The following is a 66,140-nucleotide window of genomic DNA, read 5'->3' as shown; positions in this document are numbered from 1 at the left end:
ACATGCTGGAAATCCCAGCCCTTGAGAGGCTGAGACAGGAGGATCGCACAGGTTCAAAGCCAGCCTCAGCTACTTAGTGAGGCTCTCAGCAACTTAGTGAGACCCTGTTTCCAAATAAAGTATAAAATAGGTCTGGGAGTATAGCCCGGAGGTTAAAGAAAAAAAAGCCCCTGGGTTCCATCCCCAGTACCTCAAAATAAATAAATAAACAAACAAATAAGGCCGGTATAACTCAGAGATAGAAAGCCCAAGTTCAATTTCCCAGTGCCACATATACACACACATACACAAAAAGAGGTAGAATGTTCCTGGATTCAATTCCCAATACCACACACACACACACACACACACACACACACACAATAAATATATAAATAAATAAATAAATAATAGGACTGGGGGTGTAGTCCAGTAGCAGAATGTCCCTGGGTTCAATCCCTAATGCTATAATAACTTCTTATTAAAATTAACTGAACCCAAAGTCTACAATGCATTCAGAATTTCCAGCATATGGTTATAAGTCAACAGATATGAGGAGAGGCAGGAATGTATGACACATAACCATGAAAAAAAAGACCACAAAGATATTGAAATTATTGGGCAAGTTTTTTTTTTTTCTTTGTACTCGGGACTGAACGCAGGGACACTCTACTTCTGAGCTAGCTCTCCAGAACTTTTTATTTTTATTTTGAGACAGGGTTTTGCTAAGTTGTCCAGGCAGGTCTTGAATCTGTGATTCTCCTTCAGCCTTCCAAATGCTGAGATTAGAGGTATGCACTACTCCACCTGGCATGTTTAAAAATTAAGTCTGCCACAAAACTAGATGTTCTAAAAAATTTAAAAGTCCCCATCTGTGTGTGTGTGTGTGTGTGTGGTACTGGGGATGGAACCCAGGGGTATTCGACCTCCAAGCTACACCCCCTGCCCTATTTTTTATTCTTTATTTTGAAACCCGGTCTCACTGAGTTGCAGAGGGCCTCACTAAGTAGCTGAGGCTGTCTGCGAACCGTGATCCTCCGGTCTCAGCCTCCCGAGTGCTGGGATGACAAGCGTGCGTCACGCCTGGTTGATTTTTCTCTTCTTTATTTCGAAACAGGGTCTCACTGAGTTGCAAAGGGCCTAAGTAGCTGAGGCTGTCCGTGAACCGTGATCCTCCTCTCTCAGCCTCCTGAATGCTGGGATTACAAGTAGGCACCACCATGCCTGGCTTATTTGCATAAAAATTTTAAAATCAACTTGTCAATTTCCACAAAAAAGACTTGGTGGGATTTTTATTAGGATTGCATTAATCTCTGGGTGAGTTTGGAGAGCCGACCTGCCAGCACAGTTCATCTGTCTCTCCAGTCTGAAAGGTCTTCCGCTGGTCTCAGCAGCCTTGGAGTTTCAGTAGATGGGTCTTGCAGCACTTTAGTTATTTATGGGGACTACAGATGTAGAAGATCTGGGGCCAAAAGGCCAGCTGTAAAGACCCTCGGTTCCAGTCCATGAGGAAGATACTAGGTGGTTAAAAGAATGCATGAACAGCTGTGTGCAGTGGCACAAGCCAGCCTCAGCGGTTAGCTTAGCAAGATCCGATTTCAAAAGGAAATGAAAAATAGGGCTGGGAATGTAGCTCAGAGGTACATGCCCTGGGCTTAGTCCCCCGTGACACTGACACACACAGTTCCACCACCTCCCGATAGCACCTGGGACTGAGGACGGATGCTTTTAACACCAGGGCCTCTGGAGGGACAGTACAGCTTCAAACTAGAGTGACATTTCCATGGTGTTGCTTACTATTTATCAATTTATACAAGAAGTGTCTAGCAGGGCATGGTGGCACATGCTTGTAATCCCAGCATTTGGGAAGCTGAGATAGGAGGATCACTGTTCGAGGACAGCCTCAGCCTCTTACTGAGGCCCTTTGTAACTCAGTGAGACCCTGTTTCAAAATAAAGAATAAAAAATAGGGCTTGGAGTGGGGCTTGGAGGTAGAATGCTCCTGGATTCAATCCCCAGTACTGCAATAAATGAATGAATGAATAAATAAAATAAATAAATAAATAAATAAATAAATAAATAAATAAATAAAAAAGCTGGGTGTGGTGGCTCACGCTTGTAATCCCCGTGCTTGGGAGGCAGAGACAGGAGGATCACAGAGGTTCGAAGCCAGCTTCAGCTACTTAGTGAGGCTTTCAGCAACTTAGACCCTGTCTCAAAATAAATTATAAAATAAGGCTGAGGGTATAGCCCAGAGGTACAAAAAGCCTCTGGTTTCTACCCCCAGTACAAGAAATAAAATAAATAAATAAATAAAAAATAAAAGACTAAAAAATAGGACTGGGAATGGAGCTTGGAGGTACAATGACCCTGGGTTTTTTCCCCAGACCACACACAAAATAAAGTGTCTAGAGCCAGGCGTGGAGGCGCACGCTTGTAATCCCAGTATTCGGGAGGCTGAGACCAGAGGACCATGGTTCACGGACAGCCTCAGCTACTTAGGCCCATTGCAACTTTTTCCCTGTTTCCAAATAAAGAATAAAAAAATAGGGCAGGGAGTGTAGCTCGGAGGTAGAATGCTCCAGGGTAGACTCCCCAGTACTGCAAAAAATAAAAATACAAAATAGAGTGTCTAAAATGCACCTTTTGAGTTTAATTTCATAAGAAAACAACCTAGCAGCTCTTCCACCTCAGGGGTATCTCTGATCACAGCTGGGTTTCTAATGACACCTGTTTACCCACCCTCCCTTCTTTCCTTCCCTCCCTCCCTCCTTCCCTTCCTTCCTGGTACTGGGGATTGACTCTACAGGCATTCTATCTCCAAGCTACAACCCCAGCCCTTTTTATTTTTTGTTTCAAAACATGGTCTTGCTAAGGTTGCAGAGAGTCCTCTTAATGTTGCTGAGGCTGTCTTTGAACTTGTGATCCTCTTCTCTTGCCTTCCAAGTATTGGGATAACAGGCACGCACCACATCAGTCTCTTTAAAAAAGGGCTGAGTCAGGAGGATGCCAACTTTGTGGCCAGCCTCAGCTAGCGTAGGCCCCAGAGGGCCTCTGCAACTTAGTGAGACCCTGTTTCAAAATTAAGAATAAAAATCAGGCAGGGGGTACAGCTCAGAGGTAGAATGTCCCTGGGTTCCACACCCACAATTTTTTTTTTTTTAAATTTAAAACAGGGTCTTGCTAAATTGCTGGAGCTGGCCTGGAATCTGAGCTCTTCCTGTGGCAGTGTCCCAAGGACTAAGATTATAGGTGTGTACCACTGTGCCTTGTCTGGATTGCCCTCTAACATCTGTATTATTCCCTTCCTGGCTTAATTTTAAGAAGTGTGTTAGGTTGAACTCAATGAAGCTGACATAGGCAATTTCAGATAGTTAACCTACGCATTTTCAACGGATCATTTCTGTCCATAAGGAATAAAATCAGCTCATCCTGGGGTGGGAGAAGGGAGGGTAAAAAACAGATATTATAGTATGCTTGTGAGGCTCCAAAGAATTGTGATATATGAACAGTAGATGGTATATCATGTTGGTAAAATTCCATAGGAGGCTGGCAACTAAAAAACCAATTCCATAGGAGGCTGGGCACCGTTGCCCACGCCCACATTCCCAGGACTCCAGAGGTGAGTTAGGGAGATCGCAGGTTTTTGGACAGTCTCAACAACACAGTAAGACTCTCAGCAACTTACTGAGACCCTGTTTCAAAATAAAAAAATAATTAAAATTGGGCTGGAAGTGTAGCTTGGAAGTAGGATGCCCCAGTAACACACACACACCCCATTCAGGTGACAGAGACCTGGTGGGGGGGCGGGGAGCTAAGGGATGGGAGCTGCGGGGCGGCCCTCTGCTGGACGACGTTGGTACCGCTGGCTTCTCTGACAGTCCCGCGCTGGGGGCCCCGCAGCCCTTGCAGGACCTCCAGCATCTGCACTGGTGGGCTTAGGTCATCGTGGAAACCACTGTGGGACCCACCAGGCCCTCACACCCCTTAGGAACCACCTGTAACTATTTCAGAATGAAATAAAAAGGCAGTTTTCATTTGTGTGACATCTAGAACACAAGTTAATGAACATAAAGATGGGAGCATGGTGGCACATGCTTGTAATCTCAGCATTTTTGGGGGGGGGGGTGGTACTGGGGTTCCTGTAAACCTTTCTACCTCCGGGCTACACTCCCAGACCTATTTTATATTTTTATTTGGAAACAGGGTCTCTTAAGCCAGAGCGGCTGGCTTTTTTTTTTTTTTTTTTTTTTTTTTGTGGTACTGGGGTTCCTGGAAGCCCTTCTACCTCTGGGCTACACTCCCAGACCTATTTTATATTTTTGAAACAGGGTCTCTTACGCCAGCGCGGCTGGCTTCGAACCTGCGCGATCCTCCTGTCTCCGCCGCCCAAGCGCGGGGATTACAAGCGTGCACCACCAAGCCCGGCTCCCATCATTTTATTTCTGAAACAGGGTCTCACTGAGTTGCAGAGGGCCTCACTAAATAGCTGAGGCTGTCCATGAACCGCGATCCTCTGGTCTCAGCCTCCTGAATGCTGGGATTACAAGCGTGCGCCACCACGCCCGGCTTACATCATTGCTCTTACTGGGCACCTGCATGGGCAGGAAGACTGTCAGCACAGGCTGAAGCCCAGGATGCCTTTTTTTTTTTTTGCAGGTCTGGGGATGGAACCCAGCCAGGGGCATTTAACCTCCGAGCTACACCCCCCAGCCCTATTTTTTATTCTTCATTTTGAAACAGGGCCTCATTAAGTTGTGGAGAGCCTCAGTAAATAGCTGAGGCTGTCTGCGAACCACGATCCTCCGGTCTCAGCCTCCTGAATGCTGGGATTACAAGCGTGCGCCACCACGCCCGGCTCCAGGATGCCTTTCTGAGAACCCAAAACAGGCAGCCACCACCTGGGGCTGTTCTCCAACCAAAGCACAGAGCACACAGTGGTCCTTTTCAGGGTTTATTTCATCTGCTAACGTTCATTCTTGACCTAGACAAAAACAATTAGATGATTATGACTTGCTTTTCCATCATCAGCTCCATTTTTGTTTGAATAACCAAAAGATTTCTTTCTTCTCCAGACTTTTTTTTTTAATAAGAAGCTATAAATAAATAAAGCTTTAAATGCTCCTGGGTTCAAGTTAAACATTTCCAGTTCCCAAAAAGTTCAGACTCATTGCCCAGACAGTTCTGCAGTCCCCGGCCCCTGCAGGGGAGGAGTCTGTGGGCCTGTAGGGCGGGTGAATGGTTAGCTCACTGCCTGTTTACTCTTATCCTCTTGGCCCCAGCAGGGCCCCGGGGCAGAATCCCAAGAGTCCTGTGATGTCCTGGGAGTTGCTGTGGGCACAAGGGCGCTTTGCCCTAAAGCAGGTGGCCTGAATGGGGAGTGCCAGGCTGGACGGCCGAGGGATGAGGGCACCTCAGCCTGGTGCTTGCCTGAGATGGAACTGTTTTCCAAATGCAGCAGAGACCCGTGCTTCCATGTGGGTTGGGAGGGCAAGGCATAAGTTAAAACATATTCCAATATGTACAAAACACATCCTACGATCAGGCCCATGCACACGGGAAGCAAGGACAGGCCCTCTTGAGTGGGTTCCCACTTCTGACAGGAGACCATGGCACCCCTGTGGCCTGTGAAAGACCAGTGTCCCCCAGTGCACCCCACCCCCTCCCAGGGGCATACCTACCCAAAGGAGGAGCATGGAGCTGACCCTCCCCCCATACTGACCTTGACCTCCTGTTAAAAGAGCCACCCATGACTCAGCATGGCTCCAAGCCCCTCAGTGTGACCGTTCACTGGGAGGTGGCCACCCCAGCCTTTCCTGCCTTGGGACACTGGTGAAATGGCTAGTGGAGCTGAGTGTGGGGCCCTAACACAAGACAAGCGAGATTAAACCTCTTCAACCAGGCCCTCAATCCCGTCAGCCAGCACCTTAGCTTTTCCTGCTACAGAGGCCCATCGCCTGCCTGTGGTGACTGACCCTTCACTCCATGGCGGGAAAGCTGGGGTGGGGCAGGGAGAGGCTCTACCAGCTTCAGGCTCAGCGCTGGGTCCTGGTACATGCACAGCTCTCTGAAGAGCTCTGGGGTGATGGCTCCCTGTGGCCTCCCAGAGTGCCCGGGTCTGGGCACAGAAGTGCTCTCATCATGGCTCCTCACAGGGCCGCTGGCCAGCCTTTCTGAGGACGTGAGGAAGGCACAGGGAGAGCCGGGGCAAGGCTGAGCCTTGGCACCACAGCGGCCTCCCAGGGCTGCTCCTTCCAATCCTAGCTGAGACTCTGAGTCGGAGGTGGTTCTTCACGGCCATCTGGAACCCACACAGCGCCAGCGTACGGCTCACAGGGGCAGCTGTCCTGCAACACAGCCAAGGACTGGTGATTGTACCTTTACACTTGGGATCGCAGAAGTGGTGGTCCATGAGCCCTTGAGCAAATGTCCCAGTGACTGAGTTGAGGGGAAAAGGATCAGAAAAAATGATCAGGAGAACCAGGAGTTCTTGGTGCCCACTCCTTCTGCTCTAAGCCTGGTCTGCCTGGGTGGTCACCCCCAAAAAGTCAGGTTAAACTGGGGGTTACAAAATAGAGTGGGATCTCCAGCTGGGGTGGGCCCTGACTCTGCAGCAGCTTGGGATGGCTGAGCCAGGGGCTCTGGTCCTGAGGACACCTGGGACAGCCGCTGTTCCCAGGAGAGGACACTTCCCTGGCCTGGGGGTCAGGGTCCCGAGGCCAAGGTGCTTCTGGCCGGCTGTTAGAGCTGGCCTCGGGCGGGAGTGTGGGGTGTGCATAGTTGGTGTGGGACTCGCTGCTGGCCTGGCAGGTCCCCCTTGGATGTCTCTTCCAAACCTTCAGCTGTGACATGGGGCGAGGAGAGCAGGGCCACCACCTGCCCCAGAGGCTCTAAGGTGCCCATGCGTGGGGCAGCCTCCCCTGACCTACAGGTGTGCATGTGGACTTAGACCCCTGGTGGGCACAGCAGGAACCGCCCTGCCCCACTCCGATTTAGCCAGGACGCGTCTGCCTTGGGCCGCAGCCCTGACTACCACTTCTCGATGATATGGCTCAGGTAGTCCTCGGTGGGCGCGCGGCCCGGCTCGTCGTCGTCGCGCGTCGCGGCCTCCCGGGCGCGGCTCCGCAGGCGCTCCTCGCGGCTCCGCAGGCGCTGCTCCCGGCGCTCCAGCTGCCGCTTGTACTGGTAGCGCTGCTGGAAGAGGTCCTTGGCGTAGTCGTAGAGCTGCATGTCCAGGTCGTTGAGCTCCTCGATGCGCCGGATGGTGTCCTCGTCCACCTCCACGCCGCCGGCGCGCGTGCTGTTGTACTGCATGAAGGGCCGGATGAACTTGAGGTTGAACGTCCGCTCGAACAGGTACTGGGTCTTGCGCTGGAACTCGGTGAGGCCGAAGAAGGCCATGCCGCGCAGGTTCTTCTTGGCGCTCTCCAGCAGCAGCTGCGCCCGCTTGCTCTCCGGGATGAAGGACAGGTTGTAGCAGCCCACCAGGCTCAGGTCGGCCAGCATGCGCACCTGGCGGTTGTTGGCCAGGTTGTAGGGGCAGTCCATGAACTCCTGCAGCGTGCAGCCCGACCAGTCCGTGCCCTCGTAGCAGGGCGGCAGCTCCTCGGGCGTGGGCGTGCGCCCGTCGCACATGTGCAGCGACGTCTTCCACGTGGCCCCCCGCTGCACGTGCCGCCACTCGCTCAGGTAGCGGGACACGGGGTCTCGCAGCAGGGTGATGTAGTAGAACTTCCTGCAACGACACAGACGGAGGCGGTGGGGTGAGTGCGGGGGCTTGGGCCTCCCCGGGGATCCGGGACAGGTGGCGGCATCCCGGTAAGAGGGGCCCACGAGCTCCCAGAACAGCCATTTCTGAACGGTAGCCCCGCCCCAGAGTCGGGACGTGAAGACCCCAGAGTCGGGACGTGAAGACCGTGCCAAAGGCCGGGGCTCCCACGTGGGCACCAATCAGCAGAGCGCCCCTCCTGCCCACTGACTTCTCCACAGGGACCAGCGAGCTCCCCCAACCGTGAGGAGGGGCTGCCAGGTCAGCCATGCACAGGGCCCGTGAGGCCCTCACCACCCCATCCCACTCCAGGGTTCCCTGAGCCCTGGGGCCAAGGGAAAAGCCCTGATTCACTGTAGGGGGGGGGCGGAGCCTAGCTGGCTGTGCCCACAAAGCCAATCCTGCACAGCTGGCGAAGCAGAAGGGGCTCTGGGAGGCTCAGCGTTCTCCTCTTTCTCTGGATGGAACATGCCCGGGATGACCAGTCTCTGACAGGCTAGGTGTGCCTGGGACTGGATGAGTGGTGTTGGTGTGAACGGCAGTGGGGGCTGCAGATTTGTCCCTGGAGGCTTCTCATGCAGCTTGGCTCCTGTACAGGTGGGGCAGGCAGGCGCCAGGTTGGAGGCAGCAGCTGAGAGCACCCACCCTCAGGGGTGGCAGAAGCAGCCTACTGCCACTTTGCATCTCTTGTGGGGAGAGGGCCCAGCTAATTCCTTCCCTGGGGAGGCCCATGGGAGCACACGTGTCTCTTGGGGTAGGCAGTGCCTCAATCTGACCACACATCCCCAGGGGTCGACAAGACTGCAGGGACCAGACATGGTGCCTGGCAAGGGCGAGGTGGTAGGGTACCACTGCAGGCCACCCACCTGTGGTGGCACATGCCTGTAATCCAGTACTTGGGAGGTTGAGACAAAGATAGCCGGTTCTAGGCCAGCCTCAGCAACTTAGTGAGGAGTCTGTTATATAGGGTTGGGTGTCACTTATAATAAGGGCTGGTGGTGTAGCTCAGAGGTAGAGTGTCCCTGGGTTCAATCCAGTACAAAATAGACGGCCAAACAGTGGATGGCTCCAGGGGTGGCCTGCACGGCAGCCTGCTATGTGCAGAGACCACCCAGGAAGAGACATGGCCCTCTCGTCCACCCAGTGTTCCCCCCTCCTCCAGGCTCTCAGACAACAGCAGGGAGGGAGTGGACCTGGGCACACAGCACACCGGAGACAGCGCCCAGAGGAGCACCTACAGTGTGGGGCAGAGGAGGTCTGCTCTTCTCTGGAGTCTGGGGGCCCTCAAGAGCTAGGAGTGGACAAGGCTTATTAGGACAGATGTCCTCCTGGGTCTCAGCATCAGGTGCCCTCAGGACATGTCTACAGCGGCTCCAGGGGTTGTCATGGTAGTTTTGAGGGGACAGGGCTGCCTTCCTCTTAGATAAGTTGCAGGCACATACAGCTTGGAGTAGGCCACAGATTTGCTGCTCCAGGCCCCACCTCCTCATCCTCCTGAGCAGAGCCCGTGCACCTCCAGCCCTCCCTGCATGCCCCACAGGCCAGAAGGGCGGACCACCTTGCTGGTCCATCCCTGGTCGCTCGGAGCGGGTGCTTAATAGTCACAGAACTAACAGTGGCAAACGTACCTCCACCGCTTGTTTCACACCATTGACTTCAGAGCCCAGCTATCAGCCTGATGTGCAGTCTATGTGCTTCAACCTAGGCCCTTGGTAACCTTTAGGGGTAGGGCCACACAGCACCCCCAGAAAGCACACCCAGTACAGCTCCCCTCTCCAGCGGGTGCCCTCAGCCTTTGGTCCCAGGGGGCAGGGCTGCCTATCCCCCAGGCTCCCTTGTGCACAGCCCTGGGAGGGTGACCTGGTCCAAAGCCACAGTGCAGGCTGCTGGGCCTGAAGAGAGGCAGGGGCTGAGACTGTCGGAGGCCTGGCACCCTGAAGGTGGCATTGCTAAGTTTTCCAGGGTGCGGTGTGCACACGGTGTGCACCAGTGTGCACGGGGCAGGGGAGGGCTGGGAGACGAGTTTCCCGCTCCTTGCAGCTTCCTGGACCTGTCTGGAGTGCGCTGGACAGCCTCGTGCCTCTTGGATGACTGAGGGCCAGGTGAGGGCGATGTGGGGGCCACCGGCACGAGGGATGCTTCTGAAAGTCTCACGGGCTACCTGCCTGGCTCCCACCTGGGAATGCACCCAGGCTCCACTGCAGCCTGCCCAGAACTCAGGGCTGGGGAGGGGAGCACGAGGCAGGGCATGGGGGCAGGCACGCGGCGCTTCCACCGCACTCCTGCACCTGGCCCCACCGCCCACACCTCAGCTTGGCCTAGAACTGTCAGCCCTGAGCCTCGTGCCCACCTGGGCCAGTTTGTTTATTTTACTTCATGGGGATTGAACCCAGGGGCTCTCTGCCACTACATCCCAGCCCTTTTCTAACTTTCTGAGACAGGATCTTACAGACAGGATGCTGGCCTTGAACCTGTGACCCTCCTGCCTGTCTCCCAAGTACGTAGCTGTGTGCTACTGCACCCTGCTCATTTCCCCCACCCCCGTACTGGAGGTTGAATCCAGAGAGAGATATTCTACCTCCAGGCTACATCCTAGCCCTACTTTATTTCACAACAGGGTCTCATTATTGCTGAAGAGCCTCACTAAGTTGTTGAGGCTGGCCTCAAACCTGCAATACTCTTGTCCTGGCCTCCCAAGCACTGTTTTTTTTTTTTTTTTTTTCCTTCTGGTACTGGGGATTGAACCCAGAAGCATTCTTCCTTTTAGCTACACTATAAGTGGACCTCATTAAGTTTCTGAGGCTGGCCATGAACCTGTGATCCTCCTGTCTCAGCCTTCCAAATACCGGAATAACAAGTATGTGCTACTATACCCAGTTTCAATGTTTCTTGTGTGTGTGTGTTACCAGGGATTGAACCTAGGGACATTCTATGGGTGTGTGTGTGTGTGTGTGTGTGTGTGTGTGTGTGTGAGATATTTACCCCAGGCATGTTTTATTTTTTATTTATTTTGAAACATTGTCTCACTAAGTTACAGAGGGCCTTGCTAAATTGTTTCTAGAAACAAGTGTGTTAGTGCCAAGTGCAGTGGTGCATCCCTGCAATCTCGGTATTTGGGAGACTGAGACAGGAGGATAGCAAGCTATGTTCTAAAAGGACTGGGGTTGTAGCTGGAAGGTAGAATACCTCTGCCTTCAATCCCCAGTACAAAACAACAACAACAACAACAACACAACAAAACAATAACAATAATAATAATTAAAAGAAAAGAAAAGAAAAAGAGAAGCGTATCCGTCAGGTTTCTCACTGTGATGACCAAAACACCTGACAAGAACAACATAGAGGAATTTGGTTCATGGTTTCAGAGACTCATCCAGAGCAAGCCAGCTCCAAGGCAGAAACATCATAGTGACAATACATATTTGGAGACCAGAGACAGATACTCCTCAAGGCCATGCCCCCATCCAATGCATGAGGTTTTGAAGGAACATTCCAGACACAAACCCTATCAAGGCCTCCCTGACGCAGCCTCTCCTGGCTAGAAAGGGCAGGGCCTGGGCTGGATGCAGGCAACATCCTGGCACAAGCCAGCTCACACTGGCACCTGGAGACTCAAGCTAGGTAGACAGAAGTCCCAGCACACTGACCAGAGCCAGGCAGGCTGCTGCTGCCTCCACTGTTCGATGAGGAGCCTGAGGTGCCCAGGGAGCTGGCCAGCTGTGCCCAGGGCATTCTATCCCCGAGCGACACCCCCAGCCCTATTTTATTCTTTATTCTGAAACAGGGTCAAACTGAGTTACAAAGGGCCTCACTAAGTAGCCGAGGCTGTCCTTGAACCGGGATCCTCCTGCCTCAGCCTCCTGAGTGCTGGGATTACAAGCGTACGCCATCATGCCCAGCTTGAATATTCATTCTACTTTGTGGAATGTAGTGTCGCTCCATTTTGGAGTCATAAAAAGCAATTGAGATGTCTAAATTGTCTTTTTGTGGTTGCTTAAATTTTTAAAAATTGAGTCTTGCTAAGTTGCTGCGGTTGGTCTCCCTGCCTCAGCCTCTGGAGTTGCCAGGATTATAGGTGTGCACCACCACACCCAGGTTTGAGTCCATATTCTTACAGGGCAATTGTAGTGCTGGAAACAAACACAGGGAGTCTGGGAAAGCAGTGCTAGATGCAGGGGACGAGCTCGAGCCCTTTCCAAGGAGGGTGGGCTGAGCAGGTTGGGAGGTCAGGGCCGGGGCCAGCTCTGGGGCCGGGGCTGTGTTGGCCCTCTGGCTCAGCCCTCAGGAGCCAGCTGCTTCCTCCTGCCACCTTCCTGTGGGAACAGGGCAAGCCAGAGACCACGGTCCAGTCTGGTCAGGACTCTAGGGCCACTCAGCCTTACAGGTGAGGGGGAAACAGCTCCAAGAGGTGAAGAAGCAGACCTGAGGCCAGAACTGCAGCCGAGAGGAATAACCTCAGCTACCCTAAACAAGGCCTGGCTGCGAGTGGAGCAGAGGAGAGACAAGGGAAGCTAATCAGTTAACTGCAAAGGGCCAAACCAAAAATGACTAGTTTTGTGTCCCCGAAAATAAGTTGAAACCTCGACTTAAACCTCAGGATGTGGGCCACCAGGTGCTACCTGCCTCCTGGACTATTAACCTCTATCAGTTCAAAAGCAGCAAATACCTCTTTACGGACTGTCCTCCTACCCTAAAACTCTTCCTGGTTAGCATAATCCCACCCTCTTATCTAAAAGTACACAAATGGTATTTTTTTGTTGTTGTTGCAACAGTATTACGACATAAACATCCGTTTATTACAACAGTATTGCCCTTTCCTATTGGTGACTCCTCCTTTTCTTACTGCCATGTGTGATGGCTCAATAAAACTTTTTGTTTCACAGATCCCTTGGTTTTGCGCGTTTCCGTTTAGGGCTGGGCCGTGGCTGTGGTAGAATGCCGGCCTGGTGTGAACAGGCCCTGAGTGTCAACGTGAGTGCTATCTGATTGGCTTCTTGGAGACATGCGTGGGAGTCCACTGAATACACATAGTGGACTCTCCTGCAGCCCGCAGCAGAGAGGCCCATACTCCCGAGTGTGACAACTGTTCTGAAAAACGCTTGGAACAGGGACAGACTACTCAATGGCTATCTCAGGACCAAGAGATTAGGGACGCCCTCAATGCTGTATTACAGAAAAGTTCAAAGTTTAAAAAACAGTTGAAAGTCTAGTGGAAACCCACTGGCTCAAATGGGCGACGTGAGCATTTTCTTTATATATCTCTGCACCATCTGCAGTTATACATCGCAGGTTAAGCATTCCATGTCTGAAATGTTGCAAAGCCTGAAACTTACTGCCACAAGGCTGCTGTCAGTGGAAAATCCCACCCGTGGTCTCTGGTGGTAGATTAGTCAAATCCCGGCGCCACAAGGCTGCTGTCAGTGGAAAATCCACCCGTGGTCTCTGGTGGTAGATTAGTCAAATCCCGGCATCCCACAGACACTGTGTAAAATTAACTGCTTAACTACGTGTACATATGTATATATATATACATACATACATATGAAACAAAAGGATTTTGTATATACAAAATATCCTTGGGTCTCCTGCCAAGATAGCTGATATATATATATATATGCAATTATCCTATGTGCTGAAAGAAATCTGAAATCCAAAACACTTCTGGTCCCAAGCATTTCAGATAAGGGATATGCAACCTGTATGTAGAAACTGGAATCATGCCATTAATGCAAAGGTATTCCTGTTGTGTGGGCTGGGATGTTGGGGTGCAAAAGGGCCTTGAAAACGGCCCGTAAGTACTGCCTCATCTGTCCGCCCTTTGTGGGAAAATGTGTGGTCCTCCTAGACCACACTGCCTCCTCAGGCCTCTCCTGGGCTGCTCAGGCTCAGGAACACGCAGACACCTCGGCCAGCACCAGCAGAGCTGTGTGGCGGGATGGGCTGCTACTTATTTGAGTCGGGTCAACAAGTGTCCGACTTCCTAGAGAAACCCTGCTGCATCACCTCTGACACAAACCTGAATAAAGTGAATGGCCAGGATGGTCAGCGCTTCCGATGCAGCCACGAAGAGGTGCCGCTGCACTCTTCCCCAGGATGGGCCCAGCAGGCCACAGGGTGGCGGGGGCACCCTGCAAGGGACTCCACGAACCCTCCTTCACCCTGTGTACTCTGGTTTTGCAGGACCTAGGGGACCCTGACAATGACAAAGGCCACACCACGGAGTTTAGGTCAGGCATATGGTTTTTCTCCCCCCTCCCCCCAGGGGGGGGTACTAAGGATTGAGGCTAAGGGCATTTTATCTTTGCGCTAAACTCCCCAGCCCTATTTTATTATTTATTAATTTATTTTTGTGGTACTGGGGATTAAAGCAAGGAGCATTCTATCTCTGAGCTACACCCACCAATTCATCTATTTATTTATTTATTTATTTATTTATTTATTTATTTATTTATTTATTTTTGGTGGTGCTGGGGGTGGAACCCAGAGGCTTTTGACCTCCGGGCTATACTCCCAGACCTATTTTATACTTTATTTGGAAACAGGGTCTCACTAAGTTGCTGAGAGCCTCTCTAAGTAGCTGAGGCTGGCTTCGAACCTGTGTGATCCTCCTCTCTCAGCCTCCCAAGTGCAAGGATTACAAGTGTGCACCACCACGCCCGGCTCATCTTAGTTTTTATAAAGAGAGGGCTTAAGTTCCTGAGGCTGGCCGTGAACCTGTTCCTCTTATCTCAGCCTCCCAAGTACTGGGATAAACAGGCATGTGCCAGCGTGCCCAATGATACATGGTCTTAAAAACTATACCCTAGGGGTATCTGAAGTTCAGAGGGCACATGAGAAATGGGGTGCTTGGAAGCACTCAACGCTGGCCGCCTGCCACTCCCCCCGCGGGGCTCACACACCAGGGTGGCCGTTCTCTGAGATAAGCGACTTCCCTGTGGAGGCTTGGGTCCCCCACAGGAAGAGAGCGACTCAGGAAGCTCCTCAAGTTGGAGCCCACGGCATAAAGCACCAGGGCCAGATACTTGGCACTACTGCGTTGCGAACTCCAAGTAGCAGCATCCTTTACCCTGCGATGGGCCTTGGGACCCACACCCTGGCAGGACCGAGCGGCCCAGTGCCTGCTGATTCCTTAGGAAAATGCAAGTCTAGCTGGGTGCAGTGCTGCATGCCTGTAATTCCAGTACTTGGAAGGCTGAAACAGGAGGATCAAAGGTTCGAGGCCAGCCTCAGCAATTTAGCAAGATCCATCCTTCCTTCCTTCCTGTACTGGGGATAGAACCCAGTGACATTCTACCTCCAAACTACATCCCCATCTCAATTTTAAAAATATCTATCTATCTATCTATCTATCTATCTATCATCTATTTATTTATTTGGTGGTACTGGGGATGGAACCCTTCTACCTCTGGGCTATACTCCCAGACCTATTTTATATTTTATTTGGAAACAGGGTCTCTTAAGCCAGCAAGGATGGCTTTGAACCTGCACAATCCTTACAAGTGTGCGCCACCACGCCTGGCTCAATTTTATTTTATTTTTTAAACAGGTTCTTACTTGCTGGGCGTGGTGGTGCATGGTTATAATCCCCGCGCTTGGGAGGCTGAGACAGGAGGATCGCGCAGGTTCGAAGCCAGCTTCTGCTACTTAGGCTCTCAGCAACTTAGTGAGACCCTGTTTCTAAATAAAATATAAAATGGGTCTGGGAGTGCAGCCTGGGGGTAAAAAGCCCCTGGGTTCCATTCGTAGTACCACACACCACACACACACACACAAAAAAAAAAAAAAAAAAAAAGAAGAAGCAGAAAGAAGAAGAAGAAGAAGAAGAAGAAGAAGAAGAAGAAGAAGAAGAAGAAGAGGAGGAGGAGGAGGAGGAGGAGAAAGGGGTCTCACTAGTGCTGAGCCTATGCTCAAACCTGTGTTCCTCCTGTCTTAACCTCCTAAGTACTGGGGTTACAGGTGTGACCTACCACACCCAACTAAGAGCCTGTTTAAAAAATAAAAAAATATTTATTCTACCCAGGGGTAGAATGCCCCTGGGTTCAAACCCCAGAACTGCATAAAAAGAAAAATGCAAGTTTGATTTTGGTGCCAAGTCCCACTGTAAGGTGGAATCCTCATGGGTCCAGCTGCCTCCTCCTCCCAGCAGCGGGAAAGGCCTGGGGATATGCTCCCTGGGCAGCAAGGCCTTGTCACCTCGCTGCTAAGAGGGTACAGATACAGGCTGAGGAGGTGAAGGGATGGGCAGGAGGACAATCCAGAGAAGACCCATTCTTAAGAGGCACAAGGGTGACCGCTACACGCACCGTGAGCACACAGGTTCATGCCGGCTCTCATCCAATACCCTGCCACTCACCTCCTTGCACCTGCAGAAATGCCAGCCCACCAAGTTCTGAGTAGCCACGGCAGGCTAGGGAGGCCCTCCCTGGTGCTGCATTGAAAGGGGCTCAGAGCAGTCCTTTCCCTTCATATCCACATGACAGAAGCAGCTATTTTTGATGGTTACCTGAATCTGCCACTAAAAATATTCAGGTCAGGAGGAGGGCCCTGACATCAGAGGTGCTGTGTAGAACCAGCCTGGGTGGTGCCTGCCCATGGCTTCCTGCCCGCCGCCCCCTCCTGCATAGCCCCTCATGCTTTGGGAGCCTGGGCACCTAGCTGGGGGGACCTGTGGCAGCCTCACCAGTGACGGATACGCTCTGGGTGATGTGCCACCTGGAGGAACAGGGATGCTGACAAATCCCCAGGCCCTGAGCCTCAGCCTGCCTCCAGCAAGGCCTCCTGGCTCACCCAGAGCTGAGTTCCTGTAGTCTAGGTACAGAGCTGTGTCCTGTGCACTCGGCACCAGGGACAGGCTAATGTGAGCAAGCCAGCCATCAGCCAGTCCTTAGAGATCCCTTCTTGGTCCCAGGTTCTCCTTTAGTTAGAACGCGCCTGTGACTGCTGCCACCTTGGATCCTGAGGCAGAGACCTTACTTTCCAGGGCTGGCAGAGGTGAGAGAAAGAGCCCAGGCCCTAGTGTTTCGGTGGCTGTAGCCCCAGACTGGCCTTCCTATGCTGGGTGAATTTGCTTCAGACCAAAATGGAGGGAAATAAACTGCTGTCCTGTTTTGCTCTCTGAACCTGGAGCAACACACTCATGACGACCTGGGAGCCGTGAGTGGGGAGCCCCTGGGTGGCACCAGGGCCGGGTATCAGGTGTAATAACCCACCTCGTTACTCACTGCAGTGCTTCATCAAGTTACTCTGCCCTCAAGAACATCCTGTGGGTGAAAATTATTCTCACTGTGTAGAAGAGACCCAGAAAGGCTACACAGCTGACCAAGGCCAGAGCTGGCCAGGCGGTGTGGGTGGCGCCCAGGCCCATGGGACTGGAGCTGACACTGGTGAGACCGCTTGTCACTGAGCTGCCGCCAAGCTGGAGCAAACAGGGGACAGGCTGGTCCAGACGGCTTGTGTAAGGCCAGGTAAACAGGTCCCTCTGCAGGTCTGGCCTGGGCACATAGCTGATCAAGGTCCAAACCTCAGTGTGCACGGGGTGGGGAGCAGTGTTAAACTCAACCATGAGCAAAAGTCACAGGCCAGTTTCTTTGGAGCACAGTGAGAAAGGCAGAATTTGAGCTGGTGGCACATGCCAATAATACTAGTAATTTTGGGACTGAGATAGGAAGACCACAGGTTTGAGGCCACCCTCAGCAACTTAGTGAGACCCTTATCAATCTAGAAAGACGCTGTTTCAAAATGAAAAGTAAGGGCTAGGGATATAGGGTCAGAGGTAGAATGCTAGTACCAAAGAAAGAAAAGATAGAAAGGAAAAAAAAAGACAGAGAAGTTTGTGTAAAGTAAAAACTACATCCACACCTGCCAAAGAAGTGTCATCACCAGGCTGAAGGACTTTAAACAGAAACTGGTACTGTCCAGGGTGGCACAGGGACAGAGCCTGGACTCTGGACTCTGACCTGCCATGGGCATACCTCACTGTGGGATGCTGGACAGGCTGCTCCCTCCGGCCTGGACAGAGATGACAGCTCAGCTGGTGTCCCCACAGCACTCATGTCCCCTGCCGGGAAGCCAGATGGACAGAAGCTGGAGGCAGGAGGGTGGGGGCAGGGCCAGCCTTGCAGGCCCTGTGTCCCTGCAGAGGAAGGTGGCGGTGGGGTGAAGGCAGTGCTGCTGTGAACCCCTTCTTAACTTTACCACAGCCCAGCAGGGGATCTCCAAGATTCCTGGAGGATCAGAGAGCCTACATGACTGGAGGGTTCTGGGTGTGCCAGCTCCAAGCCACCCAGCCCCTGATACTCCAGGGGCCTAGAGCTGTGGGCAGAGGCTGAGGAGTTCACTGCCCTGCCAGGGCCTCTTTCTTCTATGACTCACTGCACCTCCAGGTCCCCTTTCCTGCAAACAATGACTGCAGCAATGTGATTCCGGGAGGGCCACACTGAACCCACTTTCCTGCAAATGTCAAGAAGGCAGGGCTCTAGGCCCCCCGACAGGGTGAAGGGTCAGTGGAAGGGTGCTGGTGTTCCCAGTGCCCCTGCTGGTGTGCTTGGGGTACCAGGGCCAGGAACTGGAATCCACCACGGTGCAGGGATACCGTGGGCCTTGGTCACTGCCACCTTGTCCAACAGCTTCAGGAAGTGGAGGACCTCTGAGCCTGGTGACTTGCATCACCCCTCCACTACCCACTGGTGTGGGGAGCTCCTGCTGTGGCAGGCATCCTTGAGCAGGGGACAATCAAAGCCCCCAGGCTAGGGTCCTGGTGGCCCAGGAGGTACTGTGCCAGCTATGCCCCAAGAAGCTCTGCCACACACGAGCCCCCAGGAGGCCAGGGGAGGGGCCCCCTGTGCCAGGTCTTTAGGGTGAGGTGGGCCCTGGCAGAGGCACTTGCCTCCTGAGGCTATGACAGTTTGCACGTGCAGGTGCCCTGTGCCATAACCCCCACCTACCACTTCCCTGGTGCGCAGGGTGCCCGTGGAGGGAAGAACTCTTCTCCCTCCTGATAAAGGCTCAGGACCGTGCAGCTGCTCCCTGGGCTCAGCAGCAACCTCTGCCCCTGAGGAATCATCTCTTGCTGAAAGCCTTAGAGGCCACAAGCAACTTCCAGGGACTGTGAGAGATTTGGATATGAAAATGGCAAATACATACCCCACAGCCATGAACCGTACATTATAGGGCAAGCAGAAGGGGAGCTCTCTTGTCTGGTAAAGGAACAGGCCTGCGCAGAGCTGGAGGTGGCCAAGATTTGGCACCTGGGCAGCCCCATGCCCTTTCCCGCTTCTGGCTCTTGCAGCCAGGCAGTCCCCAGCCCCGACCCCACTCCCAGGCTCTGCAGCTGGGTGCTGGAAGAAGGCAGGGCTTTGTGGCTTAGGCACCTTCTTGTAAGACTCCACAGGCACTCTGCCCACAGCCAACCACACAGCCACCTTTCATACCCCCACCCTAGGGCCTTACCTTGCTCTCCTCCCTCAGTCTGTTGCCTGGCTCTAGGTCCTGCCTTTGCCCTGCACACACCCACAGGCAGGTGCCCAGTCTCGCCCCACCACCTGCCTTTGTGCTGTGGGAGGATGACTATCCCTCCATCAGCTGAGCCTCTGAGAGGTGACCTTCCCTGGGTCTCACAGCCAACATGCTAATGGGATAGTGCAGCCAGAGCTTGATCCTCCTCCCAGGGCCTCATCTCACCTCAAAATGTGGCCCAGCTCTGTGAATCCTGGGTGGCCGGGCTCGTCGTGAGTGGTGTGGGCCCAGCACGCAGTGCGTATCCCTCAGGACTAGCATAATCCTCCTTCTCTCCTAACCCAAGGGTGGTCTACCTCTGAGCTACAACCTCAGCCCTGGTTCTTTTTTAGTTTTGGTACTGGAGATTGAATCCAGGGGCACCCAGCCCAATTTTTAAATTTTTATCATGAAACAGAGTCTCACTAGGTTGATGAGAGTCTTACTATACTTGGCAAAGCTGGCCTTGAACCTGTGATCCTCTAGTCTCAGTTCCAAGTACAGGGATTATAGGTTACCATATAGGTAGCTGGGCCACCATGCACAACTACCTCTGTTAGTTGCTGGGGCCGGCTTCAAACCTGCAATGCACCCGTTCCAGCCCCCCCAAGCACTGGGATTACGGGGTGCACCACCACATCTGGCGGCTTGCTTACACTCACTCTCAGAGGCCTAGCTGTTGGGAAAGGGCTGTCAGAACAAAAGGAATGTGCAGACAAAAGAGCCCCTGTGAGGCCCCCTGAGGAAGTTGTGGGCAGGGTAAGGAGCTGCTTGAGCAGAAGCTGGGGCCAGCGTGGCTCCTCCCATAGTTCTAAGCCTCCGCCTCCACCCCAGCCAGGCTAAATCCTGCCCTGAGGTCCATCCATTGTCTCCCTTTCCATGTGGCCGCCCCTGCCTGCCAATTATTGCTCAGGCAGATGCTCTGGAGGCCCTGGGCCTTTCTGCATGGGAAGGAGTGCAGCTGGGAACTGGGAGCCTCCATCCCCACTTGCCTGCTCCTATGCCTGCACTGAGGTGGTCCCCTTGTCCTGGGGAAGAGATCTCACTCTGCTGGCTTCTTCCACATGGCTGGGAACAGGAACCTGGCCCTCCAAGCCTGCTACTGCCTCCTTTAAACAGATTAACAAAAGATACCTACCTCCCAGGCCTGCAAGGATTTGGCGGATAATGAAGAGATTACACCCTATGAGGATCCAGAGGGGAACTCACTGGTCCCAAGGAGATGCAGTCTGCTCAGCCACCAGGAGACCCAGACAGGGACAGGCATGTGGTGTGAACTAAGGGTGACCTCACCTCAGCTTGTCCCCCTGGTCTGCAGCGCCCTGCTGAACACCCAAGTAGGTACCAGGGAGGAAACACCAGGGCCTCGGGTGCACGGGGTGGGAGAAGAGGAAATGAGTTCATGGCTTCAGGGACAGGACGCTGTTAGTCAATGGTGGGACAAATGTAAGTTCCTGCCCTTTTTTCAAAAGGCCAAAGTTAAAAAAGTATGAGAAAGCCTCATTAGTTTAGGTACAGGAACGATCTCAACAGTCTCCTCCCATGGAGGACACCTGCAGTTACAGTGGCCTCCTAAGTCTTTGCTGGCTTGATGAACAAACAAGGTGAGTGGTCCAGTTTGGACCTGAGATCCCCAAGGCTCCTGAGGTGGAGGCTTGGTTCCCAGCTGGCGGCTCTGCTGGGTGGGACCCTGTGAGGCGGGGCCTCGTTAGAGGAAGTGCTCAGGCCGTGATGTTCCCAACACCCCCAACAGTGGTGGCTCCAGGGGCTGTGGACTGGGACCTCCCACAGCCTGAGCCCAAACCCTCCTTTCCTCCTTTGAACTGACTTTCTCAGGCCTTCTGTTACAGTGATGGAAACCTGACCAGCATAGTTAGAAAGCCTGCACTCAGGCTGCAGAACCAGGACTGGCCTCATCCCCTGCAGAGCTGGGCAATGGCATGAGGGTTCTCGAGGGAGGCAGTCTCCTTACAAGCATCTCTGGGATGCAATGAAGCTGTGGCCACACACCTGGGGGAAGCCCTAAGTTATTTCCCCAAAGCCCTTAAGCTGCACCATCTCATCAGACCATGACAAGGCTATTGGGAGGGGTGACTGCCTGTCAGCTCACATTTTAGGGGCTGTGTGGGCCATGCCACCACACCCTGCATGAGCACAAACAAGAGGGAAGGTCCTGGCCTGAAGCTGGGGTGCCCTCCTGGCCCAGCTTGTGTGCTGGTCACCTCCTGTCCTGAATGGGTGGCTCCCAGTCCACAGTGGACATGCCCAGGACCTGGGATACCCCCCTCAACAAGGTAGAAGCACAGCCCCTCCCCTAAGATGCACTGACCACTGCTCCCATGCACACAAGCCCCTTACTAAGTAGGATGCAAGGGGGACTGGACAGGGGCCAGGCCCAGGCCCGCTGAGCAGAGATCAGGGATGGGAACCCTGCTCAGAGTGGCCTCTTGTCCTGGCCAAGAGCTCTGGACTCTTTCTTCCCCCAGGCATCTGATGAAGTGGTGGCCCCAATGAAAACTGCTCTTCCCTCAGGTCTCCACAGCCTGCAACTGCACACACCCACCACCGCAGCTGCCAGGCCCAAGGTGTGTGTGTGGACTGAGGGCAGCCAAGGCAGCGCTGGGCCCCGCCAGGGTGTGCAGCACACTCACCCTGGCACATTCTCCACCTGCTCTGGGCATCAGCCCACGGTGCCCACCTCCAGCACAGCCATACAGGAACAGGCGGCTGGCTGCCGCTCCATGGAGCTGTCCCTGCCAGGCTCAGAGTGCTCGGGCCTGCAGGCCAGGGCCGCACAAAGCTGGTGACACCACAGAACCCACAGGCGCAGCCCTCCTGGGGCCTCTGTGGCAACCCAGGAGCATGCTCTGTGTGCACAATGAGCAAAAGTGCCGCAGCAAATCTGTGGACACGACCTTAGGCCAGGGCTGGAGAGCACGGAGGCCAGGCCCGGAGGGAGGCGGGACAGGGCCTCAGTATGGCCCAGTGCCAAGAGGGTGTGTCCCCTGCCCAGTGCCCTGGGCCGTTTTCTCTTTTGCCTTTCCCGTATTTCCCCATTTTATATAAGCAGGTACATATTACAAAACAAAGAGAAACAACAAAAAGGTAGTGTTCACAATAAAATCTGATGTGTGTGTGTGTGTGTGTGTGTGTGTGTGTGTGTGTGTGTTACTCAGGACTTAATCTAGGGGCATTTTATCTCCGAGTGACACCCTCAGCCCTTTTTATTTTTTGTTCTGAAAAAGGATCTCACTAGGTGCCCAGAGTCTCACAAAGTTGCTGAGTCTTGCTTCAAACCTGTGTTCTTCCTGCCTCAGCTTCCTAAGTACTGAGCTTATAGCATGGTGCACCACCATGCTCAGCTGGATCTGATGTTCTTAAAAGAGTTATGAGAGTCGGGGAGGTCTGGGAGGCTCAGAACCACCCCAACAGCCTCTCAGAACGTGTCCAAAGCTACTAGGCCGTCAGCTATGTACCTTCCCGAGGGTCAGGAGGGCTAGAGCTGGTCTGGCCACCACGGGCGTAGCCTGGACCTCCAGGCCCAACTTGCTCACTCCACAACTGGTGGCTGCCTCATGTACTACAAAAACCTCTTCTCCCAGGATCCCAGGCAAAATCCCCTTGGTTCTCTCCCACGTGGCCCCAGGGAAGAGGGGCTGACTCCCAGCCTGGCTGGCCGCTGGAAGGAGGGAGGAAATGGAGGGAACACTCACCTGTTCTCACCAATTGAGAGTCAGAGGCACCAGAAGAACATGCAAGAGAAAGAGAAAGAGAAAAGCCATCAGCTAAATAATTTGTATAAAATGTCCAAAATCACAAATCACAAAATCTGAGATAGGAGGATGGCAGGTTCAAGGCCAGCCGTGGCAATCTAGCAAGATCCTGTTTCAAAATTTCTTTTTCTTTTCTTTTCTTTTTTTTTTGTATGTGTGGTACTGGGTATTGAACCCAGGGGCATTCCACCTCTGAGCTACACTCCCAGACACATTTTTTATTCTTTGTTTTGAAACTGGATCTCACTGTTACAAACAGAACCTCTGCAACTTGGTGTGATCCTTTCAAAAGGGAGTAAAAAGCTGGGTGTGATGGTGCATGTTTGTCTCCGTACTTGAAAGGCTGAGATAGGATGATCGTGAAACCCCTGCAACTCAGTGAGACCCTGTTTCAAAATAAAGAATAAAAATTAGGTCAGAGGGTGTAGCTCGGAGGTCGAATGCCCCTGGGTTCCTTCCCCGGTCCCGCAAAAAAAAAAAAAAAAAAAAAAAAAAAAAAGTTTATGCTAAAAGCAAGCACACAGTTCCACAACATCACAGTACATGTCTGTGCAGTAAGTGCGTATACCTCTATAGGTCATATGTGTATGTATACCTCTATAGGTCATATATGTATCCAGCAATGCCACGTGCTCCCACCCGCACAAATGGAGCAAAATGCTATCAGTCAGCAAACCTAGGGGAAAAAGGTGAAAGTCTCATTTTGCCACAATTTCAACTGCTTAGTAGGGTTGACTTTTTTTTTTTTTGTGGTACTAGGGATGGAACCCAGAGCTTTCTACCTCCAGGCTATACTCCCAGACCTATTTTACACTTTATTTGGAAACAGGGTCTCACTAAGTTGCTGAGAGCCTCACTAAGTGGCTGAGGCTGGCTTTGAACCTGTGCGATCCTCCTGTCTCAGCCTCCCAAGCGCCGGGATTACAAGCGTGCGCCACCACGCCCAGCTCATAGGTTTGACATTTTTTCAAAATAAAAAAATAAAGTTGGGTGGAGTGGCATATGATTGTAATCCCAGTACTTGGGAGGCTGAGATGGGAGAATCGCAGGTTTGAGGACAGCTTCAGCAACATAATGAGACCCTCAGCAACTTAGTGAGGCTCTATTTCAAAATAAAAAGGGGCTGGGGTGTAGCTCAGAGAAGGACGTACTGGGTTCAACCCCCAATTAACTCCCCACAAAAGCAAGGGGAATAGTCCTACAAAGAAAATGAAAGGCGGCTTCTACCAAATCTTAAAAGAACATTCAGTTTTATGGAAGCTCTTCTAGACAACAGTATCCTTTACTGTTGAGGGAACACTCCTCAATTCATTCACGAAAGCATAACCCCAATACCAAAATCAGACAGAGAAGAAAATTACAGTCCATTTGATTCACATTACAGAAGCAAAAAATCCCAAGCAAAATATACCAAATTCAATCCAATACAGCATATGAAAGGCACTATGCTATAACCAGGTTGGGTTATGCCAGTGAAATAGTTTAATATGAGAAACTGCCAGGTGCGGTGGCGCATACCTGTAACCTTAGTACTTGGGAGGCCGAGATAGGAGGATGGCAGGTTCGAGGCCAGCCGCGACAATTTAGCAAGATCCTGTTTCAAAATCCATCCATCCATCCTTCCTTCCTTCCTTCCTTTCTTTCTTTCTTTCTTTCTTTCTTTCTTTCTTTCTTTCTTTCTTTCTTTCTTTCTTTCTTTCTTTCATGTGTGGTTATCTCTGAGCTACACTCCCAGACATATTTTTTATTACTTGTTTTGAAACAGGATCTCACTGTTACAAACAGAACCTCTGCAACTTGGTGTGATGGTGCATGCTTGTCCCAGTACTTGAGAGGCTGAAACAGGATGATCACGCAGATTCGAAGCCAGCCTCAGCTACTTAGTGAGGCTCTCAGCAACTTAGTGAGATCCTTTTTCCAAACAAAATATAAAATAGGTCTGGGAGTACAGCCCAAAGGTAGAAGGCCCCTGGGTTCCATCCCAAACACACACACACACACACACACACACACACACACAAATAAAATAAAATAAAATAAAATAAAATAAAATAAAATAAAATAAAATAAAAAACAGCTGGGAGCTGGGCATGATTGCGCATGCTTGTAATCCCAGCATTTGGGATCCTGAGACAGGAGGATCACGGTTTGTGGACAACTTCAGCTACTTAGTGAGGCCCTTTGCAACTCAGTGAGACCTTGTTTCAAAATAAAGAATAAAAAATAGGGCTGAGGGTATAGCTTGGAGGTAGAAAGCCCTGGGTTTCATCCCCAGTACTGAAAAAAAAAAAAAAGGAGCTGGGGGTGTAGCTTGAAGGTAGAATGCCCCTGGGTTCAATATCCAGTACAAAAAAACAAAAACAAACAAACAAACAAAGCTGGGCATGGTGGCGCACACTTGTAATCCCAGCATTTGGGAGGCTGAGACAGGAGGATCGTGGTTTGTGGACAGCCTCAGCTACTTAGTGAGACCCTTTGCAACTCAGTGAGATCCTGTTTCGAAATAAAGAATAAAAATAGGGCTGGGAGTATAGCTCAGAGGTAGCATGCCCCTGGGTTCCATTCCTACTACCACAAACAAAACAAAACAAAACAAAAACAAAAACCTCAAAATAAGCAACAAATATATCACTTTGGTAACTCTAAAAATAATATTTGGATATTCTCGAATACTTAGATATTAGTATATATATATATATATACTATATTAATATTAATATTTGAATATTATGTTCCCAGACCCCCCCAGCAAGCACAGTCCTTGAAGATAAGTTAGGGGTATTTCCTCTAAGATCAGGAACGGGGCAGAGATGTATACCCTTCCTCTTTGTACGAAATGACAAGAAGAAACTAGGGACAGAATTGTCCACAGCACCCCCTTCTACATACAGGCATGCCTGGGCTGGGTGGTCAACAGGAGCCCCAGTATGGGGTAAGCAGCTTCCCAGGCCCCACGCCCTTGCCCCAGGGTCCCTAGTGGTTAGGGCTGTGTTGCGCTCTCAGAGGCCGGAGCACCAGGAAGCAGTGCCCTCTCTATCCTCCTCGCCCCGGGCCTCCTGGGCACTGGGTGAGTTCAGCAGGTGCGTCAGCGGGGACAGCCAGCTTCCGAGCACGCTCGTTAGGCACTGAGGGAGCCCCTGACTGCATGACCTGGGGTCTCCAGGGGCTGGTGCCCTGCCTAGAGCAGGCGACCTCAAAGGAGCCTTAGTCTGTTCTGTGAGCCACGCCGGGCATGGCAGACAGTTAATGGGCATGCGGAGCAGAGGTGGGTGTAGTTGGACAGGGCCTGTGTGGGCTACCTCACAGCAAGGTCCTGCCACCTCAGGCTCCCACCAAGCAAAGGCACATTGGAGCACCTGGGCGTAGGTTCTTGGCCCTCCTCCTCCATTGACTTGCACATACAAGGGCCACAGGGACCTCTTCCCCTCAAGCTCCCAGAGCCCAGCATGGTTATGGGGCAGGGCCTGGCCCAGGGCTGGTGGGAGGCAGCAGGAGGCTCTGCGAGCAGCTGTGAGGAGCCAGGAGTGGCCAGTAGGCCAGGCTGAGCGAGGGCACACGGCCCAGGCTGGGGCAGAACTCAGTGCAGCAGGAAGAGCAGATAGTAGTCAGCTGGTGGCATCCCTGTGACTCACAAGGAAGCTAGAGGGCGTGCGTCTGGCAGGGCTACTGGCCTGCCTCCCCCATGGGGAAGTGGCAGCAGACGACAGGAGCGGGCAAGGGGCCTTCCTTGCTGGCTCAGACACGGAATGTGCATACCAAGGTGTGAGCTGCATCCCTATCTGTGCTGGGAGGCGCAAGGCCTAAAGGGGCCAGGAGGGGATGGGGCACCAGGGGCGCAGATGCAGTGGGAACCCCTCCCCCCCTTTGTCTCCTTATGCTGCAGGGTGGTGGCCTATGTGTGGTGTTCCTGGTGGGCCGGCTTCCTGAGTCCTGTGTCCTGGCCTGGTGTGCTGCCCAGCCCCCCCCCCAACTGTTTCTGGAGGGGCAGAGGTCATCTGAGCACTCTTCCTCTTGTAGGATCAGGTCCCTGCTCGACTGTAGAGCCCTACTGAACCTCAGTAGAACCTCAAGCTTGCCCCTCTTGGGCATGGCCTCAGAAAGGGGCTATTGGGGCAGTCTCCTAGCTATCTGGCCCTTTTCAACTCTGCTCCTACTGGGGAGGGCCTTGAAGACTACCCTAGGTGCTCCCCCAGGGTCCTTGTAGCTCCTGCACACAACCGTGGGGTTTCTGTCCCTGGGTCCCGCAGAGTTCTGCATGGAGCTGGGCTCTGCTAACACTGGCTGCCGTGAGCCCTGACGCAGCAGAGAAGCAGCCAGCCTGGTCCCATGGGGTCTGGACACAGAGCGGTCTAAGAAGTGGGACAGGTTTGAGACTTGGACGAAGCAGACACACTAAGTATCACGAGAGCCACTCCAAAAACTAAGTGCCTCCCAATTTCCCTGAACCACAGTTCTCCCACCTCTGAGGGAAGGGCCCTTTCAAACAGATCCTCCCTGCTTCCGAGGCCATAGCCTCAGAATGTGTCAGCCTAGGCTGCAAAGAAGGGTGGCCCTGGGTGCAGAGAAAGGAAAAAGCTCCAAGAGATGGGGCGTGAGAGTAGGTACCCCGGGGGTAGAGCGGCGGCCCCAACTTCCCTCTCTGCACCCCACAACCAATCCTTGCCTCAGACTCTGGGGATCCACAGGAAGCAGGAAATTATACACACACACACACACACACACACACACACACACACACACACACACGACTTCTCATACAGGTGAGCCAAAAGTATAGCCCAAACCGGGTCCAGAGGCTCAGCTGAGGGACGTGCTCATCACCATCCTTCCAGGGGTCTGTGGGGCCCTTTCTGTGGGCAGAGGCTCCCTCCTGCAGGACCCAGACCTCAGACACTAGCAGTGCCAGCTGGTGAGTATGCAAAGTCTTGCGCTAACACTGGGAACCAGGGAGACGCAGGGCAGTGGAGCCTGCAGGCCTGTGAGCAGTGCTGTTAGCTGGGCCATAAAGACCCCGGGTGGCACCCAGGGAGGCGCCACAGGGCCAGTGGCCTCCAGAGTCTCCAACCAGAGGCCCCAACCACCGCACACAGGGACCCCTCAGGCCAGAGCAGGCTTTGTCTCTAGGTCTGGGGACAGATAAGCAAGGAGAAGACATCAAGGCGGCCTGAAGCCAAGGGAACTCAGTCACACCCCGGAGGGGGCTGAGGATGCTGACAGCCAGGCCAGGAGGCAGGAAGCTAAGAACAGGGGCCCCAGGGGCTAAGTGAGGGCAATCAGTGGCCAGGTGGGGTCTGTTAGCTTCATGGATGGCCTTAGACCATGGAATGGCCATGATGGGCCCGTCAGAAGTTGAGGGGTTCAGGCTGAGACCCCTGCAGGGACACTCAGGCCACAGAACTGGGAAGCCTGAGTTTGTCTCCTTGAAGGTAGGGGTCTTGGCCTCTCCTCTCTGCACCTGCCCCAAACTCCACAAAGCAGTTCCTTCTCCATGGCCCTTCCTGAGACCCCCGTCCCTGGCACTGCTGCACTGTGCACTGGCTCCATGTTTTCTCTCCTCTCTTCTTTCCAGAGGGGGTCTAGGCCAGGCTAGCCTCAAGTGACCTTCCTGCCGGGACTAGCGGGGAGTGCAACACAGCCCAGCCCCCTGGACAGGCTCCAAGGCTCAGGGGCCCATGAACTTCCCCTTCTTGGGTTTCCTCCTTAGCAAGGCAGGGAAGCAGATATACAAAGCGAGAGGGACCTGAGTGCAGTGAGGCACTGTTAGGGTCTGGACAAAGAACGCTCCCAGGAAAAGCTCATGGAGTGGCAACACAAAAGTGTTCAGAGGTGACATCACTGATCAGGGCTCTAATCTCATTGCTGATAAATCCACTGGCTATTGAATGGGCTTACTAGGCAGGTGGGGAGTGGCTGGAGGCAGTCACTGAGGATGCAGCCTTAGGACCATATCTGTCCCTGGTCCCTTCCCTGGCACTCTCTCTGCTTTCCTGACACCCTATGTCAGCCTTGGACTCAGCTGACCATGGATTGAATCCAGGGTGGTCTACTACTGAGCTATACTCCCAATCCCCCTCACTTTTCTTTTTTTTTCTTTTTCTTTTCTTTCTTTTTTTTTTTTTTTTTTGGTGGTACTGGGGTTCCTGGAAACCCTTCTACCTCTGGGCTACATTCCCAGACCTATTTTATATTTTTATTTGGAAACAGGGTCTCTTAAGCCAGCATGCCTGGCTTCGAACCTGTAGGATCCTTCTGTCTCCGCCTCCCAAGAGCAGGGATTGCAAGCGTTCACTACCACACCGCCCCCCCCCTTTGAGAAGGTCTTGTGAAGTTGCTACGGGTGCCTTGAACTCCATACTCTTGCCTCTTTCTCCTGAGTTGCTGGAATTACAGGTGTGTGCTATCACACCTAACAAAATGTTCATTTTAAAAACTAAATGGAGTGGGGATGGGAGGAGGGGAGAAGGAAACTCTTTAAAGCACACGATGTACTAATTCATGTCATAGTCAACCACTAAGCCACTTAAGACCCTAGTGTTTTCTCCCATGTATGATAGTTATACATATTCAGATGAAGACAGTAAAATTAACTGGACTGTAAGTTTAGAATGAGATCACAGGATAATTTTGTATAGTCTGATACTAAGAGTATACTGTTGATTTAAACTTCCAAAGAATGGAGGGAGTGGGGTGGGGGATTGGGAGGAGGGTGGCTGGGTGATGTGTGCATTTATGTCTACACAAATGTTTGCTTCATCATGATGTATAATACAACACACACACACACACACACACACACACACACACACACACACACCCCAAATTAAATGGAGCCGGGCATAGTGGCACATGCTTGTAATACCAGCATTCAGGAGGCTGAGAACAGAGGATCGTGGTCCGCGGACAGCCTCAGCTACTTAGTGAGGCCCTGTTTAAAATGAAAAATAATAAAAAAATAAGGCAGGGGGTATAGCTCAGAGGCTGAATGCCCCTGATTTCCATTCCCAGACCCGCCAAACAAACAAACAAACAAACAAACAAACAAACAAATACTAAATAGAAAGGTTCCAGCTTCTCGCTCTCCAGAAATGATGAATCAGTTTTCTTCAAGAAAGACAGGGTCAAAAGATGCATTCTAAAATGCTCTAACTATAGCCAGGCGTGGTGGCGCACGCTTGTAATCCCAGCATTTGGGAGGCTGAGGCCAGAGGATCACGGTTCACGGACAGCCTCAGCTACTTAGCAAGGCCCTCTGCAACTCAGTGAAACCCGGTTTCAAAATAAAGAATAAAAAATAGGGCAGGGGGTGTAGCTCGGAGGTCAAATGCCCCTGGGTTCCATACCCAGACCTGCAAAAATAAATAAATAAATAAAATGCTCTAACTATGTAGGTTAGCTTCTTGATTATAAGAAGAATCTTTATCAAAATAAAATAGCCATCTTGATTTAAGACCCTAGTGTTTTTTCCCATATGATAGTTATACGTATTCAGATGAAGACAGTAAAATTAACTGGACTGTAAGTTTAGAATGAGATCACAGGATAATTTTGTATAGTCTGTTACTAAGAGTATATTGTTGGTTTAAACTTCCAAAGAACCACTGCCTCATGACTTACCCATCTATACGTTTTATGTAAAAAACAAATGTCTGAGAAAATCAATAATTTAGCTTTGGCAGTCCTCAAATATAAGGAAGTTTTATTAATTTGTGATTTACAGTATCTTGACTAAGAAGACAGAATGGACTAAGAAGAATCCATCCTTTTGGGGTGTTTAGTAGTAACGGGTCAGGCAAGGGTGTACTAAGCAGTGAGTGCTGTTTACTCAACGGCGTTACAAGTGGGGCGCTAAGGTGCCTGCAGCACCCGCCATGGAGTCAGCCTTCAACTGCAACTGGCACCCAGTTTTACAATCCATAAATAACTAATGTAGTCAGTCTTGTCTAAATTTTTAGGATTAGTATACATGTTATTTGTTGATTTACAAATAAATGATTTATTAAGTTATAAAAAAACATTCAACAAACTAGGAAGAGAAGGAAACTACCACAATAAAGGCCATTTCTTTTTTTTTTTCTTTCTTCTTCTTTTTTTTTTTTTTGGTGGTACTGGGGTTCCTGGAAGCCCTTCTACCTCTGGGCTACACTCCCAGACCTATTTTCTATATTTTTGAAACAGGGTCTCTTAAGCCAGCGCGGCTGGCCTCGATCCTCCTGCCTCTGCCTCCCAAGCGTGGGGATTACAAGCGTGCGCCACCACGCCCGGCTGATAAAGGCCATTTTTGAGGACTGAATGTGCCCCCCTCACAATCCATATGTCAGTGTTGTTTGCTAATGTGATGCTATGTGAGGGTGGAACTTCTGGGGGGTCATCAGGGTGTGAGGATGGGGCCCTCATGAAGGACCCTAGTGCCCCAAAGAGACACGAGAGGGCTTTTCTCTCTCTGGGCTGTGAGGACCATGCAAGGAATAAGCCAGGAAGGCAGACATTAAATCTTGGTTCCTTCATCTTGAACTTTCTAGTCTAGAACTGTGAGAAATAAATGCTGTCTATGCCTGTGGTATTTGTTATAGCAGCTGGGTGAACACAGCCATACATGAAAAGGCACAGTAACACCATTCGGTGGCAAACCCTAAAAACTTTTCATTTTGTATCAGGAACAAAACAAAAATGTCCACATTTAGGACAGTCTTGGGCTCTCTTGAAGCTTGAGGACCAAAGGGAGAGAACTGAAGGTACTTGGCCTTGGATGGGCAGAAATGCACCTGCCTATGGCCGGGGACTCTGGTATGACTTGGCCAAGAACCTTGTTCCTCTGCTTTGGCGGGATGGAGCAGGAGCTCGGCAAGGGCTCTCCTCCTCAGTCAGGGCAGAGGGTGGGGGTGAACAAAGCCAAGCCCACTTTGGGAACTGTCATCACCAGGTGTGGCTTCCATGGGACACACCTAGCAGGGCTGTAAGCCAGGGTGTCCTTGCGGCTTTTCATCCATAGCCAAGAGGATACAAGGCCTCCAGCTCCCCTCCCCAGGTCCATCACTAGGGGCCATTCCCTAAGACTCTGTCCACAGAGTCTCCTCTTTGCAGGCCCTCTCTTTAGCCAGGGTTAAAAGACAACTGGGGGCACTCACTTGTAATCTCAGTTTGGGAGCCTGAGACAGGAGGATCACAAGTTCACAGCCAGCCTCAGCTATTTAGTGAGGCCCTCACAACTTGGTGAGACCCTGTTTCAAAATAAAGAATAAAAAATAGGGCTGGGAGTGTAGCTCAGTAGTAGAATGCCTCTGGGTTCAATCTCCAGTGTTGGGAAAATAAAAAGAAAACCGGAGAAAGAGGGATGACTGACACAGGCGGCAGGCAGGGGTGACCCATAGCTGAGTCTCAGCATCCTGCCCATAGTGTCCATCACATCCTCCGTCCATACCCACACCCCAGGACCTCTGCGGGTGGGCCGGCTCCCAGCCACTCGACAAGGCCACTGCGGGCCTGCCCTCCCAGCCACTCAGGACAGGCCAGCGCTCCTCAGAGCAGCTGTGCCTGCAATCCAGCCCACCTAGATTCTTGATCCCCGTGCAGGCCATGGCTAGGGCAGATGTCTGCCTATAAAGCCTACCACTGTCCTCATCAGCCAGGGTTCCCTTCTCCTGGGAGGGGAAGGGGCCCAAGGTCACACTGTCTAGAGCCTGGGCTTCCTGGGGCTTGGACACTCCCCTCCACATCACCACATTCCACACCAGACTCTTCTCAGCACCTCCTGAGCAGCACCTGGGAGGTCCCCCTCCCACTGTTCAGTTTTGGGTATTTCCCAAGCCAGGTCCTGGCTCAATGGCCTGGGAACCAAACGGCAGGCGATCACGTGGGGAGGCCAATGCTCTGTGCTCGGCTGCCCTCCGTGAAAGATGGTGTGGAGCAGAGCCAGCCTCCCCGGCCGTTCAGATCAGACAAGACCCCGTGTCAGCATTTGCCACATTGCTCTGCAAGCTGCGGGGCGTGCTAGGCGGCTGCAGCAGGAGGCTCTGGGGCACACCCACCCCTGAGCCCTTCTGACCCAGCACCTTGCGGGCCACCCTGGCCTGCTCCACAGTCTGGCTATAAGTCTCCCCTGCTGGGGCCTGTGAGCTCCTGTGCACAAGGCAGAGAGAGGACACCTCACAAGCTGTGGCGGTGGGCATTTGCCACCTGCCAACCACCCTGGCAGCATCCTACTGCTTTGTGATGCACAGCCTGCCTGCTAGAGGGGCATCAACTAAGCTGGGCATGGTGGTGCACACCTGTAATCCCAGTGCTTAGGAGGCTGAGACAGGAGGACTACAGGTTTGAGGCCAACCTCAGCAACTTAGAACTTGTTTCAAATAAAAGATATAAAAGGCTGGGGGTATAGCTCAGAGGTAAAACACCCTTGGGTTTAATTTCAATCACACACACACACACACACACACACACACACACACACACACACACACACGGTGGGCAACAAGTATGTGCATAAAACCTAACCAAGGCCCCTCTGGAGAATGAATGCGGCTGCCGTTCCGGGTGACCGCTTGTTCGCTCCACATTTCTCTGGCTCCAGTCTTAACTCAAAAGGCACAGTGGCGGTTAACTTTAGATGTCAACTTGACCAGGCAAGGGATACCCAGACTCCTGAAAAGGTGTGATGTCTGCAAGGGAGTTTTGGGACGAGACCAAGATTGGAGTCAGGGGCCTGACCCACCCTCATCCAATGTGGCAGGCACCATGCAATCAACCGAGGGCCTCAGCAGGACACAAAGGTGGGGTCAAAGGCATATTTGCTCTCTCTAAAGCTAGGACAGCCTTCTTCCACTGGACAGCAGCGCTCCTGGCTAGCAGAGTAGATGAAGGGATGGGAGGAGTCTGCTCAGCTAGCCACCATTTGGTACACCAAGCAGTGTCCATCTCCCCAGCAACACAGGTTCCCCCGGCCTGGGAGCCCTGGCAAGTGAGAGCCACTCTGCCATTAGATGGGGTCACGTGGGGCGCATGGGGGAGCCCACGGCGTTGGCCCCAGGGCCTCTGCTTCTTAAGTCTGCTGAGCATCCAACACAGTGCTGTAGTGAGCCAGAAGGATGATGCTCCGGCTGTCAGGCCCCCTAGGCTTCTATTCTGGGCTTCTCCATCCTCTGCTGGCCTGAGTGCATTCCGCACCTTGACTGAGCTTTGGACCCAGTGGCTTGAGAACTGCAGCTGGAGCTGATGTGTCACACCCTGCAGCAGCCCCCCATTAGTCCCAGCCTGCCTTTTACCCACTTGGCTGAAACCTGACCACCCTTTAGAAAAATGATGTTTTCCGCTGGGCATGTTGCCAGCCCAGCTTCCAGGAAAGCAAAGGAACAAATCTGCCCTTACAGGACTTGGCTTCTCCAAGGGCATATCGAGGGCCCTGAACTTTGCTGAGGTTCAGGAGGTGGGCCGACAAGGGGCCCTGTCAGGACTTGCATGAGCAGAACAACTGCCTGGACCTATTTACTGGCTGCCAAGAGGGAACGGGGGAAGGAAGTGAGTGCAGGGGCTCGGGGGCGTGGAGAAAGAGGCTGGGGCCTGGCAGGCTGCGTGAGGCCTTTGTTCTGCAGGCAGAGCAAGAGCCTGGAGGCTTCGTGCCAGGGCAGGGCCTCTCCTTCCGGGTGACCTCAGATGCCTCCAGGGTTCCTGAAGACTCTTCTCCCCCAACATCCACCGTCTCGGCCCTCTCTGAGGAACTGCCATATCAGGCCTAACGACTTGGATGTTTTGGGCCAGGCAGCCATTTATTCAGCTGGTGTCTGAGAAAGAGGGACTCAGGCCTCTCCCCAGGCCCCCCATGGTATCCCTGACCCCTGGCAAGCTTGCCCCCAGGGTGGCCATATCAGCCACCAGCAGAGGCAGGGGTGTGGTGTGGCAGGGTGTGAACTCCGGAAGACTCCTGCTTCATGGGTCCCTTGTCACCACGGAGGATTAAAGGGGGAACTCCAGAGCAACTGCCTGTGTGGCTTAGCCACGCGTGACCCTAGGAACAAGTTATTTTGGCTTTCTCCCTCTCTGCTTACTCATGTGCAAGATGGGGCCCTGAGAGTGGGGTGGAACGAGGAAGTTCAGCACCAGGCAAGGCGGCGTGTGGCCCGGCTGCTCCCCTCACAGCCCCTCCACTCCACCGGGGCCCTCCCTCTGGGAGCTCTGGTGTGAATCCTGGATTTGGCGGTACTATGGCAAAGCGTTCCCTGTTGAGGAGTGGGAGCCAGGTTCCAGAGGCAGCCTGGCTGCAGGGAGAGACCACCCCATCCTGCCTCAGGCCTCAGTACTCCTGGGTTCCTACTGCCCAAGGGCATGAAGCTCCAGAGAAGTAAACATTAGATGTTTTGGCACTCAAAACTCAGAAGGGAGATGCCCCTGCTGCCTGTGAGCCACAAATGCAAGGCCCTTCTTGTTTCAGATGGGGACATGGTGGGCTCTGTGACACAGAGCTGGGAGCGAGCCGGGTGGAAGCACACTCCGAGGCTGCAAGCGGACGAGCCTTCTCCAGGGCAGTGCTGGGCACCAGGCTGGAGAGGTGGCCCAGTAGGGCAGTCAGGGTCATAAGGGGACACTGGCACAGGGCCAGACTGAGGGGTCACAGGGGCAGGCCTTAACTGGGATCTCCCTTTGGGGGGGAAAAGGTCCCATGACTTTAGAGCATGGGTTCCAGGCTCTGCTTTGAGCTGTCAGAGCCATTCTTCTGACTCAGCCTCCCAGGGACCCTGTCTGGGCTCAGCTTGCAGCCTGAGCACCTGCAGGGAAGGCCCTGGGGGTGTCCATGCTGCAAAGCAGAGAGCAATCATTCAGCCATCTGTCCACCCACTCAGCCTTTTGAGCTTCTGGCTGATACCCCACTGCTAGCAACAACCCAGGGGGTTCAGAAGACGGCAGGCACACCCCCCCCCCCACAAGCTCCATGTGCCGGTCAGAGGACAGAGTCGCCCAGGGGTGGCAACTGCTGGGCACATCCCCCACAGAACTGGGCAGCTGGCCATACCTTATTTCCTGCAAAACCATAGAAAAAGGACAAGCAGTTCTATAGGAGAAAACTTGGGCCACACACAACCAGGTAACTGGCGGGGGAGGATGCCGTGGTGGCCACTGAACAAATATGTTCTCACCAGTTTTCAGGCAAATGTGCACTGAGAGGGCAGCGGTGTCGGTTCACAATGGGGAGCCTTAGGCAAGGCCGGGCCTAGGAGGAAGGACCACCCTCAGACCTACTGCCAGAGACACATAAGAACAGTGTGTAGGCACAGTGGTAGGTCACAGGCACCTAGATGGTGACAGCCAAAGCCCAAGCCCCTGTTGCTCTCAGAACACAGCAGAGGGAAAGGAGCCAGGTCCAGATAAGCATGGCAAACAAGCTGGCAGTGAAGGGTTAAACATGTACATTATGGACCAACAGGAACATCCCAGAAATGGCTGCATGAAGATGGCAGGTGGCAGAAGGTTAAGTACAGTCGGATACAGGATCTAGGAAGTCTGCAACATCAAAACAGCACTAACTCTGCTGAGTAGGCGTAACCGGAAATATAAAAGACACCAGAAACACATGAAGGCAAGACGGCGCCAGGCTAGGTGTGTGGAGGCTTCGCCTGCACCCTGTGCCCATTGCCAGGACAGACTGTCTGGCTCAGCCCTTAGAGGGGGACTGCCACACTCTGAGGAACAGGTCTCCACCGGGCTGTCACCCCACCTCCCTGGACCCTCAGTTCCTCTTAGCTGGGCCCTCTGGGTCTCAGAGGGAGGGGGTGAGGGGCCAGGCCATGGAAGCCAGGGCTCTGGGAACTCTAGAGGACAAACCCTGCAGAGCCCTTCTGTTAAGTGGGCACAGACAAGTGATGGGGTGGGGAGACCCCACAGTGTGCGTGGTGTGGCCAGCCCCAGGCTGCTGCCTTGGGAGACCAGTGTGAACGCTCGAAGACGTCCACACAATGGGTTCTGCCCTCGACTCCAGCTGCTTTAAGGGCAGCTCTGTGTCAGCCTCAAGCCCACCAATTCAGAGTGAGAGTGCTCCCATTCCCCCAGCTGGCTTTGGAGGCCCTGCTTCTATCCTGAAAAGAGGTTAAGATTCTTCTGCATCCTACAGAAAAGAGCCCATAGTGGGACTGTATGCATGACTGAGATCTACCCCTCCGGTGGGCATTATGGCAAGCCCATTTTACAGATGGGAAAACCTTGGCACACAGTCTCAGAGTTTGTGAGAGACAGTGCTGGGATTCTCCCCAGCTGGTCTGGCTTTGAGCCTGGACCCTCTCCCTTACTCTGTAGACACCCCAGTGGGTCCTGGGGACCCCCGGCTCTGTCCTCTTGGCTCCCTAGCTGGCCTCACTGCTAGGCATTCGTGGTACTTCTGTCCCTCTGTCCTTACTTGCCTTCTGTCCCTACTGGGCTCTGCCCCCCACCTGAGGCAGGGAAATAAAATGAGGGCCAGAGCATCCCAGGTAGGGAATGGAGCCCAAGCTGGAAACCACACATCCTAATGTCCATGGGTGGCAAGCCCAGCTTCTGCGGAGCGGCCTGGGCTGACTGTAGGAGAGCCCGCACTGGGACAGCCTGGACCCTCCTCCTGCCAGAGAGAGAAGGCTCCTGCCCATGATCAAGGGGCGGGAGACCTTGGCCACAGGCTCTGTAGCTCTGTAAATTATTAACTCCTCACTTAACTCTCTCCAGTTGCTGTGTGTGTGTGTGTGTGTGTGTGTGTGTGTGTGTGTGTGTGTGTGTGTGTTACTGGGAATTGAATTTAGGGGCATTCTACCTAAGAGCTATAGCTCCAGCCCTTTTTATTTATTTTTTTTATTTTTTGTGGTACTGGGAATGGAGCCCAGGGGCATTCTACCTCGGAGCTACACCCTCCAGCCCTGTTTTTAATTCTTTATTTTGAATGCTGGAATTACAAGTGTGCGCCACCACGCCCAGCTCCAGCCCTTTTTATTTTTTTACCTTGAAACACAGATTTGCTAAGTTGCAGGGGCCTCACTAAGTTGCTGAGGCTGGCCTCCAACCTGTGATTCTTCCGTCACAGTCTCCCAAGTGCTGGGACGACAGGCGCCAGTTGCTATTGTTCGTTCTGATGTCCCTCGACTGGGCTTTCCAAACAAACTGAGGCAGTTGTGTTGTTCTGACTGACCCTGCCCCCTGAAACAGGCCAGATGCAGGGCACCTGAGGCCTGTGCACCAGTCCACAGCCTGGCTAAGTCAGCCTCCCAGCCTAGCACTGTGGCCAGGGGCTCATAGCTGTGCATAAGTGAGGAGCTGGGCCCATAGCCACCAGATCAGTGGGGTTTTTTTGTTTTTGTTTTTTGTTGTTTTTTGGTACTGGGGTTGAACCTAGAGGCATTCTACCTCCAAGCTACACTCGCAGCTCGATTTTATATCTTTACTTGGAAACAGGGTCTCAGTAGGTTTCTGAGAGCCTCATAGGTTGCCAAGGCTGGCTTTGAATCCGCAATCCTCCTGTCTCAGCTTCCCAAGTACTGGGATTCCAAGCATGTGCCACTACACCCAGCCTAGACTGAAGTACTAAAGAGACCACAAGTGGCCAAGGCTCCCATAGAGCATGGGCACAAGCCAGGGCTGAAGTACCATGAGGTCAGGAAATAATGGATGACAGGTTGCTGGGCATCTGTAGAACCGAAAGCTGGGCAGGCAGCTATTTCTGAGATGGGTAAACCGAGGTTCCAACATGTTTATCTGAGCCCACATGCCACACTGGCTCCAGACATAAGGGAGGCCAGCCCGGCTCAGGGGCTCACTCTTCTTCCTAGATGGGCTTTCCAGAAGAATCCTATCCCAACTTCGGCTCCATGGGCCTGAGAATGCAGGAGAGGACCTGTGTGTTCCTCTGGAACCTTAGGTACAGCATTCATTGTGGGCAGCCTGCCCAAGCTGAGGGCTGTGCCAGGGAAGAGCCGACAGCTGCAAGTGGGGCTCCAAATGGTCCAGCCACCTGGAGAGAGCCCACCCCCCAGGTATGAGCAGGCTGTGCTGCAGGAGAAGGGCAGCCCTGGGCCAAGCGCTCGTTAAGGCTCCCTGTACCACAGAGCAGGTGGGAGCCTGGCCTGGGAGGAGCCTGGGGCACAGTGAGAGAGGGGAAAGGCCTCCCATCCAGGCTCTGCCAGGCCCCAGCTCACACCAACACTGGGAGGACGCATTTCTGGTGGCTGGACAGTCTTCCCCGTCTGCCCCTGGTTCCTTTCGGTGTCCACCCTGGGGTCGAGGTTCAGCCTTTTAACCCTCTTGTGTGAGTATGCGCAAGCCATGCTTTCCCATGAAGGCAGTCCCTGTGTGCCACACGCCTGGGATGACACTTCAGCAGCAGAGGGGCCCTGCTAAGCTGGGGTGAAGGCAGAAAGTGACAGGCCTGCATTCAAGGCAGACGGGCCGTCACTGCCTGGGCCTCTGCCGGCCTCTCTCCGTGCACCGCCCTGTCCCAGGGCCCTCCTGCTCCCACTTGTCCTCCACCAGCTGTGGGTCTCAAGACATGTCTGGCCCCTAACTGCTTCCAGAGTGCGGCTTCCTGTCTATGCTATTTATCCTGCAAAACCCGCCCTGTGTAAGTGGCTTCTCCAACCCTCAGCTGCTGCAGGCCCCTTCTCACTGCTGCCGGAAGGCCTGTCTTGGAGACTGGGAAGTGTCACCCCCCAGGCTTGGCTGTTTTTTAGCCTAACATACCCTCCCTTCCAAAAACAACAACAACAAAAAAAAAACATACAAAATCTTACTAGGAAGAGAAAGGCCCAGCAGTGTTTCCAAAAGACAATAGTCTTGTGAGATTAAAAAAACAAAAAAAACCCACCTTTTTGCCAACACTCGTCACCTTGTGGATGGGTGCTGCCAGGGGATCAGAGGTACTGACTTTAGTGTGCGCCCAGGTATTGGGGAAGTGGACTGAACTGCACAACTCTGCCAGCCCCGGGGCCTCCTGTGACCAACCTACACGTTCCCACTCAGTAACGTACCCCAAAGTGTAGTTTTTCTTTTTTTCCCCTTCATACCCAACGCTTTCCCCAGGGGAGCAAGGGCCCAGATGTAGACCCCCCACCACTTCTGTTGCTCTGGCCTGAAAAGATCCTGTGGTCCTCATACCTGGACTGTGTCCTGCATGGCACCAGAGGCAGCTCCAGGCATCCAGAGCTCCTGAGGTGGTCCCCTGGCTTCCACCTCCTCATCCGTCACCCCCATCCTTGGCACAGGACCTCAGCACGGCTCCCATGTGGCCCGCCCTTCTTGGGCTAGGTGGTATAGTCCGTGGGTCCAGGGCTGAGGGCAGGCTACGGCGGCCGCCCAGTGCTGCCACCATGCTCCCCATTATCAGCACACCGTCGGCACACTCTCTGGAGCCAAGAGAATCTGGCCTGATTCTTGTCCTGTAGATACTTGGGTGAAGGCTGCCAGATGTTTCCCAGTAAACCTGAGGATGCAGGTTTGTGTGTGAAACTGTGTGTCCGCCCAGGTCTCAGAGGGCTTCCTGTGGCTGCCATCCTTACTGGAGACTGGCTTTCCTACCGAGGGATGGCAGATGTCTAAGTGCTGGCTACTAGCCCTCCAGGTTTAGGTACTTGGACAGGTTCTTCTACTTCTTTGCGTCTGACTTCCTTTTGTGGAAAGGAAGCTGATATTCATACATTTGTTATGTGGGGATGTTGAAGGCTGTCTTAGTCTTTTGTCACTGCTATAATGAAATACCCAAGGCTGAGTACTTTATAAAGAAAAGAGGATGATTTAGCTCACACTTCTGGTAGATTTAAGGGGATGGTGCCAGAGTGGAAGTAAGTACAAAAGAGAGGTTACAGGTGACGCAGGAAGCCAGACAGCGTCAAAGGAGGAGCCAGGCTTGCTCCTGTACAATTCTCCATTGAGAAGTAACTGTGGTCCTATAAGAACCATGTCAATTTCTCCTGAGGGTGGCACCCTCATAATTGCCTCCCACAAGGTACTGCCATGATACAAGAGACCAAGCTCCTGATGCATGGGTCCTCGGGGACTCCCTTAAAACACACCCAAACTAGGGCAAGGGCGAAAGGAGATAACCTATTCTAGATACCTGCTGAAATTTTGGGGTACAAGAATGACCCACCAAGCAGCTCTTTTGCCCCCATGAGCTCTCTCCTTTGGGCCCCAGGACATAGAAGGGGTGTGCTGGTCTCCCCTCTCTAAGCAGGGGTGAGATGTAAACATCCTTGAGGAGGAAGGGAGGTATCTGGGGGTGACCAGAGAATAGCCACCCCCAGTTCCCTAAAGTGTTGGACCACCCCAATTGTGCACGAGTGGGGTAAAATTTTGCCAACCAAAACCACAAGATAGGCACTTTTTGCTGTCTTAGGAAAAGCAAACTTTTAAAAAACTCAAAATAATAACAATGCCAATGAGGGCGCCATTGAGATGGGCTTTGAGAAGCTAATGTTTATATTTGGAGCACTAAAACATTCAGATTCCCCAACACTGAAATTCCACTCCTAGGAATTCCAGAGGAAATCAGAGCTATGCAAAACATCTGCATACAAGGCTGTTCGTGGCAGCACTCCATACAGGAGAAAAAACCCAGAAAGTTGCATGTTCAAGGACCAGGTACCAACAACACACACTGAGCTGGACCATCTGCAGCCACAAACCGTCTGTTCTTAAAACACAGGGCAATGCTTCTGGGTAACTGTGGTTTCAATTAGAGACAGCATGGGAGGGAAAGGATAGGTCTCTTCTTCCTCTTATTCCGCTATCAGAGCAATCGGGACAACAACTAAAAGAGGCAAGCAAATGAGCCGAGGTGCCCCCGCCAGTAAATGCCAGCTCCTATGTGCTGCAGTCCCCACACCCAATGTGGCCAGGACTCCCAGCACCTACCACATCCCCCGAACAGCAGAGAACCACTCAGACCTACGATTGCGGGCACCACAGTGAGTAGTCCTGGGCTTGTGGCTGCACGCCCAGCTGTGCAAGGGGAGGGAAAGGGCCTGGATAGGCAGTAAGCCCTGGCCAGACTCACACCCTAGGTATAAAGACAACAGGAAGGATGGCACAGATGACATACAGACGACCCCTTGTGCATACAGTGAACCTTGTGCAAGTCTGCCTTTTCAAGTGTCTGCTAAAGAAGAACAGTTTTTTTGTTGTTTTCTTTTCTGATTTTAATGAAAAATCAAACGTGGAACATCTTGACCTCAGACACCATTCCTGTCTCAACCCAAGGCCACTCAAGGCCATGTGGGCTTTGGTGACCCCTGCCAGGAAGCCAGGTGACCCCTCCAGGTCCTGCTCACTGCCCCAAGTCACATGCTCTGTTCCCCTTCCAATGAATGCAGGTTTTGTCCCTTGATCTCAAAGAAAGGGACTGTGAAGGCAAGCTGGATACTAGAATGCCACAGAAACGCTCTGACTTTGGCCTCTGCCACCAAGGAGGCCCCGCTTCTGGGGGAAGAACACAGCACTGCAGGCCATTCCTTGAACCTGACTCGCAGGGAAGGGCAGAAAGAGCCTGGATCTAGAAGACTGAGGGAGGCTCCAAGCAGAAACACCCTGGCTGGTGTTAAGGTGGGGGCAGCACCCTTGGCATTGGGCCCCAGCTAGTGCCAATGCACCATGGATATGCCAAGGTGATAGGTGGTGCAACTGAGGGCTGGCAGGCATCAGCAACACCTGGATACAGGAAGCCAGGGAAGGAGTCCTAGAGGAAGGGGAGGAGCCACACAGAACTGGGGGAGGGGCAGGGGCAGGTTTCTGAAACCTGAGATGGCTTGCAGGGCAGGGTGTGCACAAAGATGAAGCTGCAGGCACTGAGAGGGGCCGAGTTCCACTCCTCCCACAGGGAGGCCCTACAGATACCAGGAACCACTGACGGTGCCCAGAGGTGCCCTACTGCAGAGACGATGCAAATGGAGCCCAGGACACCGGCCAGGTGGTCCAGGAGCCACACCTGACTCAACCGCCCTTTTCAGTTCCCAAATAAAGCCCATGCAATTTCAGGGATGTTTCTAGGTCGACCCAGGCAAGCTCCTGACCCTATTTCCTCTTGTTCCACCTTCAAACAGACAGGAAGAGGAAGGAGGGGTGTTCTGGCTCCAGGATCACCATCCGGACTCTCTGAAGTGACCCCGGAGCGGGTGCTGACACTAACCACGCTGGCTGGCGCAGCAACGTCACAGCCCTGGCTGCTGCCTGTGGGCAGCCACGCCTCCCCAAGGCCAGCAGGTGAAGCCCAATGGAGACAGGGGACCAAGGCTTCTCAAACACAGGATCCCCCACCAAGGCAAGCCGCAGCGACGGCTGCCAGAGGCTCTGAACCACATTCCAGGAAGGCATCAAAAACCTGTCCATCCCCATTCATCACCTGAACACAGACCCACTCAGAGCACCCAGGGCTGGACACCTGCCACGGGTGGCTGGGGGCAGGGCAAAGGTCGTTTCCCCACGCTAGGTCCACCACTGAGCCAAGCACTGCAGACGCTGGCACCAGGGACAGGGGGCATCTGCCCAGGCCCCCACACAAGCCCAGGGGGCACAGGGAGGCGCAGGGGAGGGTCACAGACCCCAGGGTGTCTGACAGGGCTGTGCAGAACCAGGCCTGTCCCTGCCTCAGTTCACGAGCCAGGCCATCACTTCAACATGCACAGGGCCTGGAAGGGTAGGTTAAGACATGGCGGGATGGCAGGGTGACATGTGAGTGCCAGACACCCAGTGCCACTCAACACCAGTCATCCCCCACTGCAGGCACTGCCCCTGTTCTGGAGGCAGCTGTTCCCTGGGCAGGTGGGGGAAGCCCACCTTAAGCTCCATAGCACTGAGGTCCAGCCCCTGCCTGGGGGCCCTCAGCAGGTGAGCTGGGGCACAGCAGAGATTTCAATGCACAAGGCCAAGATTCCTCTGGTCTCCCAAGTCAGCTCACTACAAAAACAATGTACTTAGTGCCTGGAAGAACAGGAGGGAAGAAGAGGGGAAGAGTGACACAGAGGTGCATCATCTGCTTGGTGGCCAGGTAGAGAGGGGCCTGGTGCCCTCCCACACAACGCCTGTGTGCTGTTGAGCCAGCGACCCAGGCTAAGCCTGCAAGGCTACGGGGCTGGCAGACTATGAAGCTCCAAGAAGCATCCAGATGACTGACCAAGCATGCTCCCCAGGCAGGGAGCGCTGGGGACTCTGGTGTAGCACCAGGGACTCATATGCCTCTCCTGCTGCGCTCATGGCTGGGCCTCTTGCTCTGGGAGGCAAATTCTGAAGAAGGGAGGCCTTCACCCTGGGGACCGACAGGGCTGCAGGAAGAACACCCTGGCTGTAGTCCAGGGGCCCAGGTTGCCCCTGCTGGGTCAGCTCACTTCAAAGGCTCTGGCCCCAAGAGTAGTCTGAAGGCTTGGGCCTCAGCCTCTTTTATGAGCAGGACACAGTCACGGGCACATCCTGGCACCTTCCTCAGCCTACTGGGGTCTGTTAGACCCAGCTCCGGGAGCCTACAGCCCTGGCTGGTGGAGGGGTGGGTAGCTGCAGCCACCAGGCATGGCTGTCTATAGCAGCACAGCTCGGCTGGACTATGGGGGTGGGTACTTCACAGGAAGGTGTATCTGTGCAATGCAGGCCCAGTACGGGGCAGGAAGCAATGTTTCAAGGGCCTGGTCAGGCAGCTCTGTAACCCTTAGGTCAGGGCTCTAGGACATCACCTCTTAGGCTGGGATCTGCTGAGAGGAGACCAGGACACAACTGGAGGCAAGAGGGTATATCCCCTCAACTCCAGGACCCCAATTTTCTTAGTCTGAGAAAGACCCCAGGAAAAGAAGGACTGGGGACTGTGCAGGGAGAGCAGTAACACACTACTGCTCATGCTCAGCTCCAGGTTGCCAGAGCCTGGAGGACCCCAAGACCCAGCTAAGAGTCTACACTTTTCTGCTGAGAGCACCAAGCAATATACCTTTGTCTGTCCTGGGCTACCCCCCCCCCCCAGTCTGTCTGCAAAATCAGTCCTAAGACAAACAGCGAAAAGAAACAGAAGGCAGGCAAGATCCTGCTTCTGCCCTTCCCTGCCCAAACCTCCAGAGAGAAGCCCCTGCAGGACCAGGAGGAAGGCAAGCCCACTTCAGTAGGAACCCCAGGGGATCTGCTAAAGAGCTTCCTAGGAGAGCACCCCTGCCCACGCAGGGGTCAGCGCCATGCCCCCAAGCCCCACTGACACGGGGGCATGGAGAATGTGTCCGGCTGCACAGGTACCCAGGACTAGCTGGTGGGTTCCCGGAGAAGGATGCCCCCAACTGGCAGCTGTGGTTCCTCCTTCAGGGCTGGGGAGACCAGGTAGACTGCCTTCTCCCCGCCCCCAGCTCCGGGTCACACAAGGCCTTTGTTCTACCTGCACACACCGCAGGCAGAGCCCACCCTTTCCTTGGCAGCTCCCCCCCACCTTTGAAGGGTGGGTTGGCAGGCACGGGAGGACTGGGGGAGGTCGCAGGTGCCGAGGAAGGGGACCTCGTTCTCCTCACTCCACTTCTGGTCCTAAAGGGGTGCGGGGGAACCACCTCTCCAGGTAGGCTGCACACACATCCAGAAGCCGGTTTCCCCGCCTAAAGACCCAGCGCTCACAGAAGGTGGGGCGGCCAGAGGGGATCGCGGGCGGCGATCCGGGAGGCACCGGGGCACGGCGCAGCCAGGCCGGCGGTGGGCAGCGAAGCCCGGAGGAGAGGGCAAGAGAGGTCAGAGGGCAGCAGCGGCAGCTGCCTGAGCCGGCGAGACGGGGGGCTCGCTCGCCCGCGCGCCCTCGAGGCGGCGGCTAGTGGGGGCCCCCCGGGACGCGCGCGGTCCCCCGAGCCCACGCCGCCCCGGCCCTCGAGGTGCGCGCGGCGGGGCTCACCTGGGCGTGCGCAGCGCGGCGGGGTCGCGGCGGTCCAGCACGCCGGGCACGCAGTTGGTGAGTTCGGTCCAGTCGGCGTGCAGCCCGCAGCTCCAGCCCGTGGAGAAGCGGGAGAAGAGCCAGGTCTCGCGGCGGTTGGGCCGGTAGCAGGTGCACTTCTTCTGGCCCGGCCGGCAGTCGCAGGGCACCTCGAGGCGCACGTTCTGCACGAGGTGGCGGCCGAAGGTGGTGCCGCCCGTCTTCTGGATGTGCAGGAAGACGATCACGTCGTCGCCCTTCATGTCGAAGCGCAGCGAGCGCTCCAGCTCGCGCACCGGGAAGTAGTACTTCTTCTCGTAGTGCGGGTCGGGCGTGGGGAAGAGGTCCAGGTCGTCGGGCGGCGCGCGGCCGCCGGGCGCGCCCAGGCTCAGCCCCGGGCCCGCGTACTGGTACAGGATGAGCATGAAGCACGCCGAGCCCGCCACCACCGCCAGCGCGAACTTGCTGGCGCGCTCAAGCATGGTCCTGCCGCCGGCGCGCCGCCGCCGCATGTGTCACCATCGCCGGCGGCCGGCGCGGGGCGCGGGCCTGGGGCGCAGCCGCCTCGCCGCGCTCGCTCCGGCCCGGCTACTCGGCGCCCGGGCCGCCCTCCGCGGCGCGGGCCCCGGCCCTCCGCGGCGCCATGGCCGCCGCCCGGCTCCGGCCGCTCGGCTCGGCTCCCGCCCGGCCTGGCCCGGCCGCGGCCCCGCAGCCGCCCGCTCCGCGCCGCGCCGAGGACGCTCTGCGCCGCCCCGCGCGCCGCCGCCGCCGCTCCGCAGCCGCCGCCCCGCCCCGGCCCGCCCGGCCCGCCCCGCCGAGCCGTCGCCGCCCGCGCCGATCCCCGGCTCCGCCTCCGCGCGGCGCGGGCTCTGCGGCGTGGCTGCGGGCGGCGGCTGCGCGGACCCCGGCGCCCCGCCTGGCCTCGGGGTGGCGGGCGCAGGCCTGGACCCCGCGCTGGGCTCCCCAAGTTCCAGATTCGGCTGGGCGGGCGGCGCCTCGAGACCCGCGGGTCGGGAAGCCCCGCGCGGGCGGGGGCGAGGGGGCGAGGAGGAAACGGGGTTCGGCCTCCCCCACGCCCGGAGCCCCGAGCCCCTGGTGGAGGCGGCTGAAGGATCTGTCTGCAGAGGCCTGCGGACCAGCTTTCTGCGGTCCCTTCCTGTTGGAAAGGAATTCCAGCCGATGTGCATATTTCCCTGTTGTACGTACTCTGGCGAAAAAGTTAGAGAAAGCAGAGTCAACGTTTAAAGATTGTGAGAGCCCCCAGAAAATTCTCACTTTTTTTTTTTTTTTTTTGCAGTACTGGGAATGGAACCTAGGGGTGATCTACCTCCGAGCTACAACTTCAGCCCTATTTTTCATTCTTTATTTTGAAACGGGGTCTCACTGAGTTGCAAAGGGCCTCACTAAGTAGCTGAGGCTTTTCCCTAACCTCCAGTCTCAGCCTCCCAAGCTGGGATTACAGGCATGAGCCACCACGCCCGGCTCTCACTTCTTGATTTCGTGGGTCTGTGGAGGATCTGGCTGGTGGCTTGAGTCTGTCCAGCCTCCTCGGAGGTTCACGATGCCCTCTCAAACACACACATTCCTCGCAACCTGGGGGTACTGCACCTCCGAGCCGGGCGTGTTGGCTCCTGCGCCACCTCGCAGGATGTGGGGTGGAGTGTAAAACTACCCGAGCACAGTCTCACTGTGGCAGGGGTTCTGGGGTGGGCTCCAGTCTTGAATCGACCAGAGTGGCCTCTGGGAGGAGTTTGGCTTCCAGGCCTAGGTTCAGGGGTCCACATCAGGCCTGCCAGGGGTGCCCTGGTTTCCCTTCTTTTAGGGACCCAATGCTTTGCTTTGGGGGCTGGCATCCTGAGTGTGCCTGGCACATCAATTATACCTCTAAGGAGGTGCTAAAATTTTGTAAGACCACCTCGGAAGCCCTCTGGTAAGCAAACCTGGATATCCCAAAACTCAACTAAAAGGTGAGCATGCGATTTTTCAGGTTTATAGGACTGTCTGCCATGGAGAGTGCAGTGCAGTGTGACCTAGAGCAGGGGTGTGGGGTGCCCTCTGTGAGATCATCTTATAAACTGCTTTAAAACTGTCCCTGTCCAGGGAGGCCTTGGCGGCTTGGCCAGGCTAGGAGTGGGCACAGCATCCCTGCTTCTGCCTGCAGCCATCCGACCAGGGCTGTGGCTGCACCTGGGGCAACAGCCCAGACCCTGAGGGCAGAGCTGTGCTGCCTTCCTCCTCCCAGGGTCCTCATGCAGAAGGAGTGCTATACCACTCTGGGGGCCAGGCCTTGGGGATGTCGGTACTTCCAATCCCACAAGCAAGTCTGTGAAGGAGCCCTAATACTTTTTTTTCTTTTTGGTATGGTGGATTGAAACCAGGAGCATTCTACTTCTGAGCTACTCTCCCAGTCCTATTTCATATTTTATTTTGAAACAAGGCCAGCCTTACAAAGTTGTTGAGGCTGTCCTTGGACCTGCAATCCTGTTTCAGCCTCCCAAGTACCAGGATTACAGGCCTGTACCACCATGTCCAGCTATGATACCCGTTTTATGATACCTCAGAGAAAATCGGCTCAGAGGGGTTGCTCTCCTGGCTCTGGGGCCGGCCAAGCCCTTCGCACTCAGCCATCTTCCCGTCCCTGCCCTCCCCTGCTCCCTGAGGCTGGACATCTTGAGGGCCCTCCTCAGCTCTGCCCATAGTCTCTGCTACCAGGTGGGAATGTGAGAATGCTGGGCACTTCTCAGGGGCTCACAGACCATCTGTGTGTGGCCTCGCCAGTGACAGTCGCACCGTCCCAGTGGGAAACAGACCAGCGGGGGAAGAAGGGCCTGGTGCAGGGTCTGCAGTGCTTTGTGGTCCCTGTGATAAGCCCAGGGAGCTGGAGCTGGATGCTCCTTGGGGCAGAGGCATGCCCCCTGGAGAGGCTAGCCAATCAAATTCAGTGCTTGCCAGAGTGGCCCATAGACCTCTAGTTACTTGGGAAGCCCTTCCTTGCTGGGTACATATTGCTAGTTGGTGACAGGATTTCACTCAACCGTCCACTTTTATGTAAGCCTTGTGCATGCATGATGAGCTGCTCAGGAGCTGGGTCTCAAGTCAGAAGAGCTGCCAGCCGTTTCCACAAAACCGGTGGACAGTGGGCAGCCGTGAGGCGCAAGCCTTGCTCTGCGCTAGGAAGCTCTCATTACTTCCTGGGCAGACCCTTGGGTGTCCACAAGCCCGCTGAAGGAGGCAGAGCCATTCTGGCACGCAGTGGCTGCTTCTACCCGAGCTGCCCAGGAGCCTACGCTCTCACAATCCTGAGACTGAGGATCCTTAGCAGGAGGCAGCGCCCAGCCTAGGCATGTTTAAGAGTTCCCCAGCTCCGTGGCTTTGTTTGCTGAAGATCTACTTAAGTAATTCTCGGATGCATGATCTCTAGCTTAACGTCAAGAAACAAAGAAAAGAACATGGCTAGTAGAAGGATGTGATGACCACTAAAAACAAGTCGGCGTACTTCTCCGGAAAGTGCAAGCCACGGTGGATTTCGGCTTTAGGAACCAATACCCTACCCACCGCCCTGTTCAGAGTCCGAGAACCAGGAGATCAACCCGGGGCCCTCCCTCCGGCTGCAGTGTCGCGGGCAGCCGCGCGGGGGCAGCAGCCCGGCCGCCCGCCCTCGGCGCGCAGTTGACATTGCAAAATTGGGGGATTTTCCACCCTTGCTTCCCTGGCCGCCTCTCGCCGGCCGCCCATTGTTTCGGAGCGGGTGGAGGAGGGCAACCCCTTCTGTCCCCGCAGCCTCCGCTGGGGCTGGCTCCCTTCCCACGATGGGGCGGAGAAAGGGGTTTTGTTTAGGGACAAACTTTCAAAGGGTCCTCGGGACCGCGGTGCAGTCGGTGCCTGCAAAGAGCCGCCCCGCTGAGGGCGGGCGCCCGGGGCCTCTGGCCGCCCCCCCCCCAGCCGCCCCGCCCGCAGCCAGCGCCGGGGTCAAAGGACGCCGGACCGGGACGCCGACCCGTCTTCCGGCTGCTTTGGGTTTGTGTTTTGGCACTGGGGACTGCATCCAGGGACATTTTTCCTCCAGGCCACACCCCCAGCCCTCTTTATGTTTAAACGACGTCTAAGTTGCTCAGGGTCTCGCAAAGTTGCTGACCTGGAACCTGCCATCCTCCGGTCTCAGCACTGGGACCACAGGCTGTGCCTCCGGGAGCCCGGCGCGCAGAGCTGGAGGGCTGCGCCAGCCAGGTGTGAGGGGCACCCCACCGCCCCCAGCGCCCCCTCCTGCTGCCGCCCTTCCAGTCCCGGGCCTACCTTTAAATATGCCCTGCCCCTCTCTTCTTTGTGTTCTCTTCTGCTGTGTGCGTGTGTGCGTGTGTGCGTGTGTGCGCGTGTGCTGGGAATTGAACCCAGAGGCATTCTACTTCTGAGCTACACTCCCAACCCGATTTTATTTCTTACTTGGAAACAAGGTCTTACTCCGTTGACGAGAGTCTCACTACTTCCCAAGGCTGTACCCTAACCTGCCACCCTCCTGCCTCAGCCTCCCAAGTGCAGTGGTTATGGGCGTGTGCCACCTCGCCGGCTTTCTGCTGGATTTTAAGGCCTCCTTAGATTCCTATAGGTGGAGGTATAATTAGATTAGTGAGACTGGGCGATTTACACTAGACAGCATGGCCCCTGGCTTCTACCACCCAGCATGGCTCTTGCATGGCGCCCCTCTGCTGGGTCTAGGTGACACTCCACCCTGGCTGGACACTCGCCTCCCTCCAGGCCTCAGTGTGGTGACAGTTGGCACTGCCAGGACAGACTTGGCCCACTGGCTGGCACATGCAGCAGCAAAGGTTTTTTTTTTTTTTTCAAATTAAATTAAATTCATTCATTCATTCATTTTTGTGGTACTGGGGGTGGAACCCAGAGGCTTTTCTACCTCCAGGCTATACTCCCAGACCTATTTTATACTTTATTTGGAAACAGGGTCTCACTAAGTTGCTGAGAACCTCACTAAGCAGCTGAGGCTGGCTTCGAACCTGTGTGATCCTCCGAACCTGTGTGATCCTCCTGTCTTAGCCTCCCAAGTGCTGGGATTACAAGTGTATGCCACCACGTCTGGCTATTTTATTTTATTTTATTGTAGTGCTGGGGATTGAGACCAGAGGTGTTCTACCTAAGAGACACACTTCCCATCCCTTTTATTATTTTATTTTGAGAGGGAGCTCCTTAAGTTGTTGAAGCTGTCCTCAAACCTGGGATCCTCCTGTCTCAGCCTCCCAAGTGCTGAGCTTGCTAAGCTGCGCCTTGCCTGGCAGTGGAAGTTCTGAGTTGGCCATCATTGGAACCTTGGGGGAGTCAGTAGGGGAGAGTGGGCAGTTTGGTAAGGTGCATAAGCAGGTCCCCCGCCCCTGGGGGAGCAGACCTGTTGAGGGTTAAATGGGGCAGGCGGAGACAAGCCCCCATAGGGTGCTTCCTGCTAGGTCCCTGTTCTGGCTCCCCAGAGCCACCTGGGGCCAGGGCCCTGGTGGAGGCTTCAGCCTTGGGTCCTGGGAGGTGTGGCAGGGGCCAGTGCCTTCCAGCAGCCTCATTCGCTACAGGACTTGTGACCAGTTCCCCTCTGGCTTCCTGAGAACTGGCTGTCCCCCTCCCTGTGACACTCAGCCCCCTTCCTGGAAGATAACAGCCCACCTCTTCCCTTATATGGCCCTGCTTCCTTCAACAAGCCTCTCTCCTGGGACAGTCATTCAGGATTCTCTCTCCTGATATCACATGTCAGCTGGGCCTAGTCAGCCCCCACCCTTCCCTGTAGCTGTTGTCCTGGACAGGCCCCAGAGCCTTCATGAGGTATGGGCTATTTGGGGGGCACAGGGGTGGGGAGCATCCTGTGGCTTCATGGAGAGGCTTGGGTTCTAGAATGGCCTTGTGCCGGCAGGGCCCTGGCTGCCTGGTGGTGCTGTGGGAGGGTCCGAGTCCAGAGGCCAGCCTCAGTGCCAGGGGCTGTGGCCCTGCCTGGCCATCACTGCCTACTTTTGCAACAAACAGCAAGAAATGTGCTGCTCTATTTCCTTCCCTTGCCTTCTTTAACTGCCTTCTTTAAATGCCAATTAGATCTTCAGGGGCAACTGGAAACTGGCCCTGGCCCAGGGGCTCTGGTGTCCCACTCAGGGTCCCCAAGGAAAGAATGCCAGCTGCAGTGTCTCAATCACCCAGCTTCTGAGGACAGACTCGCTCTGTGGGTGAGAGTGCACTCAGCTGTCCTCACAGCCATAGCAGAGTCTGGAAGGAGGGAGTCCACTTTCAGAACAAGCCTGGGTCCCAGGCTGGCTCCCCTGGGCCTGGGGCTGCCACTCAGCTCTAAGCCTAAGGGCCAGGTATTCTCCCAGGGTGGCAGTTCCTTTAATCCCCAGGGAAACCCTGGTAAGCCATAGGAGGCAAGGTCACTGGCAAGGTCGCAGAGCCCCACCTGGGCTGAGCGTGTGTGTGTGTGTGTGTGTGTGTGTGTGTGTGTGTGTGTGTGTGTGTGTTTGGGGCTGGGATACCCAACCTATCTGTGTCTGACTGCATCCCTATTTCCATGTCTGGTATCAGCCTGGGGCTGAGTAAGGGCTTTTGGTGGGTATTTGGCTTATTGGTGACTGGCACTTAAAATAGCCCTTCTACCCTCAGGCTTGTCCCTGGAGACTCACCTAGGCAAGGGGCCCGAGGAGGAAAAGGATCTGGGACTTAGCCTGTGAAGACAAGGTCGGCTGGGGTTAATGGTAACAGGACATGGGGTTCACATCCAGCTCTGCTCCTCGCTGTGCAACTGTAGCAAGTGTCCTACCTGAAAGATATTGTGGGTCCTAGTGGCCACAGACACAAGCGGAGATCCATTATAGATGATATGAATGCCTTTATTCGTGGGAAGTCGGCCGCCAGCCCCCGTGTGCCCGCGGGGGTCTGGTGGGGGAGAGTGCATCTCTCTGTCTCTCTCGGGCTTCCCTCTGCCCTCTGAACTCTCTTGAGAGACGCACTCTCCCCCACCAGACCCCGTGGGAACGCGGGGGCTGGCGGCCGACTTCCCACGAATAAAGGCATTCATATAATCTATAATGGATCTCCGCGTGTGTCTGTGCGCCACTGGGACCCACAATATCTTTCACTACCCTCCCTGAGCCTTCCCACTTCCAGGCACCCATCCCTCAAGGATCCCAGAAACTGGGTCCCAGGGCAGAGCCCAGCCTCTGGCGATGCCTGGTCGCCCCAGTTCTTGCCCCAGTTCATGTCCCACCCTGCAGCTGCCTGGGTGTGCTTTCAGCCGGCAGGACTCTTGCTCCCCATGCGTGGCCTTCGTTCCTGTTTTATGGGAGAAACATTAAAAAATGTTAATATATCTGTCTAATTTGAATCTCCTCGTCCTGACAGCTCCCCATACCGGAGGCATTGTTGCCTTGGGCTGTTAGGGCCTCCAGAGTGAGTATTTAGTTTCAGTATTCCAAAATCAGGTGCTCTGAGCTTGCACCTGGCTCTGGGCTCAAGAGACATACTTCCCTAGAGAGATCAGTATTTTCTAAATCTTTCTGCCAACTGATCTTCCCTTTCTTTCTTTCTTTTCTTTTCTTTTCTTTTCCTCTTTCTTTCTTTCTTTCTTTCTTTCTTTCTTTCTTTCTTTCTTTCTTTCGTGGGTCTGGGGATGGAACCTAGGCACATTTGATCTCCAAGCTACACCCCCTGCCCTATTTTTTATTCTTTATTTTGAAACAGGGTTACGGAGTGCCTCACTAAGTAGCTGAGGCTGTCCGTGAACCATGATCCTCTGGTCTCAGCCTCCCGAATGCTGGGATTACAAGCATGCACCACCACGCCCGGCTCCTTCCTTCCTTCCTTTCTCTATTTCTTCTTTCTTTCTTTCTTCTTTTCTTTTCTTTTCTTTCGTTCTTGGTACTGGGAATGGAACCCAGGGGCATTCTACCTCTGAGCTACACCCCCAGCCCTATTCATTTATTTTTATTTGGAAACAGGGTCTTGCTAAGTTGCTGAGGCTTGCTTTGAACCCGCCATCCTCCTGTCTCAACCTCCCAAGTACTGGGATTACAAGCCTGTGCCACCACACCCGGCTTCTGTCAACATTTCAAGATGGAGTTAGTAGTGTTCTTGAAAGCAGAGGTGTCTGTGAAGTGTTCTAGCTGCTTGGAGCCTCCAGGGTGGAGGCTGATCCTGGAGTGGCCTGTGTCCACAGGGAAGGCCTGGTTCCTGGGGCAAGGCAGGGGCTGAAGGTTCTCCCAGGCAGTCTGGCAGTTCTGTGGCAGGCGTGGGGCTTGGAGACCCCCATGCCACCAACAGATGCAGGGCTCAGAGATTTGGGTTAGAGCAGGGTAGTTGTCCCCTGAACACCCCAGAAGACTCCACCACCTCCCTTGGGGACAGTGGCTGGCCTACAGCCAGCAGCCCAGGGCTTCCTGTAAACCACACCCCTCTCTTGCTCAGGGCTTCAGTGAGACTCCTACAGAATTGAGAATTCCTAAAGACCAGAAATGTCCTTGAACCAATCAGGTATTGACCAAACTGTCCATCTCAGGTGGAGACACAACCTGAAGGGCGCCGCTGGCCAGAAGGAAGCCGTTTCCGGGGTCCAATGTGACAAGGATGGGGTCCGAGTGAAGCCTGCCAGGCTTCTAGCTATGGCCGCTGGGAAGAACAAGCCTGATACTTCTGTGTGGATCTAACCTCTCTGTTAACCTCTCTGTTAACAAGGGCTAAGACATAGCAGAAGTCCTTAGCAATTATTGGATCAGACTGGGATTAGCGGGTGGCATGGTGTCAGGCTTGCTCTGCTACACGGTGGGCTCTTAGTCAGAAAGGGCAGAGGGAGAACAAGCGTGCTGGCTGAGCCCGGCAGGGACAAGCTGGTTGTGCCCAGCCTCCCTGCTCAGTAGGGTTGCCCTGGAGTTGACACTGGAGATGGCAGAGTAGGATGCTGGGAGTTGGAAGAGTGGTCCAGCTGGCTTGAGAAGCCAGGCCTGGGGGCGTCTTACGCCTCCATTTGGCAGAGGAAGGCCCTCCAGGTGAACCAGTGGTGCTAGGAGAAGTGCCAGGTGAGCCCCACAGCCCCTGTAAGGAGTGGTAAACCAGGCATGGTGGTACAAATCTGTAATCCCAGTACTTGGGAGGCTGAGACAGGAAGATCCCAGGAACTAGGATTATAGCCTCCCAAGTACTGGGATTACAGGTCCATGCTACCATGCTAGGTTTTCTGCTACCACACCTGGCTTTTAAAGTACACATCCGCCGGGCGTGGTGGCGCACACTTGTAATCTCCGCGCTTGGGAGGCGGAAATAGGAAGATCGCACAGGTTCGAAATCAACCGTGCTGGCTAAAGAGACCCTGTTTCCAAAAAAAAGATATGAAATAGGTCTGGGAGTGTAGCATGGAGGTAGAAGGGCTTCCAGGAACCCCAGAACCACCAAAAAAATGCTTCATCAAGCACTTTACACGTTCTCTTGAAACAAATTTAAAACTGGAAAAATCTCAGAAAAGAAGCAGAAGTTATGAAAACCCAAAAAGTACAATAACAGATTTTATTTTTTAAATTTAAAAAAGTCAGTAGTCCAGGCATGGTGGCACATGCTTGTAAACCCAGGATCCCAGGCTTGTGGCCAGCTTCAGCTGCTTAGTGAGGCTCTCAGCAACTTAGTGAGACTGTTTCAAAATAAACAATAAAAATAAAAATAAAATTCACACAATGGAATTCTATTCAGCTATAAAGAAGAACAAAATCACGTCATTTGTATGAAGATGGAAAGGGCTGGAAAGCATTATGTTAAGTGAGATCAGCCAAACACAGAAAGAGAAGGGACATATGTTTCCTCTAATATGCCCAAACGAGTGAGCATTGGGGATACCAGAGGGACTCCAGATAATGGAAGGGAAATCTCAGCAAAGTTTGAATGGAAAACTAAGAGAGGAAGGAGGCTGAACTGGATTGATGAGCAGCTATTTCCAAATAGGTGTAAAAGTACGAATATAGCAAGGTTAGCCTGGGTATTAAGTATCGGGAGGGGCGAAGGGAAACGAGGGGGGGGGAGAGGGCACCAAATACAGATTAAATGTATAACATTTACTTTCAATAAATAAAAAAATATATAAAAAATAAATAAAATTTTCTAAATGAGCATTCATCAGCTTTTCAGGGACAGAGCAGAGCTCAGCTGAATTCCTGGAGATCTAGTTTGAGTATCTTTCTTCTTTTTATTAAAACTGAATGTGAATGTGTCTAAGTTCTCATTAAAAAATTCATCAATATGGGAAGATAAAAAATAAATAAATAAAAAATAAAAAGTCTGGGCATATAGCTCAGAGATAGAATGCCCCCCTTGGTACTGCAATATAAATAAATAAATAAGTAAACAAACAAATAAATAAATAGTAATAGAGAGGAGATATAGAAAACAGAACCAAAGAACTTGATACAACAATAGAATTCTCCCACTCCGAATAAATAACAGAAAATGGGTGCATAGCTGTGATACCCACCTACTCAGAAGGTTGAGACAGGAGGCTTACAGGCTGAAGGGCATCCTCTGCAATATAGCAAGACCTCCAGTAACTTAGTGAGAAAGCCTAAGCACACTGATTTTTCAAAAAAAGAGGCTGAGACTGCAGCTTAGTGGTGGAGTACCTGAGTTCGTTCCCCAGTACTGCCAAAAAAAAAAAAAAAAAGGACTTAAAAATTAACTTCAGGGACCCACAAGATACTAAGAAAAAATCCATTATTTTAAGAGTGAGATGAGATCCAGTTAGAGAAAGAAAGTGAGATTGAAGAAGTATTTGGAGAAAAAATGGCTGAAGGCCAGCTGGGGCCCGGGTCGCGGGACTCTGGGCCCTGGTCAAACTGCGCGTAGCACGCCAGACCCCTGGAGAAACCAGGCCCAGTAAGACGCTGGGTTCTGGGCAGGGGTCGCGCGCGGGGCACGCCAGCTGGAGCCCGGGTCGCGGGACTCTGGGCCCCGGCCGAACTGCGCGTAGCATGCCAGACCCCTGGAGAAACCGGGCCCAGTAAGATGCTGGGTTCTGGGCGGGGGTCACGGGGCACGCCAGCTGGGGCCCGGGTCGCGGGACTCTGGGCCCCGGCCGAACTGCGCGTAGCACGCCAGACCCCTGGAGAAACCAGGCCCAGTAAGAAGCTGGGTTCTGGGCGGGGGTCGCGCGCGGGGCACGCCAGCTGGGGCCCGGGTTGCGGGACTCTGGGCCCCGGCCGAACTGCGCGTAGCACGCCAGACCCCTGGAGAAACCGGGCCCAGAACAGAAAAAGATAAAGAAAAATATCGGAGAGGAGATAAGAAAGCCGTTATGGATGCCAGGACACTGGAGATGCAGACAAAACTTATCTAAATGCACTGGAACTTATGGAAAAATTCGCCGTGAAAGAGGACTGCTATTTCTCTATATTGTTAAGAATCTCAGACATCACATATAAGGAGAGAGATTAGCGGAGACCAAGGAGAAATGCGGTGTTGAAAGAGTTCTCCGCGATGGTGGTGGAGACTTGTATTCAGGAGAAGCAGAAACCGGATCTTACCAACTTTATTTTTTTGGAGAAATTACACCAAATGTCGAATGCTACCATCACACATGCTTAGGAACACTGGACAACATTCAGAGTGGAAAAAGAGCCTGGGAAGGATTTGAAATGGTGGAGGCAGTGGCAATGCCAGTGGCCAATACTCAGGGGAGGAAGAGATCTGATACATTACACCTGGAACCTTTGAAATAATAACCACAGAGACAGTGATCGGAACCTTCTGAGGGGTTAGGCGGGCACCGGGGCCAGTGGCTGACATCGGAGCTTGCTGTGAGGCAAGGCCACTACTGAGGCCTCCGTGGCTGAGATTGGAACCTGCAGAGGTGTTAGACCGATGCTGGGGCCAGCGAGGCCGGCATTGGAGCCTGCCATGAGGCAAGGCTTGTGCTAGGGCCTCCGAGGTCGGGTCCAGAACTTGCTGAGGGGTTAGGCCGGTGCTGGGGTCAGCGAGGCCGGCATCGGAGCCTGCCGTGAGGCAAGGCTGGTACTGGGGGCTCCGAGGCCAGGATATGAGCCTGCCGAGGGGTTAGGCCGGTGCTGGGGCCAGCGAGGCCGGCATCAGAGCCTGCCATGAGGCATGACCAGTGCTGGGGCCTCTGATGCCGGCATCGGAGCCTGCCTTGAGGCAAGGCCGGTGCTGGGGCCAGCGAGGCCGGCATCGGAGCCTGCCTTGAGGCAAGGCCGGTACTGGGGCCTCGAGGCCAGGATAAGAGCCTGCCGAGGGGTTAGGCTGGTGCTGGGGCCAGTGAGGCTGGCATCGGAGCCTGCCTTGAGGCATGACCAGTGCTGGGGCCAGCGAGGCCGGCATCGGAGCCTGCCTTGAGGCATGACCAGTGCTGGGGCCTCCAAGGCCGGGATCGGAGCCTGCCGAGGGTTTAGGCCGGTACTGGGGCCTCTGAGGCCAGGATAAGAGCCTGCCGAGGGGTTAGGCCGGTGCTGGGGCCAGCGAGGCTGGCATCGGAGCCTGCCGTGAGGCATGACCAGTGCTGGGGCCTCCGAGGCCGGGATCAGAGCCTGCCGAGGGGTTAGGCCGGTGCTGGGGCCAGCGAGGCCGGCATCGGAGCCTGCCTTGAGGCAAGGCCGGTACTGGGGCCTCGAGGCCAGGATAAGAGCCTGTTAAGGGGTTAGGCCAGTGCTGGGGCCAGCGAGGCCGGCATCGGAGCCTGCCGTGAGGCATGACCAGTGCTGGGGCCTCTGAGGCCGGGATCAGAGCCTGCCGAGGGGTTAGGCCGGTGCTGGGGCCAGTGAGGCCGGCATCGGAGCCTGCCGTGAGGCAAGGCCAGTATTGGGGCCTCCGAGGCCAGGACAAGAGCCTGCCGAGGGGTTAGGCCGGTGCTGGGGCCAGCGAGGCCGGCATCGGAGCCTGCCGTGAGGCATGACCAGTGCTGGGGCCTCTGAGGCCGGGATCAGAGCCTGCCGAGGGGTTAGGCCGGTGCTGGGGCCAGCGAGGCCGGCATCGGAGCCTGCCTTGAGGCAAGGCCGGTACTGGGGCCTCGAGGCCAGGATAAGAGCCTGCCGAGGGGTTAGGCCAATGCTGGGGCCAGCGAGGCCGGCATCGGAGCCTGCCGTGAGGCATGACCAGTGCTGGGGCCTCTGAGGCCAGGATCGGAGCCTGCCGAGGGGTTAGGCCGGTGCTGGGGCCAGCGAGGCCGGCATCGGAGCCCGCCTTGAGGCAAGGCCGGTACTTGGGCCTCCGAAGCCAGGATAAGAGCCTGCCGAGGGGTTAGGCTGGTGCTGGGTCAGCGAGGCCGGCATCGGAGCCTGCCGCGAGGCATGACCAGTGCTGGGGCCTCCGAGGCCGGGATCAGAGCCTGCCGAGGGGTTAGGCCGGTGCTGGGGCCAGTGAGGCCGGCATCGGAGCCTGCCTTGAGGCAAGGCCAATACTGGGGCCTCCTAGGCCAGGATAAGAGCCTGCTGAGGGTTTAGGCTGGTGCTGGAGCCAGTGAGGCCAGCATCGCAGCCTGCTGTGAGGCATGGCCGGTGCTGGGACCTCCGAGGCCAGTATCGGAGCCGGCCGAGGGGTTAGGTGGGTCTGGGGCCAGCGAGGCCGGCACCGGAGCCTGCCATGAGGCAAGGCTGGTACTGGGGCCTCCGAGCCCGGGATTGGAACCGCCGAGGGGTGAGGCCGATGCTGGGGCCAGCGAGGCCTGCATCGGAGCCTGCCGTGAGGCAAGGCCGGTACTGGGGCTTCCGAGGCCAGGATAACAACCTGCCGAAGGGCTAGACCGGTGCTGGGGCCAGCAAGGCTGGCATCGGAGCCTGCCGTGAGGCGAGGCCAGCATCGGAGCCTGCCGTGAGACATGGCCAGTGCTGGGGCCTCCTAACCCCGGAACGGAACCCGCCGAGGGGTTAGGCCGGTGCTGGGGTCAGCGAGGCCGGCACCGGAGCCTGCCATGAGGCAAGGCTGGTACTGAGGCCTCCGAGCCCGGGATTGGAGCCTGCTGAGGGGTGAGGCCGATGCTGGGGCCAGCAAGGCCGGCATTGGAGCCTGCCGTGAGGCAAGGCCACTCCTGCGGCCTCCAAGGCCAGGACCGAAGCCAGCTTAGGGGTTAGACCGGTGCAGGGGCCAGCAAGACTAGACCTGGGGCCTCCCATGAGTCAAGGCCGCTGCTTGAGCCAGCGAGGTCTGGATCAGTCCACTGAGTAGCCAGGCCACTACTGGGACCATCAAGAGTGGGATCAGTACTTGCAACGCAGCATGCACAGAGAAATATCACAGAAAATATAAATCAGACGCTTCTCTTAATCAGCAATAACTAGGAGGAAAAGGGCAACAGGAAGAGGTTGAGCTATAGAAAGGGCCCTATAGTGAAGCAACTAATGTGACCAATCAGAGGGTATGTAATACTGGAGGACGGAGCCTCTTCAAAACGCAGGAGGTACATAAACAAATGTATCAAAGTAAATCACCAAAGAAGTGTGCGATGGAGGGAGGGGGAGGGAATGGGATGGGGGCTGGAGGAGGGCTAATTGGATGATGTGTGCTTGTATATCCTCTCAAGTCTTGTACTTCAATGTGATTGATATATGACTACAATGCACCAATTTAAAAAATAAATTAATAAAAAAAAATGGCTGAAAACATCCCAGATTTGGAAAAGATATAAACCTATAGATTCAAGAAACTGAGCAGACTCCAAATATGATAATTCCATGTCATAAAATGCCACAATTAAACCCCAGAAAACTGAAGACAAAGGTAAAAAGCTTGTTAGCTTAGAGAGACGCAACATAAAGGCCCCCAACTCATGATAGTTCAACCTATAATGGTTTGACTTAGGGTTTTTCAACTCTAGCATGATGTGAAAGTGATACACATTCAAAAGAAATGGTATTTCAAAACTTAAAGGTTGATCTTTTCCAGGCTAATATGCTGTCCCCTTCCCTCTCTCCATGCTAGGGCAGCAAGAGTGAGCCTTGGCTCCCACACAGCCATGCGATCATCAAGGTAGCTTCTAATTTACTCCAGGGGACTGTGCCCTTGAGCTCAGATGGGCATGTCACTGAACTTTTCATGTAACAATATTTTCAACTTACGTTAGGTTTTATGGTAATGTATGGACCCTGGCTGCAAGTCAAGAAGCATTTGTACATTATCAAAGAGAAATAGCAATGCAAATGATAGCAGATTTCTTATCTGACACCATAGGGGTCAGAAATTTTATAAGGCAAATCGGTGACTGAAATAAAGGTTGAGTATCTGATATAAAGAAATGATGAAAAGTGGAAAAAGATCAAGAGATCTAAATGGAAATAAGGTTTCTACCTGTGACTGATTTTCATGGCTGTGACAGATACCTGAGGAAAACAACTTTGAGGAGCAAAGATTTATTTTAGCTCAAGGTTTCAGAGGTTCCAGTCCATGGTTGGCTCGCTGCAAGGCAGAGACATCATGGTGGAGGGTGTGGTAGAGGAAAGCTGCTCAACTCATAACAATTGGGGGGCAGAGGAGGGGCAAGGGTAATGACATGTACTTCTCCCAGGGCGTGCCCCCAGTTGCCACTTCCTCCAACCAGACCTCACCCCCTGTAGTTCCCACAACCTTTCAATAATTCATCAAATTTGATGAAGTAGCCAGGCGTGGTGGCGCATGCTTGTAATCCCCGCGCTTGGGAGGCGGAGACAGGAGGATTGAGCAGGTTCGAAGACAGCCTTGCTGGCTTAAGAGACCCTGTTTTCAAATAAAAATATAAAATAGGTCTGGAAGTGTAGCCCGGAGGTAGAAGGGCTTCCAGGAACCCCAGTACCATAAAAAAAAAAAAATTGATGAAGTCAGAGCCCTCATGAGCCAACCACTTACCCAGGGCCCTACCTCTACACGTTACACTACTAGGGATCAAGCCTTTAGCCCTTAGACTCTGGGGGACATTCTAGACCCATGCCATCACAGCCCCCTTTGCCTTGAGTGGTAACATGTCAATGTCAAGCCGGGCGTGGTGGCGCACCCTTGTTACCCCAGTACTTGGGAGGCTGAGACAGGAGGATTGCACAGGTTCGAAGCCAGCCTCAGCTACGTAATGAGACTCTCAGCAACTTAGTGAGACCCTGTTTCCAAATAAAATATAAAAATAGGTCTGGGAGTTAGCCCGGAGGTAGAAAGCCCCTGGGTTCCATCCCCAATACCGGAAAAAAAAAAGTCAATGTCAGTAGATTGTGACAAGTCAAATTTGCATATTCTACCCAGAACAACAACTACAAACACTATACAGACATATACTAAAAAACACTACATACAGTCAAATAAGAATATTAAAACCATTCAGGTAGTCGGGCGTGGTGGAGCACGCTTGTAATACCCGCCCTTGGGAGGTAGGAGACAGGAGGATGGCGCAGGTTCGAAGCTAGCCTCGCTGGCTTAGGAGACCCTGTTTCCAAATAAAAATATAAAATGGGTCTGGGAGTGTAGCCCGGATGCAGAAGGGTTTCCAGGAACCCCAGGACCACCAATATATATATATATATATATATATATATATATATATATATATAGCAATAATAATAAAAAGGGCTAAGGTGGGTAGCTCAGAGGTAGAATGCCCTGGGGTTCAATCCCTAATACAAAAAAGTTTAAAAATAAATAAATAATAAAAAATCAAACAAGGAGCTGAGGTTACTAAGAAACTAAAACACATTGAATTCCAGAAAGTAGAAGATGCTCATACACTGCTTCTTTCCTTGGTAGCCTGGAGAGGGAGAGAGAAATCTGCTAGAGAGGGAGGAGGAAAAGGCCAGCATTTCAGTGGACATGAAATAGCCATGTGTGGGTGGTAGGATAGACTAGTGCCTGCGATGCCTAGGCACTCTGCAGGAGGCGCCCGCCTTCCAACTCAGCACACACGACGACGTCCTGTCAGCCTCAGCCCCTCAGCAGTGCTGTTCCCAGAGAAAGGGGATATCCGTTGCTTGGGGGAAATAACATTGAGTTTCAATCTCAACTGTGTGTGTGTGTGTGTGTGTGTGTGTGTGTGTGTGTGTGTGTGTGTGGTACTGGGGATGGAACCCAGGGGCATTCTACCTCTGAGCTACATCCCAGACCTATTTTTTATTCTTTATTTTGAAACTGGGTCTCACTGAGTTTCAAAGGGCCTCACTAAGTAGCTGAGGCTGGCTGTGAATCCTGATCCTTTTGTCTCAGCCTCCCAAGCGCGGGGATTACAAGTGTGTGCCACTATTCTGGGGCAGTCTCAACTATTCTTTTATAAAGTTTGTTATTTAAAATATGTAAGATCACCGGGCGTGGTGGCGCACGCTTGTAATCCCTGCGCTTGGGAGGCTGAGACAGGAGGATCACGCAGGTTCGTAGTCAGCCTCACTGGCTTAAGAGACCCTGTTTCTAAATAAATAAAAAATATAAAATAGATCTGGGAGTGTAGCCCGGAGGTAGAAAAGCTTCCAGGAATCCCAGTACCACACACACACACAATACATATATATATATATGATAAGATCAGCGTGATGGTGCAGACCTGTTATCAGTATTTGGGAGGCTGAGACAGGAGAATTACAAGTTTGAGGACAGCCTCACCCAAGTAGTGAGACTCTCATCAACGTAGTAAGATCCTATTTTGAAATTAAAAAAAGAAATAGAGCTAGGGGTGCAGCTCAGAGGTAGAATGCTCCTGGGTTCAATCCCCAGTAACACACACACACACACACACACACACACACACACACACACACACAAGTGATGAGTCACACAAAGAAGAAAATGTGACCCCTGGTCAAGGGGAGGTGTCAATGGAAATGGACAGAGATAGCGCAGATGTTGAATTATCAGACGTTCTATTTTTTGTGGTATGTGTGCCAGCACGCCCAGTTTAGACATTTTAATATACCTGTGATGCATGTGTTAAAGGACCCACCAGAAAAGGCAGACAACATATAAAGTCATTTCAACAGAGACACAGAAACTATAACAAAGAACCAAACACAAATTATAGACATGAAAAAATGCAAAATTTAGCCTGGCATGGTGACACATGCCTATAGTCTCAGTACTTGGGAGGTTGACACAGGAGAATCACAGGTTCTCGAGGCCAGCCTCAGCAATTTAGCAAGACCCTCCCGCAGCACATAGTAGGAGTGTGTGTGTGTGTGTGTGTGTGTGTGTGTGTGTGTGTTATTGGGGACTGAACCTCTGAGTTACACCCTATTTTACAGTCCTATTTTATTTTCATTCTGAAACAAGGTCTCTGTAGGATGCTGAGTTTCATTAGTCTCCCTACTTGCTGAGGCTGTCCTTGAACCTGGAATACTCCTGTCTCAGCTCCCAAGTACTGGGTCAGAGGTGTGCGCCACCACCCCCAGCTTCCTGCTCCTGGTGTACAGCCCAGTGACTGCTGCCTTTTTACTGGCAAGTTTGCTCTGTTGTACTTAATGCTGTGGTGTGGTTGTGTCTCCATCTTGGAATATGTTTTCTTTGCTCTCCGTTTCCTCACATTCTTTGGAGTCAAGTATTTTTTGATTTTTTATGTTTTCTATTGGAGTTTTATTTTATGGGTCTGGGGGATGGAACCCAGGGCAATTTGACCTCCGAGCTACACCCCCTGCCCTGTTGGAGTTTATTTATTTATTTATTTATTTATTTATTTATTTATTTATTTATTTTTGCGGGTCTGGGATGGAACCCAGGGGCATTCGACCTCTGAGCTACATCCCCAGCCCTATTTTTTATTCTTTTATTTTGAAACCGGGTCTCACTGAGTTTCAGAGAGCCTCACTAAGTAACTGAGGCTGTCCGTGAACCTCGATCCTCTGGTCTCAGCCTCCCGAATGCTGGGATTACAAGCATATGCCACCATGCCCCGCACTGTTGGAGTTTTAAATGCAGCCCTTTGCATTATATTTTAGTGGTTGCTCTAGAGATCACTATGTATATTTTAATATTAAAACATATAATTCGCCGGGTGTGGTGGTGCACACTTGTAATCCCAGCACTCAGAAGGAGGAGACAGGAGGATCGTGGTTTGCAGACAGCCTCAGCTACTTAGTGAGGCCCTCCACAACTTAGTGAGACCCTGTTTCAAAGTAAAGAATAAGAAATAGGACAGGGGGTGTAGCTCAGAGGTTGAATGGCCCTGGGTTCCATCCCCAGACTCCCCCCCCCAAAAAAAAATATATATATAATTCATTTGTCCCCTCCTGACCTTTGTGTTCATGATTTTACTTCACTTGTTACAAGTTCCACAGTTTTGTCATTGTCCATGAGTTAGTCAATGTTCATGAATAGATGGAGATAGATATGTGATCCTGTCCTCTGCATTGGTTTTCATTCATTCCTGCTGAACTGGGATTTCATTTCATATTATTTCTCTTCAACCTGAAGATATTATTTTAACATTTCTTAAATGATAGATTTCTTAAGATGAATTCTCCTAGTCTTTGTCTAACAATATCTATTTGTTAGCTGGGAGTGGTAGCACACACCTGTAATCCCAGTACTTGGGAGCTTGAGAGGCTAAGATCACAGGCCAGCCTCAGCGACTTAGTGAGGGCCTGTTTTATTTTTTTAAATTTTTTAAAATTTATTTTTATTGGTGCATTGTAATCATGTATCACATTGGAATACAAGACTTGAGAGGATATACAAGCACACATCATCTAATTAGCCCTCATCCAGCCCCCATCCCATTCCCTCCCCCTCCCTCAATCCCATGCTTGTTTGGTGATTAACTTTGATACATTTGTTTATGTACCTCCTGCGTTTTAAAGAGGCTCCATCCTCCCCTATTCCATACCCTCTGATTGGTCACCTTAGTTGCTTCACTATAGGGCCCTTTCTATAGCTCGACCTCTTCCTGTTGCCCCTTTCCTCCTAGTTTTTGCTGATTAGGGGAAGCATCTGGTTTTTATTTTCTGCGATATTTCTCTGTGCATGCCGCATTGCAAGTACCGATCCCACTCTTGACGGCCCCAGTAGTGGCCTGACTACCCGGTGGACTGATCCAGACCTTGCTGGCTCAAGCAGCGGCCTTGCCTCATGGGAGGCCCTGATTCTGGTCGCACTGGCCCCAACACTGGCCTAACCTCTCAGCTGGCTCCGATCCTGGCCTCGGTGGCCCCAGCACCGGCCTAGCCTCAAGGCAAGCTCTGATCCCAGCCTCAGAGGCCTCAGTAGTGGCCTTGCCTCACAGAAGGCTCCCATGTTGGCTGCTGGCCCCGGCACTGGCCTAACCCCTCAGCAGGCTCCGATCCCGGCCTCGGAGGCCCCAGCTCCGGCCTCGCCTCAAGGCAGGCTCCGATCC

At 53.5% G+C, this 66,140-nt stretch overlaps 1 protein-coding gene across 1 annotated transcript; it reads right to left on the bottom strand.

Annotated features, from left to right (window-relative positions):
- Nucleotides 1–7,008: 7,008 nt before the first annotated feature.
- Nucleotides 7,009–46,374, bottom strand: HS6ST1 (heparan sulfate 6-O-sulfotransferase 1; the record flags this gene model as incomplete). The annotated part of the gene is made up of 2 exons (XM_080689082.1): nt 7,009–7,714; nt 45,845–46,374. 2 exons carry the CDS (start codon nt 46,372–46,374, stop codon nt 7,009–7,011), a joined length of 1,236 nt encoding a protein of 411 aa, XP_080545208.1.
- Between the last annotated feature and the right edge of the window lie 19,766 nt (nt 46,375–66,140).

This window comes from Muscardinus avellanarius, assembly GCF_963383645.1.
Source record: "Muscardinus avellanarius genome assembly, chromosome: 2".
NCBI lineage: Eukaryota > Metazoa > Chordata > Mammalia > Rodentia > Gliridae > Muscardinus > Muscardinus avellanarius.
Note: the sequence above shows the minus strand (reverse complement) of the source record. Positions and strands in the feature narration are given on the sequence as shown.